Source organism: Acanthopagrus latus, chromosome 6 (assembly GCF_904848185.1).
Source record: "Acanthopagrus latus isolate v.2019 chromosome 6, fAcaLat1.1, whole genome shotgun sequence".
In the NCBI taxonomy this organism is placed as follows: domain Eukaryota; kingdom Metazoa; phylum Chordata; class Actinopteri; order Spariformes; family Sparidae; genus Acanthopagrus; species Acanthopagrus latus.
Genome location: NC_051044.1, coordinates 23,566,849 through 23,637,601, shown reverse-complemented (window position 1 = coordinate 23,637,601; position 70,753 = coordinate 23,566,849). Strand labels below are relative to the sequence as shown.

The 70,753-nt window shown below is 42.1% G+C and overlaps 6 protein-coding genes across 10 annotated transcripts in view; 4 read left to right on the top strand and 2 right to left on the bottom strand.

The window, feature by feature from the left end:
- LOC119020952 (synaptoporin) overlaps positions 1-2,696 on the bottom strand; it is a 20,412-nt gene extending 17,716 nt beyond the window's left edge. The window contains exons 1-2 of the mRNA XM_037100774.1: positions 2,530-2,696; positions 2,324-2,389 (exon numbers count right to left, since the gene is read on the bottom strand). Of these exons, the coding sequence (XP_036956669.1) occupies positions 2,324-2,389; positions 2,530-2,547 (84 nt within the window). The 5' untranslated portion in view covers positions 2,548-2,696. The remainder of the gene's footprint in view (positions 1-2,323; positions 2,390-2,529) is intronic.
- A 7,449-nt stretch (positions 2,697-10,145) lies between these two features.
- zbtb49 (zinc finger and BTB domain containing 49) lies at positions 10,146-15,241 on the bottom strand. 4 transcript variants are annotated; one of them, XM_037100766.1, is made up of 8 exons: positions 15,104-15,241; positions 14,528-14,728; positions 13,297-14,423; positions 13,140-13,186; positions 12,976-13,049; positions 12,709-12,791; positions 12,357-12,518; positions 10,146-11,281 (listed from the first exon to the last, which is right to left on the bottom strand). In XM_037100766.1, the coding sequence occupies exons 2-8, from the start codon at positions 14,677-14,679 to the stop codon at positions 10,530-10,532; spliced, it is 2,397 nt and encodes a 798-aa protein (XP_036956661.1). In that variant the 5' UTR covers positions 14,680-14,728; positions 15,104-15,241; the 3' UTR covers positions 10,146-10,529. The 4 variants fall into 4 exon arrangements, with proteins under 4 accessions (XP_036956661.1, XP_036956663.1, XP_036956664.1 ...); XM_037100768.1 differs by having other exon boundaries at positions 15,098-15,193; XM_037100769.1 differs by lacking the exon at positions 15,104-15,241 and adding an exon at positions 14,970-15,103.
- A 180-nt stretch (positions 15,242-15,421) lies between these two features.
- On the top strand, positions 15,422-18,644 carry lyar (Ly1 antibody reactive homolog (mouse)). Its single transcript, XM_037100773.1, has 8 exons — positions 15,422-15,827; positions 15,935-16,049; positions 16,146-16,253; positions 16,379-16,459; positions 16,651-16,981; positions 17,404-17,457; positions 18,110-18,195; positions 18,364-18,644. Exons 1-8 carry the CDS (start codon positions 15,706-15,708, stop codon positions 18,499-18,501), a joined length of 1,035 nt encoding a protein of 344 aa, XP_036956668.1. The 5' UTR covers positions 15,422-15,705; the 3' UTR covers positions 18,502-18,644.
- A 2,998-nt stretch (positions 18,645-21,642) lies between these two features.
- Positions 21,643-26,445, top strand: tmem128 (transmembrane protein 128). 2 transcript variants are annotated; one of them, XM_037102409.1, is made up of 5 exons: positions 21,643-21,832; positions 23,054-23,186; positions 23,361-23,522; positions 24,727-24,835; positions 25,382-26,445. In XM_037102409.1, exons 1-4 carry the CDS (start codon positions 21,733-21,735, stop codon positions 24,824-24,826), a joined length of 495 nt encoding a protein of 164 aa, XP_036958304.1. In that variant the 5' UTR covers positions 21,643-21,732; the 3' UTR covers positions 24,827-24,835; positions 25,382-26,445. The 2 variants fall into 2 exon arrangements, with proteins under 2 accessions (XP_036958304.1, XP_036958303.1); XM_037102408.1 differs by having other exon boundaries at positions 25,378-26,445.
- A 2,995-nt stretch (positions 26,446-29,440) lies between these two features.
- otop1 (otopetrin 1) lies at positions 29,441-39,268 on the top strand. Its single transcript, XM_037101630.1, has 6 exons — positions 29,441-30,162; positions 30,368-30,504; positions 31,227-31,285; positions 31,503-31,633; positions 35,053-35,960; positions 37,181-39,268. The coding sequence occupies exons 1-6, from the start codon at positions 29,778-29,780 to the stop codon at positions 37,349-37,351; spliced, it is 1,791 nt and encodes a 596-aa protein (XP_036957525.1). The 5' UTR covers positions 29,441-29,777; the 3' UTR covers positions 37,352-39,268.
- A 2,023-nt stretch (positions 39,269-41,291) lies between these two features.
- On the top strand, positions 41,292-44,196 carry drd5a (dopamine receptor D5a). Its single transcript, XM_037101532.1, has one exon. It carries the CDS (start codon positions 41,548-41,550, stop codon positions 42,928-42,930), a length of 1,383 nt encoding a protein of 460 aa, XP_036957427.1. The 5' UTR covers positions 41,292-41,547; the 3' UTR covers positions 42,931-44,196.
- Positions 44,197-70,753: the final 26,557 nt, after the last annotated feature.

Sequence of the window (70,753 nt, the reverse complement as noted above, 5' to 3'; positions counted from 1 at the left end):
GCTAAATCTGTAGCGTGCTCTTTTTAGACACCTACTCTTCGTGTTTACTCTAAGAGTAATGCTCACAATAACTGTTGTTCTTTACTGAGTGCAGTAGTAAAGTCCAGCTAACCTTGCTCTCTGAAACACACCGACAACCCCAGACTTCCCTCTCTTCCTTTCTATCTTTCTCGTCCTTTCTTGTAAAATGTAGCTAGCCGCCTCTGTGAGCTGGGAAGATCTATCGAATGATCAAATAATACACTACAACAAACTATTAATGTCCTCCCCGCCAAACCATCCAACTACTCACTTCCTCAGGGTTTCCCAAGATGCCTCACAGATTTATGTATACACATAGATCTATAAATGATTGCAACACACTGTTGCCCATCGTACCAGGATCAGTCTTCTTCTATAGTACCATTTCTCTTGTTTTGATTGTAAAGTACTGGAGCCATAGCAAACGACGAAGCTTCGGTGCCACGTTGGAGGATTTCGGTGTTGTGAGACAAGACTGAAAACGGACTCTGACTCTCACAGTGTACTAAAAACTATATCAGATGCTACATCTCTACCTGTCAGGGTCTCTTGAGGCAGAGGCCCATCGTGGGGCCAAACGAGGGCAAACAAAGTACAGTTACATCAATTTGACTCCAGATGGAGACAGAAAAAGTTAGATCATTCTGAGACCAACTCAGGCTTCATGGAGATCCCTTTCCTCTTTGATCCTCTTTCAAAAACAGTCTAACCATGACTAGTTGGTGCCTCCGATGGTGCTGCAGAATGAATCAGAATACCTGGGTCATAATTTAAGTTGTTTGCATCTTTATGAGACCACTGGCCAGAGATTTTAGACGAGTTTCCTTCTTTTCAGTTGTGTGCAAGAGAGAAAATGAAGGCAGAGCAGGGAAAAGGTCACTTTTATAATAGTGTCATGAAGGTGGTGTTGTTGCTTGTCCGCCTCAGGTTATTGTGCGTGTGTATGTTGTGTGTGTGTGTGTGTGTGTGTGTGTGTGTGTGTGTGTATGTAGAGGGAAAATCTAAAATTAATTATAGCCTGCATAGGATTGCGTATGTTTACATGCCAGTGAAGGCTCTCAGGTGACACTTGATCGATACGTCACCGGATGTTACAGGGCAGTGTGCACAATCAACAAAACACACACACACACACAAAGCAACAACAAGACACACAGAGGGAGCTATTACAAAGTGTTATCTTAATCATACAGATGGTGCTTTGGATCATCTGCTTGTTCTTTGGCTCCATCCCACAAATATCACAGTGAATCTGTTCACACGCGAGACAGTCCAGAGGGGGTACGCACTCGGGAACTCACCTCGCTGATAGACATCTGCCTTATCTCGGGCTAAAAATGTCAAGTGTGTCTGCTGTGAGTGAGTTTGAACAGGGTTCACAAAAACATTCATAAAAAAAAAATAAAAAATCTTGTTTTTATCATTTGATTTTTATGGAGTGGCGAGGGAGCGCTCTGCTGCTTGAGGATTCTCTGCACATTTGATGGCATTTATGAAAGTGGGAGAGACAAGCTCACGCTCACACACACACACACACACACGCACACACACACACACAAGCGCGCACACACACAGGAGCTGAATACCCTTATGGCTACAGTAATTTCTCTAAACTCACATCAAAGAAAATCACTTATCTCTTTTTGCCTCTGGGCTCCTCTGCACTGTACAATAAACACACACACACACACACACACACACACACACACAGAGGTAGTAAAGCTTTGATTCAGTTAGAGCTAGGACACCCCGTTCTCATTGTGGATTCCTGTTATATCATTTCACTTGGAGTAAAAAATAAATAAATAAATAAAAATGGGGCATCTTTCTTTTTTTTTTTGTGGACTGGCGCAAAAAAAGCGCGCAGGGGCACAAGGCATCCAAAATAGGCATAACTGAGAAGCTACACGGCGGCTTCCCCTGGCACGCAGGTCTTACGGAGCTGTGAATCCTTACATAAACTTGAGCCTGTCAGTCACGGTGGTGAAAGGGATCACAGCCGAGGTGATCTGCGGGCAAGGTGGAGCACCAAACACCAACACCCAGGCACCCAAGAAAACCCAACAAACAACAACAACAGATGTGATAAAGTTTCAGATGCACCAGAAAGATGGAGGAGCATATAAGGTCAAAATCAGATGTTTTACTCACACACACACACACACACACACACACACACACACACACACACACACACACACTCACCACATCCTACATTATATAAGTCACGCACGTGTATTTACGTTGCACGGTGAAGTTATTGCATGCGAGAAAAAAAAAAAACAGCCAAGTTCCAACTCACCCACTCCAGAACACGGATAAATCCCAGAGGTAATTTAAGCACTTGAAACGTCCCCACGGAGGCGAGCTGCGTGGAGGGCACAGAGGGGAGAGACAACAGCAATTCTCAATTCAGTCACCAATTAACCACACACTGGCTCGTTATGCAGATACAAACACACACATTGACTGAGTCCAAATTATCTCGCCGCTCGCTGCTCTCCTCACCTGATCAGCGGTTTCCATCTCCAGCCTACTTTAGTTTAGATTTTTTTTTTTTTTTTTTTTTTTTACTTGTTCTGATGGGATGTAAACAATCTCAAACCAAGCAAGCCAGGATCCGATTGATGTGTCTGTCGCGCTCAACAGTCAGGGGGGCTCTCGGCTCCGATTTCCGAGTCGCGCCGGAAGAACCCGAGTCGTCTTCGGGTTCGGGGATTCGCTATGCCATGGAGACAGGCGGGGATTGGCCCCCGACAGGAGGAGCGACGCCTTCATTATTTTGTCATTGGAGGGAGCGGATTCATTTTTTCCCCCTCTTCTGTCTGGGTTGTTTCTCAAAGCGCGCCACATAAAAAACTTTCATATCTTACAATTTGGAAAATGTTGAAATCACCCTTGTCCACCGTTTTGGGCTGGTACCAATTAATAGTTCAAGAGAAGTCATTTTAACAAGTTGTATTATTTTGAAAGGTCACGTTGTTCGTTTTGGAATAAAAAATGGTATTGTTTACAATATTCATATTGTGAAAATTCCACCTCAGAAATATTCATTTTTTAATCCATAACTGAATGAACAATCTGGAGGGATCTATAAAATGATCATATTATAGACTACATCAAGCTATAAATGTCCTTCTTGTCCCATTTCCAAAGATGCCTTATGGATCCATTGCACCAGGATCAATCCCCTTGTCATCTATATTAGGACAACAGACGGTAAAGTAGCTACACTAAGTCAGGAAGGTTTAGCGCCATGTGGGAGGATTTCGATGTTGAAAGAAAAAAAAAAAAGACTGAATCGGATGCTACATACCTGCCAGGCTGCTCACAGTAGAGAATAAGATCTGATGAACTAGAAAGCTTGAAGCTAGAAAGGTGTATACATATAAACAAAGTATGGAATTGTGTTGTCCCTTAAGGTCAGTTTGTTTATTCCAATTATTCAATCAGACTTTTAAACAAAAAAAATCAGTTAATGAGGATCTTTCTCTACTGAGTAAAATTTCTTCCCAAAAACTACATAGTGCACCTTTAAGCAAATGTGGCTGCTTTACCAACTTGAGTGGTGCTATAGCTGCAGACAGCTATATATATATATATATATATATATATATATATATATATATATATATATATATATATATATATATATATATATATATAGATATATATATATATATATATATATATATATATATATATATATATATATACAGATAATATGTTCTTCCTATGTGTAGGAGAAACTGAGCTTACCTAAGCTCAGCATCTAGTGGAAGTGTCTCTGTCCATAGTTAAAGGTCCCCTATGCTCACTTTGAAGCTCACTCTTTTGTCTAGAATGTCTGCCAGAAGAAGTTTACACATAAGGGAGAAGTTATCATTTTGAAACACAAGTAATTTGTTCTCTGAATCTAACCAAACACCTACAAAAAATGTAAATACCCCCTTATACATGTGGTGCCCTTTTAATTTTTTTCGCCCTGTCCGTCACACATCCTGAGCCCGCCACTGTTTCTGCTTGTGTGTGGACTCAACAAATGAGATAAAATGTTGTTTTAAATGAGCTTTAGAAGTGCCCATTAGCTGTGTATTTAAAGTGAATAAGCGGATGTCCTCACAGTCAAACTTTTCCTTTCAACAGAATTCATTCTCTGGGCTCTGAACTTGTGGAGCAATGGCTCCACAGCAGCAGTCCCACCAAATAAACTACACTTACCCCACTGGAAACATGACTCACTGTGTGGAGACTTGCATTACGCAATCTGCGAGAGCCAGGAACAAGGCAGGCTCCATTCATGCATGCGCACACGCATGCACACACACACACACACACACACACACACACACACACACAGGTGACTCTGTGTGATGATCCTGGACTGTCTGAATGCTCCAGGTCTCCTGGAAGAGCTGGGGCAGTTTGTCATCTAATGAGTCTGTTCAAGCAGAGAGGCAGAGAGAGAGAGAGAGAGAGCCTGAATCTCACTGCGCTCGAGATGATAGAGAGCGAGGGGGGCTTCCCTGAGTCTGCTGCTACACTGATGACAATTCCTGTGGAGCCAAGTGCAAACTGCTCTGACAGCGTGGCTAATTTTACAACATCTCTCCAATCGCTCCTTCGCTTTTACTCTTTCATTTTCTCCCTCCACTGTCTCGCTCCCCCTGCTCTCTCTCTCTCTCTCACACACACACACACACACACACACACACACACACACACGCTCCCTGCCTGAAGGGCTCTGTCCATGCGATTAGGGAATCGTTGGATCTGATTGGCTAATATTTGCACCACAGGAAATCAAAAGGATCTGAGCAAGAAGAACTGAGTCTCTCCTTTCGTCCTTTTAGTCAGGATCTGTTTCAGATAATGAGCCGAGGCACAGACACAGCATCTTCTGGCTTTCACGGAGGCCTGTCGTTTGACCTGACTGCACAGTTTGACATCAGGGTTGTAAAATAATGAGAGGCTATTACTCCAGAGTGAGTCTGTCTTCTTTCTACATGGAGAAATATTCATTTTGTCACCATGTTTTACCAAACTGATACGACACGCTCATGTAAGTGTATAGATTTTTAAAGGATGACATGTTAAACATCAGCCTCTGGTTCACAGGAGGTGATACACGATGTCTGAGCAGCGATAGCCATCCTAGATCGACAAAGAAAATACTGAACAAAAAATTCACAGATCAAATATGCATTGAACAAACAAAGTCATGGTACCGAACACATAGTAATCCAGATATGTTAACCAGCACCTCTGAGGGCTCATTCATGCTCAGCGTGAGATAAATGCACGGATGATGTCCGTATCTGTAAACTTTCAGCAAACAAGGATGAAATGAAGGTACAGACAGAAATCTCCGTCCGTACTCTGCATTCATTTAATCTGCATTTCTACAGGTTTTCAGACGCAGATCAACGGAGCAGTACCTCCAGTTGTCATGGGGGGGGGCACTGTAGCAGACTAGTCAATAGTTCAAGCGAGACACGACCACAGGACAGGAGGATGAATGGCAGAACTTTTTCAAGGAGAGGCTAAGCAAGATAATGGTGAAATTTTTTAGAGACCGATTTGATGATTAACATCCATACCGAAGCGAAGGATGCATGGAAGTATATGGGCTACATCGTTTGAAACTTGTCTATTTTCATGCATGAAGGACGCATAAATGAGCCTTAAAGTTCACTCATGAACACGTTGGAGATCAGCAAACTGTCTCCTGGCTTCAGCTCGTTGTTTAACACAGAGACAACATCAAACTCTGACAACAAAGCAGATGAAAATAGTTCCAACAAATGTCAAAAGTTCAACAATCTCTTCCCAACATCGTTTTCAGCACTTTCCAAATCAATTTGACGCTCACGTGTCAGTTTTGGCTCTTCATCCCCCCTGTGACAGTTTGAAGCTCAAGTAAGTATTGACGCGCCCGTGGTGAAGAGCTGATGCCACAGCTTTGGTTGTGCTGGGCAACACGAATCTACAAACAGACAGGAAGCACCTGAAGGGATCCCAGTTATACCCAATTATCTCTCAGCTTCCCCTGTAACATTTTGAAATACAGCTGGCACCATGGATGTGGGCGGCCAGCTTTACGTATTTGCCTCCGTGTTTCCTACCTGACCCAGACTTTGCTGTATGTGCATGTGCTGGAACGACCTCATTTTCTTGCCTGAGGAGGGGGAAACGGAGAATAACCTGTCACACACGCACTGACAGGTGTCTAAACGCATCTCGAGAAACTGAAAGCGTACTGCAGAGCGTCCAGAGAGGAGTGCACCTGCGTACAGTAGCTAAAGGCCAGTGTGTGTGTGCGCATGTGTGTGTGTGTGTGTGGCAAGAGAGGCAGAGAACAACAGGAGGTAGAGCAGCAGATAATAAGCAGGGACAAAGATGCAGGGTATGACCGTGTGTGCATATTTGCATGGAAACACTTTAGCTGCAAAGCCTCATCACACAGATCACTGTGTTCATTACAGGTGAGCCTGACGATGCCTTCAGATTAACCTGTGAGAGGTACAATATGCTATAATAGCACCTGTCTGGTTATGTGTTGCATGAATGGCACCCTCAAAAGGGGAATCTGAGCAGATGGAGCTAAGCAGGTACCATCAGAGTCAGGGGGAGAAGCAGTAAGAAACGGAGTGGAGCGAGACAGCAGAGCAATGGTGGGAACAATCGCCATTCTTCTCCTTTGCTTAAGCCTCTTTCACAGTGCGACAAGCAGAGGAATTATAGCGCAGAGACTAGGTCAGCCACTTATCCATCTCATCCAACAGTGCAACACGCCGCAACTCCACGGCAATTGCTGCTCGGCTGGAATCGCCGCCAGAGCACGTCCACGTCCTCTGCGGCTGACGCAGATGCATAGAAAAAAAACATACATTTAAAGCGTGGAGAGGTTGTGGGGCGCTTTATGTTAGAATAATGATTTGAAAAAAAACAAAAAACGAATGAGCATAATCTTTCGGATAAACAGAAAACTATCAAGTGCGTCAAAGATGCACGTTCAGGTAGCAGCAGATGTGTGAACCCTTGGACAGTTGCTGAGGCGAACCCGCGCATTTTTTTCTCTGCAGAGACACGTCACAGTCGACCGAATCTGGGTGGATTCATACATTTCACACCCGCTTGTTAATTAAACCTATCCTTGCATGCCTGTGCCGGCACAAAGCAATGAAACGTGATTAGATACCGAAACAAAAGACGAGCTTTGGAAAATGTTTCTGGGTAAAATGGCATTAGCCCTGGTCTCATTCTGCACCAGTTAGACAGCGTACATAATCAGGATTAACTTTAGCATGATGGGGAAAGGGGGTGGGGAGACAGAATTCCTTCTCAAAGTCACTCATCCTGGTGACAGATACCGGCTCTGGTGTGTTGATTACCATGTAATGAATGCACACGAAGACCCTTTGAATTGAATTGTTTCAGCTCTATCAAACCCTGCTGAAGTCCCTTTAGCTCAGATGTGTGCTCGTGAATTTCGAGTTGGAAATAAATATACATATGGAATGCTGAAGTGATGCTGGTGCGATAAGCTTTCATTACAGTCTTCTGCAGACGTGCTCGCCTCCACGGATATGGTGCGAGAAAGATAACGACATGTCCTACTTTTTTTTTTTTTTTTAACTGGGTGTGTTAACCGAGATATACAGACATGGATATGGAGCATTAATTTCCCCTTGTTTCTCACCATTATGGTGATGAACTTTTGAAGAACACAAAGGTTCATTGTGGAGGATTTGGGAGAATGAGCAATTATGCTGTCATTAACGTGTCATCACCCTAAAACAAGAATCATTCTGTTTTTATACTGCTGGGTTGTGGTACAGATGGCACAAATGCTGGGATGTGTTAGGGATAAGTCTCCCTATCTATATTTGGAGTTTTATGTGCACACATTATATGTACTGTGTAGTCTACTTGGAATTACACGTGACAATGAAAAGTTATGAATGTTATTGTTGACTGCTTCTACAAAACACTAATGATATGTGATAAATAAGAACAATAATGTAATTTATTATTGGAGAGTTGTTTCACGAGAAGTTACATTTAAACCTGTGCTGTGGAGTGTATAGAAAGAAATGGTTCTTTTGTCTGATAATTGTGTCATCTCGGTCTTGGAAACTTGAAAATTGTAACAGACCGCCTGTATTACACACTGTTGGTGGAGAAGTTGAACAGATGTGGGTGGATGGGTTTACCCAGCAAGAGGGTCTAATGAGCTCTGAACTTCCAGTGGAACTGGGAGTTTAAAAAGTCTGAATATCTTGACCATTTTTGTCATGTTTACAATCTGTCCTCAAGTCGTGGAAATGCATAATACACAGATCTTCAGGAACAGGCTAGTTAATCAATGCATTTCTGCTCCGATACCAACTTGTGGAGAACAGAAGGCTTTCCTTCACACTCACACTTTGGTTTCTGCCGTGAAGCGACAACATGCTCGGACTCCACAGGGTTTTGAGTAATTTCTCAGTGTGGTGTGAACACACACAGACAGACAGACACGTAAAGCATCTGGGGTCACGTACACTTTGTGCCCAGAGTGTGTCTCTTGTCCATCAGTGGAGCATGAACACCATGATAACAGGTTTGTCCTATGTGTTGCTAGGCAACAATGATGGCCAATTATCAGCTGCCTATCTTGCAGTGAATGACTCAGTGCACTGTTTACAAGTCTCCCATGCTGCAGTGATGCTGCACAATGTTTACTGGTGCACAGTGTTCACCGGATGTGTGCCGAGCGTGAATCTCACTCCTGATTACTACGTCATCAACATACTCCGTCTCCATTAAAACACACATCAGTGCCATAAGAAATGTTCATACTTTCAGGCACTTGGTCACAGTGTGCACCTGCTACATAAAACACCATCATGTTGCCAGACATTTTTTGTCAGTGGTCAGAGTCCTGCAAGTGATTCATTATACTTCACACAAACTGTTGTGACCGAGCTGGTGACATGACCTGAGGTTATCTGTCGAACATTTCTCAACACACGTTCCAACATTGACAGAAGGGCCTGGTTTCTAGCTCCCTCTGCAGCCTATTTAACAGTGTGACACTTGATTGCTCAGTAAAGTCCTTTAGTGCATGGTTTTAACTGTGAAGATGCTCTTAATACATAATACACACAAATCCATTTCACTTTGGAATATTCAACTGATGTCTTTTAAGTGAATATTGTTTCTAATAACACATGAAAACAGCACACTTATTTTCTACAACGGTGGGGACCATCGTCATCTTACACATGACTGGACTGATCAGAGACACACAGCGACTGTTCTAATAAAAGGCATTCTGTCAACAGGTCTGACAGCTAATTAGAGCTAAATAAAAAACAAGCGTCACATACAGCAATACAAATATCTTTGGCACTTATGCTCATAGGTGAAAATCCCAGGTTGATCAGGGGGACACATTGAAGCCCACTTAAGCCGGTTAAAGAAACTGAAAATGATGAAAACTTAGCGTTAATAAAAAATTACAAAATGTTTATATCGTATGGTCAGTGATAAACATAAGTCAAAAAGTTGAAACTGTGAAATAAAATGACAAAATGTTAAATAAAGACAAAATTTTGATCTAAGAAAAAAAAATGAAATAAAACATAAATATGAGATTAAAAGATAATAATAACAATATTAACAACCAATACGTTGAAATTAATACATCAAAATTATTAGATAAATGTTGATTTTATTTCATAATATTGACTTTCCATCTCAGAATTTTGTAATTTTATGTAACAATTTCACTTTTTTTTTTTTTTAAACCTAAAATGACTTTTATCTTATAATTTCAACCATTTATCTCTTTTTTTCCCTAATTAAATCAGCACTAAAAGTGGTATTAAATTAGCTTGCTTAGAGCAGTGTGAGCATATGTGTTTTCCTAGATTGTGGTTAGTTTACATAGTATAAATATTGTGTCTGTATTGTATGTTTATGTTTTGCTAATGTGTGTATTTTCATATACTTTTATATATTATATATTTTTCCTTTTATTGTACTGTGTACACAAGGTCTCAATTAAAAAAGAAGCAACTTCTGTCATTGGGCCAACCTGTATAAATAAAGGTTATATGAATAAAAAATAACAAAGATAAGATTTACACTTTTTATTTGAATGTAAACTAGATCAAAATGTGACACTGGTAGTTGAAAATAGCTCAGTATGTTCACATGTTAAAGTGCAGTGCAGTATACAAACACTCCAGAGACGCATCACCATCAGAAGCTTTGAGAGTAGCGTAGCTTTCATCCCTCTACTGTAAGACACAAGAGGGTCCCTGATTAAATTCACTTCAGAAAAACTAGGAAGCATTTTCATCTTGTGTTTGCTTTTTCAAAGCAGCAACCATCTTTGTGTGGACAAGTCAGGTTTAACCAATACAGAGCCAGATGGTAACAATAAAAGTCAGCTAAGTTAACGTCAGCGAACAGCACAGAACTGACTTTGCTGTGCTTATTGGCAGAGGAAGCAACTACTACTGCTGCTCCATGTCGTTATCATTCTGCAGAGCTTTCATCGCCAGGCCCCACAGAGTGACACTGGAGACAAACTGGCCCTCACTGGACCTGTGGGACCCACTTGTGGGCCTGCCTGAAGTAGTAAGCGAGCTGCAGTGACTGTCTGTAGGAGGCAGGAGGTAAGGCCTCCCCACCAGACCTCTGCCCACCTCCACTGACATATTCCCGTTCTCCATATAGGGGCCGTACACCACCTCCTGAGACAGGTGGGCTTTGGCCAGCTTCATGTGCTCGGTGGCAGTCAGGGCTGCGCTTCTCTCCTGGTGGCTGGAGGAGAGGAGGTGATGGGGTACCAGTGAGCGCAGCTCTGGAAGTGGGGTGGGGGTAGAAGCTGGGCTCAGGTGCATGCTGGGGGGTGGAGTCTCTACATGTGGTGTCGGTTGTGGTGGTGAAGTAGGGGGCGGTGAGGGTTTCTCTAACCCTCCATGGGGCATCACGCTGGGGAAATGCTGCTCACGGGCTGCAGCGAGAGGTTTAACGTGGCTGGTGGGTTTGGGGAACGAGGCCGCTCCATCTGAGCTCTGGGGTGGATGAGAGTTGTCGGTGACCGGGCTGTCAGCTGGGGCCCCCTTGCAGTGCATGTTACTGTGCCTCCTCAACAGAGCAGAGCGGGTGAAGCTCTTCCCGCAGGCGTTGCAGATGTAGGGTTTCTCACCAGTGTGAGACCGTATGTGACGCTGCAGGTCTCCTGAGCCGACAAAGCTCTTCCCTGCATTCATTAAGAAGACATGATGAGGGATGAACGCTACACAATAATTATTGGCCATAATAAGGGTTAAAAAAATACTGAAATAGACAAAGCTGAGGGAAATTTCATGGGGTTCAGTTTTTTTCCCATCTGTCGCCAAATCACCTCTCTAAACAGATTGATTCATTCAGAGTCAAAACCGTTATTCACCCCACAGCAGGAAATGCCCACAAATCTGAACGTTTGTATGGAATAAGGAAACTGACAGACACAGCTAACAGTCAGGATTAACACAAAAATCTTATGCTTAGGGAGTCTAGTATGAAAAACATTAACCAAACACAAATAGCAGTTAAACTTTGTCCATGGTGTGATGACCAAAAAAGGTTCCTCACGGTACAGGTCCAACATGTGCATTTAAAGATAGAGGAATAAGATATGGGTACTTTTACACAGATTTTATCTCTGTCATTAAAATAGGATATTATTGTAATTTTTGATTCATCTGCCTTTTATTTTGTCGTTTAATCATTTTGCCTATAAAGTGTCCAACAGTTAGAACAGTTAGAACAGTTAGAACGTGCCTATTTATGATTGATTTATCACAAGGTACTAGCATCAAATTCCACGTGTGGTCTGACCCAAAGTCCAAAACCTCAAGTTGTACCGTTGTTACGCACGTAAGATAAAGAAGAGTGGCAAATCCTCCCAACTGAGCGACTGGAACAATCGAATGTGGAGCTTTTATGCTTATCATATGATATTAGCAACTCGGTTATCAAAATAGCAGGGATGAACAATGTATGGGTTTGGAAATAATATTAATACATTAATATATTAGTAACAGTCTGGTAGGACTGAGCATGCCGGTGTTTTGTAACGACAAATCATACTAGAGCTTTAAAATATAAAATGATCCATCTTTGCTCACTACATCTACATCAAAAAAATTATTTTATAATAATCCGTACCGTGCATCACTCTCCAGATTTAATTTCTGACAACTGAAGAATCATTTCAACTAAAACAAGTGTGTTTTGCAGCCATGTCCACAGTTAAATCAATGTAAGTAACGCCGACTGAGACTGTTCCTTACCACAGGTGGCACAGCTGTGTGGTTTTTCCCCAACATGGCGAGCCTTGTGCTTCAGAAGCTTTCTGTGCGTGTTGAAGGATTTCCCACACTGGTCACACGTGAATGTCTTGTCAGTGCCGTGAGTCCTCTTGTGCTCCTTGAGGTTACTCAGGTTGTTAAATCCTGAACAACGAGACAAGTACAGTCGATAAAACAGCAGTCATTTCATTCAAAATGTGGTACAATTTTAAGCAGCTAATATAAATAATTTGTAAAGGTTTGACTTAAGAATGAGACCATTAGGTAAGAACCACATATAAATGGATTAAGGAAGTAATGGATAAAGTTGGTTTTGTTTCCGGCGGACATTTACCTCGACCACATATATCACACAGATGTGGCTTCTCTCCTGTGTGGACCACTTTGTGACGATGGACGTCCCCTGATGCAGTAAAGCTACAAAACACAGAGCATCATCAAATCTACCAAATCATGATAGATCACCTGGTTTTTGAAACTATCAAGCATTTTTTTTCTTAATCAAGGTGGACACTGAAACACACAACAAGCAAAAAAAAAATGTCCAGAGTACCTACACAGGAAAATAAATGTGGGAAATGGAAACATGTAGTATCCTTACCTTTTACCACATAACTCACAGATGTACGGTTTCTCTCCAGAATGTCGTCGCAAATGAGTTTGTAAATTCCCAGCCTGTAAAACACAATCAGTTAGATACCTCAATAATAATTTCCAGTATCGAAGGATAACTGTGGCCAATGTGAATAACACACAAGATGATACCTGCGAGAAGTTTCTCCCGCAGACATTACACTGGAAGGGCTTCTCACCTGCAACAAAAATATTGTTTTGAGACTGAAAAAGCTGTGAAAATTACATCGAGATCATTACTGAAATGTATATAGTGTGTGGTTGTACAGTATTTATAAACAGAAAGTACCGGTGTGTGAGCGCTTGTGCAGCTCCAGGTTGCTTGGGTGTTTGAAGATCTTCCCACACACCTCACAACAGTACTGCTTGTGTCCTGTCTGCTGCGGTGGCTCCGGCACACTTTTCGGGCTTTGCTCCTCTTGGTTCACAGGCGGAGGACTGGGAAGTTGTGATTCCACTGGCGTCTCAGTCACCTCCTCCCTGTCTGCATTCAGGCCCTCAACGGGAGCTTCTGAAGCTTCAGCCTGGACGACAGACTCCTCTTGATGACTCTCTTTGGGACAGCTGAGAACGGGTTCAGTGACAGACTCGGCAAACATCTCCTCCAACGCCTTCTGAGACCGGAGGTAGTTGTACTTCTTCAAGTACACGGCCTTCTTTGGCCGCATTGTCTTGTTGAGCATGGAGTCTGCTGTGTTAGAGTTGGGGGTGTTTAAGTTATCTGAGGGTGTTAAAGAAGACACAGGGTTCTTTTCAACTGCTGCAGATGTGCAGGCAGGACTTGGCTGAGCAGTGTTCCCTGAGCATACAGGAGTGTGGCTGCCTCCCTGGGTGACTCCGAGCTGACACGGCTGCTCCTCCACCAGCACCAGTGGACATGGGCCCTGGTTTGACGCTGCACTATTAGACTGAAGTGCACTTTGTTTGAAGTACTGCTTACTGTAGAAGTTACGCAGCTTGTAGCCATGGACAAGCTGTTTTTCAACAGGTGCCTGAGTGCCGCTGGCTGCGTCACAGTTTGAGCCGCTATTCGACAAAGAAAAAGGCAGCCTTTTGCCGTGGTCCACGTCGCTGCTGAAGCCGGGCCTCTGGGTCTCAGACGGACAGTGGAGGTCAACATCATGAGGAAGACCGCTGCCCAAGAGGCAGTCGTGCTCGGAGCTCAGCATGCCCGGAAGGGAAAATGACGGGATCTCCACTGGTGGAGGGCAAGGCTTGAGGAAAGTGTTACACATGCTCTGGATGTTTGGAACCTGCAAACACTGAGCAATGTCCAGGAGTGCTTGAACATTATCTTGGTTGACGTCAAGATGGGAGGTGTACATGTAGTCCAACACTTGGCCGATGCCGCTGACATCCTGGATGACCAGGTTGAACACCTCATTCTTCTGACTGGGGGAATTTTGGAAGAGAGACCTGGAAAGATCAAAGTTGTACTTTTAACACGCTGTTAGCAGAGCATAATTACCTATTTGTTGATGTTTTGCTTAATTACATATATGAAGGCATAATAAAGGCACCTGAAGTAGGAGCTGAAAGCAGCCAGGACATTTTTGTGAGCTTTGAAGCAGACACCTTTGACCACCAGCATGCAGTCACAGAGCAGCCCCTGAATCCTCTGCTCCTGGAGCTGCTGCAGCAGGTAGGAACTGTGGCTCGACAGGGTGTCCATGGTCACTCAGCTGCTGGAACAAGCAGCTCACACCTCTCCATCAAAACAACTAGTAAAGGGGACACATCGTGTTAAAAACAAAACAAAGTCAAGAGATAATAATGACAGCTCGAGCTTGTTAGTCTTTGAAAAACAGGTTAAATTGTGCCTGCAACACTATTCTGGTGATAACATTGATCTATATAATTCAACCACCGCGCAGGATCCACTGTGACTGAGCTACGAGACCACCCATGCAAAAATTGGACACAAACTGCTAACAAGATAACCAGAAAGCTATGCTAACCGACCACAGCGGTAAACTGCAACGGTGAGTAACTGCAGCGCCGAATCCCTCAAGAGTTACATTTTAAACTGGGGGCATACGTCCTAAACATTTAAAGTTAAGTCACGTTTGTCATATAAGATGAGTTCAAACCTTCACCTGAGCTGTCCTCCTTTTCTTTGGATGATGGGTCACTTTTAGAGAGTAAAAACGTCACCTCACTTCCGGGTACGACCCGTATTCTGCGCGGCCTCGACGTGAAGCAGATGAAATTAATGGATAGCTTTTATATTTAGATGCGGTTATGGTGTAACATATTGTACCATGTCAACTTTCTGCTGCTTTACGTATTTGGCTCATGAATACGAACAAAAAACGTTATACTAGTAACTTTGTATCATATCCAGCCTCGTCGGAACTTTAGTTCGTGTGCGTTTTTACACGGAAGACTTTTAGTGTAGCTATCGAACGTCGGTGTGGTCACGTGTGTTTTGAAAAAGTTAACACGCATGGAAAATCCGAACGAGTGAAACGCCGCGGCTAGCAGCCTTTAAACGCTTTGGTAGCCCTTCACCTCCTCCATATCACAGTTACTAGCTCTGTGTCAGGTTAGCTAGCTTTGTTTTGGCGAACATTAGCTCGCAGCAGCGCTTTCGCATCAGAATTAAACCAATTTCAGTTGAGTTGCCATAGGGACTTGTCGGCACGCAAGGCGACCCGCCTGAATCAAAGTTATCGTTACAGCAGACGTGTCGTTAAAAATGGTGTTCTTCACCTGCAACGGTTGTGGTGAATCGCTGAAAAAAGCCCAGGTGGATAAACATGTGAACATGTGCCGGGGCTGCCAGGTGCTGTCCTGCATCGATTGTGGAAAAGACTTCTGGTAACGACCGAGTTAGGCTAACGCAAGCTAGATAACCTCTTAGCATTAGCCACCAGACTCACAGTGCTCCATGCGTGCCATGTCATTTCTGTGTTCTTGTTAAACAGGGGCGATGACTACAAGAACCACGTTAAATGTATCAGCGAGGATCAGAAGTATGGAGGCAAAGGCTACGAGGCTAAGGCGAACAAAGGAGATGTTAAACAGCAGCAGTGGCTCCAGGTACAATGCAGCAGAGCCAGTGCCCATTGATGTCACACTTCTGCATGTGTAAAGAAAGACAGTTGTTTTTCTAACCTGGTGTTTCTTCTCCTGCAGAGAGTCCATGAAGCCATGAACAAACCTGGAGTCGGTGCGAAGCTCAAGGATGTGCTCAGACAAGTCAGCTTATACGACAACGTCCCAAGAAAGAAGGCAAAGTTTCAGGTTGGTGTCTGACGACATCATGTTATTTTGATCACACTGTGTGACAAAGAGTCATTTCTTCATGTGCTGTGTTTGTGTAGGCTAAACTATTTAAAAAAAAATAAATCTTCTGCTCTTTTCCTCAGAACTGGATGAGAAACAGTCTTAAAATATCAAACACCAGTCTTCATGATGAAGTGTGGGACATCATAAATGCGGCTGACAATGTAAGTTGCTCTGCTGAAAGGTTACACATATATTTTGTTTGACTGCTTCTCTGTGAATATAAGTCAATTTGTGTCAGCATATATCTTCCTTCTCCCGTCTTGCTGTAATAAATTCTGTCAGGAGTTTCCCACGTTTTTTTGATTTTTTCAATATCCCTGACATTCCTTGCCAACCTATCGCCATTTTACAGGCTCCTGAACCCCCTCAGGAGACTAAAGAAGCCAAACAGACAGTAGCTGAAGTAAAGGTGGACACTAACGGGAATGAGAACCAGAATGTCCATCCAGATGTTGAGGAGAAGAAGAAGAAGCTGAACAAACGAGAGCGTAAAGAGGCCCGTCAGCAGAAGAACGGGAAGGCTGCGAAAGGTGCTGAAAAGACAGTTGCTCAAGAGCCAGAGGAAGAGCAGTTGGGCAAAAAGAAAAAGAAAGACAGGAAGAGGAAGCATGAGGAAGATGGCGATGAGGAGCAGAATGGGCACAGTGCTGAAAATGAGACATCTGGCAAGAAAAAAAAGACAGGTAACTGTTGTGTACAGGTGTACCCAGGGTCTGCTTCTTGATGCCTTTCTTCTCACAGTATTATTGATTTAGCCATTGTCGAGTTTTTCTTTTTATGTTTTGATATTAGTTCTTGTGCAGCTTTGCGTCTTTTAAATGAATACCTTTTCCATAATGACATGAAATGTGGAATGGCTTAATGTTTGTTTATCTAGCTTTGTAGAGTTGTTTTTTTGACCAAACTTTAATGATTTATTTATTTAAAATGTTGGTAATTTTTGTGTAAGTGCTCAAATATGCTAGGATAGTGTACTTTATAGAATATGTGCTCTTATGATGTTGTCTTTTGAATATCATCTTTGTTAATAGTCTTTTTATTAAATGTTAATAACATATGCTAGTATTTAACTTCATATGTAACTGGTTCATTGCCTTTCCTTCAGATGACCAAGCAGCAGAGGAGTCAGAGGAGACTGAGGATCAAGCCGTTCCTAAAGGTAAGATGGGTCACTATCTGACTTTGACATCTTTTAGGAATTTCATAATGGTGCAAAAGGAGAAAGCCAGCAGGGGTCACTGTTGCTTCTTCTGTTGACAGTGAATAAATGGACCTCTGTGCCATGTTTTAACTGCATGGTTCAGTTTGACACAACTCTCTTCGCTTTTTGGTTTGTTAGTGTAAAAGCTGTGGATAAATAACGTCTGCTTTTTTTTGGTATCAAATTGGTCCAAGATGCAAAGTTATAGGGTGATACTTAATTTTTGAGCCAAAACATTGCAGACAACTGATTGGCCAAAGAATCATCACTGTAATAGTTATTTGCGTGACGAAGAACAACTAGAATCCTCTCATCTGACTTCTGTTTCTTGAACTGTCATGTGTATTCAGCAATACACAGAGAATTTCTCTGATTTTCGCATGAATATGCACCTGGATTCAAAGATAAAGTGGTTAGATTTTGGTGGCCCCGCTTAGAATGTTTACATGACACACATTTAACTATTTTATGCTTGACCATCCAGTTGATTCAGCCATAAGAAATGTTTGGCCTGGTTTTACAAAGTCGTTTCAATCAGAATGTCCCCCCCCCATAATAGTGAATATTCCCTCTGGCTAGCAGCTAATTTAACTTTCTAATTAACTTTCAGGCAAATTCAACTGGAAGGGAACTATCAAGGCAGTGCTGAGAGCATCGCCTGACCAGGAACTGCCAGTAAAGAAACTCAGGAAGAAGGTGAGGCATGGAGCGATTAATTAATCCGTGGACTCTGTAGTTCTTTGTTTGTATACCACTCCATTTGACCTATAGACCCAGTATGTTGCTCTTGAAAATTTAATTGGAGAATTTGAGTAGTCTTGGGTTAATGTGATACTAAAAACTTATTACTTATCTTATTTACAGGTGGTGGCAGCATACTACTCTTTCACAGGGGATGGAAATTTTAAAACGGAGGAAGATGTGTTAGCACTTTTCAACAAGAAGATCAGCAACAATCCCAAATTCAAAGTTTTGAAGGACCGAGTTAGATTTGTAAAGTAGATATGTTTATCTCATCCGTCTCGCATGAAATGTGTTTTGTTGATAGACTTTTAAAATGTGATGATCACTGTTGTCTGTTTCCTCCCATGGATGTTTTTGTACAGGTGACATAATCTCAAAGATTAAATGATTTTATTACTGAATTACGTGTCCTATTCCCGTTCAGTTGTTTTAGTAATAGCAGCAGCTTAGTCAGCACGAAAAAGACTCCTACAAATTACCTTACAACGTGTCAGTGTTGTTTAATGTATAAAATGACAATTGTGATAGACGGCTGCTGTGTTCCACATTCCAAGCCCACGGTAAGGCTGGGAAATGGCACCTTATCTGTGGGATTGGATGTTGGAGTGGGGGAAGGGAAACGGGAGAGGTGCACCTGAGGTGAATTTGACTCTCACACGGGACGAAGCTAATGCACATTCCTCGGCACCCCGAACGGGGTTCATTTGGCCAGGGACACAGAAGCTCCATAGAAGCAAAGACGCTTGGTGTCAGCCTCAGGTGAAGTTTTAATGCTGTCTGATTCTCCGCTGCTAGAATGAGCAGTCTCTTTACCCTGTGCGCACACACACACACACACACACACACACACACACACACACACACACACACACACACACACACACACACAGGAGGAGCTACAGGAGGAAATCTGCCCAGCTTTATGAAGCTCTGCTAATCCCAGCAGGTTTAACACAGATGCTCATTCATTACACTGCTTACCTGTAATTGTATATTGCATACTTTGGGTATTAGTCAAGCTGTTACTCAAGTTTGCTAGTATTAAAATCGTGTTTTCTAGTCCTCAGTGGGACTCAGTATAATTTAACGCTTTTGTTTTAATCCAGACCCCACAGGATACTCGGAAACACTGAGACTAAACCTGTATTCACTGTTGCAAAACAACAGTTCAACATGCCTTATCTGCCATTAGATATTACAGGATTAACTGTGGGGCCATATGTGGGGCAGTTTCACCCCTGCATGTTTTAATGGCAGCAGGAGCTACCTGAAGGATGTGTTCAAATAAATGGGTACCTTGGAATTTAAACAAAGAATGTATAATTTCTTAAATAGTGTGTCTTTCAATTAAAAGAAAATCTAAGTGTAATTCATAGGTAATTTATGTATTTGACTTAACAAATAGTACAAATATGCTCATTGCAACACACAGTTTTACTTCTTCAACCTTGGTTGCTGTCATCAACTTCTAGTGCTCCTGGTGACATGTAATGGAGATCAGCCAGCCAGTTTCCTTCTCTGCTTGTGCCAACATTACATTATGTAACATTGTATTCAATTATTGTTTGAATCTCAGTATAAAGATAACACCCAGAATGGCACAGTAGAGTGTATACCTCAGCCAAGGCCCAAAAGTCCCTTTCATTTCAAACAAGCTAAATCCATTGCATGTATTAACCCTGTATTAACCAGCCAAAACTGCTCAACTGTAATTTAAGATCAAAATATCCAGGCTCTGCATCAGTTTGTACACATTTATAGATATCAGCCACCCAAATAATCCCAGTTTTTCTCCATCAAGATCCGTGTATTTCCCCCTGAGAAATTAACAAAAGTGTCAAAAAAGTGGCCTATATCTAAAGAAAGTGAGAGAATATTACTGTATCTGTCCATTTTATCCTGATCCATTAAAAAAGTTACTGGTGTCAGTTTTGGCCCGAGACCCATCCTCCATCCAAGTCCAGAGATAACATACAACCAACCAAGTTGTAGTGGCAGGCAGCTCATAATTGCTTTTACTGCCACCAAGAAGGTAGTCAGGAGAAGGAGCACAAAAATGAAATGTCTATATAGGGGAGAGGTCAAGGATGGACAGTTATCATCTTGTTTAAATGTTGCCATTACACAGAAAGCAGTGAACGTAAAGCAGTGAGAACACCTGTTGTTTGCTGCTTGTGCTATGCTAGAGATGTGTTAAACATGACCAGGTATTACTTCCATTATTAATTCCTGATGTAAGAACCTGACTTGAGAAGGATGGCATCCCAGAGTATGAGGTATCACTCTCATCTGGTGCTTCTGCACAGGAACAACAAATACTTATGGATGCAAAGTAGCTGATGACCCCATAACCTTTACCTGTTTATGAGCAAAAGTCACTTGTTTCCCCTAAAAGCAACTACGTGCTGGAGACGTCCAGTTGCCCTATCATTTGTATTACATTGCATTAGTTTAAGATGCTTCTAACGTCTCGCGTTTGTCAGTCTGTGGTCTGTTTCCTGCTTGTGATTGTTTGCCACAGAACAACAATCAAGTATTCACTTTTTCTTCACAGCACATGCCCTGCCTTTGCCTCGTTGAGGAGTTTTCGATCGAGAGTGAAATAGGACAGAGGTATCAGCAGTGTCAGATTCTTGCCAGCGCCATGTAAAGGTATACATTCAAGATAAACTTTGGAATACAACCAGCTACTATGCATTCTGCAAAGTTTATGAAGGATGACAGCAAATTTGTCCTGTCTGACTTTCTTGTTGGAATGTCCCCAATTACCCTTTTGTGGGTCTGTTTTCTCTACCAGCCTGGTGGTCCAGTTTGACTGATGCTGGATTTACACAATTCACACACAGACTTGGGTTATACAGAGTATGCAAATGATCTCAAGTATTTGCACAAGACAGTGTTTTCTGTAGTAAGGTATAGATAATGAATCAAATAAATAACAATATTTCCCCTTTGACAGAGGTGTGATGTCAAGTTCAATGTTCTTGGACTATAAATGTAGTGTGTACAGTGTATTTTTGACAAGTTATATATTGTTGGTCCTAATGAGTTTGCAATTGAATAAGAAGTTAGTATTAATTTATGTAAATTAAAAACAAAAAAGTAATTGTTTCCTATAATCAAAGGGGACATGGTCACTTTATTGTTTAACAATGATATATATAATATAACAATTATATACCGTAAAAACTATAATACTACAAATAACAAAAAACATTTTGCACAAAAGCAATGACGTTATTTCACTTTTTGCTTTTTAAATGCAAATAATTCAAATGTACGTTTGTTTATCTGATATCGCCCGTTGAATGTTTTCTTCCAGCCTCAATCTTGACATTTGTTTTGCTCAATTATTTCTAGTATAGAAAAAACTACAACTGTCGCTTTCTGTCGCGTCACAGAAAAGGCGACTCTGGGTCTGACGGGAAGTGCCTTCTAATTACCAGTTAGCCTGCAGAGCTGCTGTAAGTCGGTGACAGTATCGACATAATGCTTAATGACAATGAGCTCGCAACGTTGCGGAATAGATTTAAGAGAGATGCGGAGTTTCTCATGCAAACAACGACGTTGGGCGACGAAGACGAGAAGAGTAAGCTTCATCAGAGACATTGTGATGGCTAACGATGTTAGCCAGTTGTAACTAGTTTTCTGACAGAGCTAACCGGGTAACACCTGGAGGTAACACAGTGTTCTGAAACGTTAGCATAGCTCTGGTTGAGCACTGACATCCATACTGAGAGTGGCATTGTGTCCAAAATGTACAACAGCTTGCTGACCAACTTGGGCAAACAGTGTTGGAAAAGTAACTAGCTAACCTTTATGGTTAAAGCAGCTGAACTGTCAGTCTCTAAGTTAGTCCACAGACCTTTGCCTGTCATGTAACCATAGCAGAGAGATATGTGGTATTTTGAGGTTGTAGGCAGCCCGTACAGTGGACAATTGTCCAACTTCGAGGCCCTGACTGGCAGAAATCCAGCAATTCTTGATTGTTTTGACTGTGAGCAAACGCTGTGTCAGCACAGCAACATAATACAGGGAAACTCTACTCCTCCACTGTCCCCGATCCAAGGGTCATCTCTGCACCAGTGTAAACTGAGAACTGTAATATAAGCAACAGACAACACATTTGTCGAGTGGTCATCCTGTCCTTATTGATGGCTGCCTCTACCGGTTTACATGCGGTCAGTTCCGTCTGGCAGGGGGACTTTATTATATCTTGTGTCCAAGATGGACCACCAGGCATAGCTTCGATTATAGAGGTAGGCCAAGCACTTGTCCAGGGCATGGAGTTCATTGTGAACTCTGCACAGAGTAGACCAGCATGCACTTCAGCAGCCAACAACAGGCTGTGATACATTTAATCAGCCAGCAAATTATAGAGACTAATAGCTCTCTGAGAGGTAAGATTATCTCAGAGAAGGCTATCAGACTCATCTCAAAAGCTCCTTAAACCTGAAAGGTGGGGGTTTGGCACATTCGGTTAAGGCAAGACAGTTCTCATATTTGGTAGTAAATTCTTCAGCATACCACACTGCAACTCTTTCAGCCACTTCTTCAAGTCATGCATTGGGTTTACATAAAATAGCTCATCTTGTTTATGTGAAAATGTGTTAAGTATGTTGTCCAACGTCTGTGGGCATGTGAATTAACTGACTTAGAATGAAGCATAATTCAGTAGGTATCCATTTGTTGTAATCTACTGTTAGATCGCCACTTTTCTGACTGCCGCCTAATGTGCTCTTAAAGTATGGGTTAGGATTGAGTGAACTGAAACTTTGTATTGAAACGCTCCTTTTCTGTAACTTTTCAGGTCAGGAGGAAAAAGATGCTAAACCTCTCCCGCGCATTAACAGGCACTCCGTCTTCTGGATCGTGGCATCCATAAGTGTGACCTACTACGTGGATTTCTTCCACAACATTATGGAGAATGATGATATCAAAAGGTGACTGAGTTACAAGGAACATACAAAACTTTCCTTTATAGATCTTGGTCACGTATTCTCTACTCCCTACATTATAAACACTCAAAAGTAAATGCATCTTTTTTTATTTGAATAGCTACAAGAAGTCTTGATGCATATTGCCTGCAGGTCTTGAATGAATGTTATTTTTTCCAGTTGGTGGTTCAACGTGGGTCTGACACTCCTCGGGATCTGTCTGTCCCTTGCCATGTTTTGCATTGTGTACCTGGAGTGGTTCAAAGGTATCAAGCACTACGACCAGGAGTACCCCGCCATTCCTCCCATCACCACTGCGGCTTTTATTGCTGCATCTTGCAGGTATAACAAGAAATTAAATAAACTGAAAACTGTGTAAGCTTGTCCGTGTATGTCCCGAGGTGCCCTTTCATACAAATGACTTTACAGTTTTATTTTGTACCATTCACCGTCCCTCACTCGTTAACTTATCTGTTCAGTTCTGTCATTGTCATTGTTTCTAGCTGTTGTGCTCTCAGTGTACAACATCAAAAATAGACACTGTAAACTGGACTGTATTTCCTTATATGTCTACACTTATTTGGCCAATAAAGCTGGTTCTGATGTAGTACTCAAAACTCAAAAAAAGGTTTTCCACGTCAGATACGTTCACGCCTACTGGAAATGGTTTAGGCAAAGGTTGGTGCCTGGATAGAGCAGGCAGGAGGTTTTAAAACAAGTTCTCATCTACTTCAGTTGTTTAGGAGAATGCTGCTATGCTGTTCGGCTGTGAAGCTCCTAAAATATTTTGTAGTGTTTGACACATCACCCAAATTTCCATCAGCATGGTGGTGAATAGATAACGTGTACATTGTCATTCTTGGCTGAACTTTTCCTATAAACAAACAGTGATGGAATACTAAGAAGAAACCAGCAATAGCAAATGAGAGCGAGCCAACTGGGAAGTGTCACACACAGGATGTTGCGTACTTGTGTAGATCACAAACATGGCTGCCAACAGCACAAATCGGTAGGGAAAATCAGACCCAAAGTCTGCCAAATTACTCTCTATTGTGGGGCTAGCATAACCCACTTTGTGTAAATGAGAAACCTGTTTTCATATTCACATTATTTGTGTAGCATCATTCAAAAGTAGTTTAAAGTGCTTATGTTTATTAAAACATTTAGTTGGATATGCTTGAAAAGTGTGGATACACATATGAATCGGTGTTGACTGGAGTCACTCATAAGAAACAAAACAGCAAGCAGTCGAATGCAAAACTAGTTCATCTGGATGCTTCCTCAGTAAAAGTGCCAAGCCTGAACTTGTTCGGATGTAAACTGGTGAACGCTCTCTTGTCTTCTGAGTGTGGATTGTGTTGACAACACAGAATAAATCAAAAGCCACTATATACTAAAATGCTGGCATTGTTTACCTCCCACATTTTCCCTCTGCAGCAGCTGTGACAACATGACAGTGTAGGCAACAAACTGCATGCATTGAATATTGTAGGACTGATCATCCAAAATGTGAACATTTTTAAGTGTTGTTGTATTTCCCTTGCAGCCTCAACATGGCACTGTGGCCAGTGTGGTCCTTCTTCACTCCACTCATCCTCTTCACACAGTTCATGGGCGTGGTCATGTTCATCTCTTTGCTTGGATGAATGTGACGGGTGAGGATGATGCGCTGTCATTTTAATTTTCACCAAATGTCTTTTTACTGACGCGAATATTTCTGTATTTGGCCTTAAATTGTGAACAGGTGAAGTATTTTGTCGTGTAACGTTACATGTTTGATACCAGTGCTTCATACTTGAAGAAGTTGAACTTTTCAACATTACAATGTTGAGTTTGTATGCACATTGTGTTATAAGCAATGCTCAAGTTGACAACTTCACTAACAGTCAATACTGGAAACACGCCTTCAAAAAGAACAGAAGCATTAAAAGCAAACACACTTTTACCACCATGGTACACTTCCATCATTTAAAAACTCATGTACGGAACACAGCAGCCAATGTTTTTCAACACATTTAATGTAGGTTTAGAAATAAAATGCTCAAAATGTAGAAAATACTGTAAAAATAAAATTAGCATAATATAATAAAAGAATAAGACAGCAGCAGTTCTAGCCTCAGTCAGTACACTGCACAATGGCTGGTATGTTAGCACGATGGCCAGTCACGATCCCTTACCTCCACCTCCCTGTGTTTAGGCAGAATCCTGCCTCGGCTCCATAGATCAACTCATGATGACGCTCTTCATCTGCCTCAAGTTCAAGTTATCGCTGCATATAAGGAGGAGTCAAAGGGAGAATCATATATTACAGTATATCAAATCTATAGATGTCACTAAGCAATGTAAAACAAAAAAATGTCCCATTACACACAGCTATGTTTTGTCATAGTGCTGAAAGTGTGTGACATTTGTGGTTTGGATTTAAGAAGGTCAATGTGAATCTGCTGAGCCCTGTGTGGACATGCTGGCTGACTTCTCCTGAGACCATGGTTCACCACATGGTCCACAATAGTGACTTGAATTTCATTTAAAACTCATCTGCCTGGTTTCTCCTGCTCCTGCTCCTGCCATCCTGTTGTTGACCCACACCTGCAGCATGATGATGTTGTTGTTGTGAGAATATCACACAGGTGGTGTCAGCGGGGCAGGTCAGCATTGTAGGGTCTCTGTTGTGTTAATGTGCTGAGAGTTTAACCATCTCACTCTATGATTCCCCATTGTTGTTTGACAAAACAAACAGTGACAACTGTGTCAAGAAATGTGATGCTTTGTGTGGAGGCGTTTAGCAAACGACACTTCGGAGTTTTTCAGTCCGAGTGTCAAGAATGTTTTAAGCCCATAGTGGACATTTTGGCTCGTTGTAGTAGGAAAAGCGGTTACTTGATAACAGGTGTTAACTAGTTACAGTAACAATTGTGTCATTTAAATGATTGAGTAGCCATGACAGTGAGTCAGTGAGTCAGCATGAATAACACCAGGACCCTCAAACTGAAACAGCTGAATGTAATTCATTCTCTTTTTTTAAATATTCACCTGTGCTTTTCCTACTGTGACATGTTAAAATGCCCCGTGTGGAGAAAAAATGCTTCTGTGCTTGTATGTTGAAAACTGTGCGTAAACAAACTTTAATGTTCCACCATTTATAACTTTATAAAGTTTTTAAATTATTTTTATTTCTTCAGCAGTTTGTGGTGAGGAATGTAAAGATTTCTGCTCATATTCTGTATTTTTTTTTCTTAATAAACTTTTATAACTGATTTCACTACTTACTGAAATAATGGTCACTTCTTGATAAAGCGACATTTGTTCAGCACACACTGTACAAGGGATCGATAAAGTATTTAGCTTTTTACTCAAGTACAAGTATGATACAGACAAATAAACTTTTAAAATTAAAGGTGCAATGTGTAAGAACTGGCCCCCTGTTGAATTCATAATAGAAAGAAATGGGGGATGGCATATGACCAGATTAAAGCTAATTGCAGCTAACTGTAGCTAGCTGGTGAGCATGCTTGGTACAGGCCTCTTTGAGTAATATGTAGATGTCATGTCAACCTTTATTTGTTAATTTTATATATACATATTTAATGATATTGTCATATACAATCCTTCAGTATATGGTTGCCTTATGTTATGTTCTGCCTTCAACTGTTTCTTTCTAACCAAGATTTCTTTGCCTTATTCTATGTGCTTTTTAAAAATTTATTTAGAGATGGACATAATAATTTCCAGCCAATTTTATATAATAACGTTTGTCTTGTTATGTGAATCTTTATTGTGATTATGTGTTCTTGAAATATTAGACCTTTTCTTAGTGGTCTGAATGATTTACTACTTCTTAATGTGAAGTCATGACGTGAGCTATTCTGTCATTTTTTGATGAGATGTACCATCTTTATTTTTTTTGCCTAATTCTATGTCCTTTCTTTGCAGTTCAAGGATAGGCTCCTGAAGACACATTAAGCTCTAACCAACTTTTGTATTACATATACTGTGAATTTCTATGGTGAACATGCACACTTTGATTAATGGATATTTTCCTACGATGATGTTTTACAAATGTCCCATATTACCATATAGACATCCCAGACAGACGTGTTAATGCTCTTCATTGTCGTAGATTTACTGGTCCAGGTGTGTGTGATGGGATTTTGACGGATGTCTGATTGATCCAGATGAGTCTACAGCCCTACTTAAGATAGTCTCCCCCATTGTTTTGTGAGATAACCTAAAGAAATAAAGTCCTGAAAAAATCTAAAACCTAAAATCTAACTGAGGTATTAAGTGCACACTCTTAGGAAGAAAATGTGCTTCAGTGTCAGAAAGATCATACTGGGTGGCTCCTATCAGAGTGTTATCATCAGCAATGATGCACCAATACACAGCATTTTAATCCTGTAGCAGGTCAAACTAAATTGAAACTTTTTTTTGTGTGCACTGAAATCCATGATATTGCATCATATTTTAAAAGATAGTAGGTGTAGCCCTGCAGCTTTCTGGAAGAGGAGTTGATTTTATCCCTTATGTATACTGCAGGGTACAATAATGCATCCTATTGTAAATTATTAAAGTCAATTATAATTGAAGTGAAAAGTAGCAATGCTCCCTTGTGAAATGTGGTGTGGTACAAGTATAAAGGAGCATCACATCTCAAGGACAAGTCATCAAGTTGATCTTCAGCCTCTAAAAGCTATTGTTTTTAAAGATGAAGCTTTAAGTGAATCACACTGTTATTGATTTTTCTTCTTCCTGAAATGCAAACAACAGAGTTCGAGCGCTTCCAGATTTAATCAAAATGTTCAGACTTAATCAATCGCCCATTAAGGCGCCTGATAATGAGGAGTTGCGACTCTTTTTCTTTATCGCGCTGACTCTCAGTGATCAAGAAATCGATACCCGGCGGGTGGCGCTGAGATGTGCTGTTCGGGAGCATGAATGGATTGTCTCTCCTCGTGACGCTTTTGTAGCGCGTCGTTTGCTGGAGGCTGACGGGCCAGGTGGGTGTCTGATGTCTCCTGCACGTGACATGCGCAGATCTCAGATGTGCTAACGAAGGAAAATAAACGGAATAGCTGTTTGACCTGTACGCACACGCGTATCAATGGCAGGGCTGAAGCTGCCACGGTGTGTACACTTGCGAGTTCGTGCGCAATTACGCGCCGTTTCCTTGCGCATGGTCCCCACCGCTCTCTGTGCTGTGTGCTTACAGTGCATGTAACATGGATATCTTCTGTGAACAAAGACAAAGACCGAACACACAGAACAGGTTACTTTAGTGCCGCTAGTTTTTAGTTAATTGATCTGATATGCGTAAAATAAAGATATTCTGGAAATTGATATTAGTAAACCATGGCTGCTGCAATTATTAACCATTAAATATCCATATGAGGACTCTCAGCTACTTGTCCCAACGGCTTGTTGTTGTTTTAATGTTTTTGCGTCCAAGTTGCAGGACTAGGTTGACTCATGCGTCCCGGGGGACTGACAGGACGCCTAAAGCAGAATAGGAACTATTGTGAAGCTGCTGCCGCCTCGTGTATCCATTTCACTAACTCTCTTTCACTTTTTAATTAGGCTGTTTTTTTCTTCCTTTAAAGAAGGACCCATATTTGCTTTTTAAAAATTGATCAATGATTTGATTTGATTAAGTCCTGAACACCACTCCCATCACCCATCACACCAAGTACCTCTGAGTGTATGTGAGCGGTCCCTCTATTGTTATGCTGATTGCGCGCATCCGCCCAGGTTATTTCTATTGAACCAGAGGTGACATATAAAAGCTCCCGGCGCTGACGGTCTCACTGCTCTCCGTCTTTACATGCACACAAAAGCCATTGAGAATTTGACCGATGAAATCGGATGCTTCTTTTTTTTCCACCCTAAAAGCAAAGTTTGTAACCTGCACATCTCAACAACAAGTCGGACGCAGAGCTTTGAGGAGGTGACACTTGGATCTTAAGTGCAGTCAGGACAGGTCACTCGCCTCCAGCCTGTAAAAATCGCAGGTTTGTGAAATGTCATCTTTCTTTTCATCTCATCCAGGCCTGCATGCTTAACACCCGATAGCTACCCTGAGAGGATTTCAGCAGACTTGGACAGACTGGCTGGCAGCGACTCTGAAGAGGTGGATTTGGGCGAAGCTCGTTTTCTTGTCTTTCTTTTTTCCTCCTTTTTTTTTTTGCTGTTATTGTGGATCATTCCGTGCTCAGTGTTTTTGCTTCTCTAAGCAGTGAATGGTTGGCACGGCGAGCCCAGTGGTTTCTCTGAATCATATGGGAGTTTCAAGAGGACGGGGGTCCGGGATCACCAAAGACTGAAACGCAATCTCCCATTTTCAGTTACAAGGCCAGATATTTCAGTTTCAGGGTTACAAGATGACAATGGCATCTATCAAGTCCATCCTCGGCGAGGCTGGACATGGAAACTATGCGTGACCACTGAGCCGGACCTTGAAGATTGAATGAGCATGTTTGGCACAGTACCTACTCTGCTGAATCCCCACCTTGTAGCAACAGGTTACGCACCTGGCCTCCCTCAGATGCACTTATAGCGCGTGGCTTTGACTTGACTCTTCTCTCGGCACCGTGGTTTATATACATGTCTCCCACCATGGTGGAGCACAGCGGCCTGGATATAATGTGTCTGAACAAGTACTGCCACAGTTCCTCCTCGTCGTCCAGCTCCGAGCAGGACAAGAAGATTTTCTCCAAACTAAAGAGCAGCTTGTCGGGGGACTATCCGAGGAAGAACGCGGAGTTCCTCAGCGGTCAGTACGGGACCAACCTGCTGCTGATCGGGGCGGCGTTGATGCTGGCTATTGCGCACCATGGGCCCTCTGTCAAGGAAGAGCACCTGCTGTCCTTCGTCACCTGCCTCATGATCCTCCAGCTGATCTGGATGATGTGGTACATCCTGGTGCGGGACAGACAGAAGAACACGCGGACCGAGAAAGATGTCCACGCTACAACATGTTGGATAAGAGGTGAGTTTGTAAGGTTACGCACAAGATGACACGGGTCAATGCGTAAAATGGCAAAGTCATGTTCATCCTCCCCATCTATAATCATAATGTTGACAAGAACGCAGGGTTTGACGAATGGAGGAACACCTGAATGATTTATTTTGATGTATAATTGTTCTTTCAGTGGCAATAACAACTTGATCTTTATTCTCTCATTCCTTGGTAGGTGGTTTGACTCTCCTTGCACTCCTTTCACTGATCATGGACGCTTTCCGAATCGGGTATTATGTTGGCTATCAGTCTTGTGTGTCGGCCGTGCTCGGGGTATATCCTGTCATCCATGCAACCCACACCATAGCGCAGGTAAGTTTACAACCCCACTTTAATTTCAATAAGGTGATAATCTTTCAGCAGTGTTACACACTGTGGCTTTTTTTTCCCCTCCCGTGCACCACTTAACCAGGTAGGTCTGCGAATAATGTGCTCTTTGTTGCTGAGGCGAGTACACAGTTGCTGCAACACTATAATCCTGTCATTGTCCATGTTACTTGAGTGTAGCTGCATATGACGCGATTAATCCTGCCGGTGAATGGATTTTAAGGATTCTGACGCTGCTGTTTATGGAATATGGTTTTACATTTACAGGGTGCACCATGTAGTTTTGGGGTATGAGATAAAATAAACAAAATCATTTTTCATGACTTTAATGATCTCTACAGGACAACACAATTTCATCCTGTTTTGCTTTGTTTATATTTTTCTACTTCTAAGTGGCTACCTATCTAGCGCTAAACACTCTTCTGGGGAGCTTGGAGCCCTTAGAGGAAAATAGGATCCCCAGAACACTGTTCGAAGCTACAAAAAAAAAAAAAAAAAAAAAAAAAAAAAAGGTGGCAGGGTCCACCACATATAAACAAATTAAAACGGTATGAAATTGTCCTTTAAAACAAAGTTATGTGTAGACTTAAAAAAGTCTATGAGGATCTTTATCTTCTGATTAAGTTTCTTCCCTGAAACTACACATTGCACCTTTAAGATAATGTTTTCTGAAGCTCTTTATATGAACGTCTTGTGTCTTGTTTCAGGTGCATTTTCTCTGGTTTCACATCAAAGATGTCATCAAAAGCTTTGAAACATTTGAGAGGTATGTGAAATATGTGATATTATCATTTCATTTCAAAATGCTTTCGCTGTTGCCATATCAATTCTGCTACACTCGTAAATCATCGGTCACAAAAAACCTCACCAGCCACTAAAGAATGTGCACGATACGAACATGCATGCACATCAGGTAAAATCAGCTGCCACATGCAATTAAACGACCGCTCATCGACCTCGTCTTCAACTCTTTGTATCCTCAGATTTGGTGTGATCCACGCAGTCTTTACCAACCTCCTCCTGTGGTGCAACGGTGTGATGTCAGAGGCCGAGCACTTCTTGAACAACCACAAGAGGAGACTCTCTGCCCTGGGCTACGGAAACCTCACTATAGGTAAGGGCCAAGGGGTCGATTGTTGGCTTGTACCTGGAAGGAAAAGTACAATGGTCCACTTGAGAGCTCGTCTCAATGGATGAAAGCAAAAGGAAGGAGAGGAGGGTTAGCGGTGGGGAAGGGAGGTTAGCTCGGCAGCCCAGTGGGTCTTGTTTGTGTCGAACGTCTCTCTATTAGGTTTCAGGAGAAACACAGCGTTGCTGGCACTGAGGCCCCCTCCCCAGCCCCTTTCCCCACACTTCAGCCACCACCACCCTCCTTGGCAACCCCCCGCTTGACCTCAGACGGCTTTGTCCCCTAGGCTGCTTTCTCCCAAGGGTGCTGCAATTACAGTAACTGATACATCTAAACCTAGGGTTGGGGGGTTCAGCTGCTCCTCCTCATATCCGGCTGACTGTGAGGCTGGCTGCACCCTGACTGCTGTTCCCTTTTTAATTAAAGGGTGCAGTACCATAGTGGTGGCCTCCGGGGGGTGAGGGGGTGGGAGTGGGTGAGTGAGGAGCACACGGCAGGGTTTTGTTGAGATGATCTCCAGGGGCAGCAGCGATACCACAGCGTGTTGCGGTGGGCTTGACAAGGAGTATAAAAAGTGCATTGTCATCAAATTCTAAGATATTCAGGTATCCAGCTAATGAGCCAAAACTCAAAATAATGATTCTTGAGCCACAAGAGGTACTATGGAAAGTTGCTGCAAAAGTTTGAAAACAAACATTATTGAAACTTTTTATAGGCTTCTGCCACGAAAGTCTAACCTAGGAGCAGAACAAATAAGGAGTGGCTAAAAATTGCCACCCTTGTTTGTAGGCAAGCCATGAAAAGCAGAAGTGGACACGAGGACCAGCTCTGAATTTAGTATCAGCTAATTATCAAGCCGACTGTTGTGGAGATCCAACTTATAAGGCAGACATCAGTGTAGAGGAGTAGTGGTTTCCAATTTATGGTCAAGACCCCAACATCTGGTTGAAAAAAACATATTATTAAGAAGATTATCAATCTGATATTGCTGGTACACAAAAGTATGTTCATCTCTCAGATTGTCATCTTATCTTTGCTCTTTTTCTTTGCGAATAACTGGTGGTCGGACCTCTTCATACCACTAACTCTAGGAGATACTGTATCAATCAATCAATCAATCAATCAATCAATCAATCAATCAATCAATCAATCAATCAATCAATCAATCAATCTTTATTTGTATAGCACCATTTCACAACAAAAGTCATCTCATGAGGCTTTCCAAATGGAGCAGGTCTGAACCAGGTCTACTCCTTAATATCCTTTATATGACGGTCCTTCCAGTAATTGAGGTACACATTAGTACTTTTGGGATTAACAGTAATATGATTATGTAAATGTTAATAAGACATTTAAAGGCACTTGCTTGTTTAATGAGGATTTCATTACTTCATGGTAATGAAAGCCTCGTGAGTTTCATTTGTTTACGAAAGCATTACAAACACACTTAATTAAACTTAAACTTATGTATGATGTTATTACTAATAAAGCTCCAAAAAAGGTCAGTTAAGTTTTAACAATTACATATTAGGTAAGTGAGTTAAACTCAATAAATGTGTTTGTAATGCTGTTATAAACATCATATAAGTGCTTAACATTACCATACAATCCAACAATAAATTTGTTAATTAGAGTTGATTTTATTAATGCTTATATAGTCTTTTTAATGTTAATAAGCAGCAAGGCTTGAGGGCCTTATAACGTATTAACTGACATTTACTACAAGCAGCTTAATGTAAAGCTTAATATCAGTTTTTGGTTTAACTGGTCAAAACTGGTAGATACACAGCTCGTGCTGACAAATAGACTTTACCACATCCCATAAAGGTTGAAAAACGCTGCCTTTGTGAACAGACGTGTGGGCTTCTGATACTCGCTAATGTTCATCGTCCTAATGCAGGCACGTCCTAGAAGAGATTGTGTTTAACTTTGAAAATAAGATCGCATTGGAGCAAGACGATGTCAACACTCAGCTCCAATCTAATCTAATCTGCATATGGAAACAGCTCTCTTGAAACATCTAAGATTGGATTGGGTTAGGGTTCAGTGGCTCTAATTATGCCTGCAGGCTCTCAAAACATTTGTATTACTAACTAACTGCTCTTTCTCTACACAATGTAGTATTGATATTCTCATTGATTTTCATTAGATCAAACGTGTGGTTTCCTATACATGGTTGTTTTTTTTTTTTTACCTATCTAATATCGATTTATTCTTATGCTAATTCTGTTATTGACATTTTTAGTTTCTCCTCCTTGCTGCCAATTAAGTATTATGTCCCGATACAACCCTAATTAAAACAAACCAATGAGATGCTGTGTAAAACATAAATAAGGCAGAATTGAAAATAGTAAAAAGACAAAACACTTAATGTTTTACCTCATCAACCTTTTGTAAATATTTGCTTATTCTGAATTTAATACAGACACCATGTTTCTAACAGGGGGACAGGTTGGGACAGGGGCAACAAAAGACAGGCAAAGCTGTGAAATGCTCCAAAAACACATGTTTATAAGATTCAACAGGTAAACTGGTTCACTGGTATCAGGTGATGGTATCATTATTGGGTATGAAAGGGATGTCCTCAAAAGGCTGAGTCATTCACAAGCAAGGATAGGGCGAGGTTTACCACTTTCTCATACACATGATTCTATAAAGGATATTATTACATGGGCATGGTAAGCACAGTTTGTTTACAAATGATCGCATTTCTATTTATGTTTAACACAGTATCCTGACATTTGTGGAGCTGGGGTGTGGTTTGGTGGATGTGGTTTTGTTAATATTGTCTTAAAAAAAGACAAACTGTGACAGTGTAGGACATAGAATATATAACATTCATTTTTACTAGGAAAACACAGCGAGATAAAAGTACAACGGAGCCAAGACAGGATCAAAATAGCAGCGTCAAGAACACTGCAAGACAAGCAAAAACAACAACAACAACAAATCAAACCACAAGAGCAGCTAGTACAAGAAAATACATTTTGTAATACAGTAAATTGACAAGGTAACAATACTCAGGCATGTGTCAAGCAACTACAATTAGTAGTAACCACTTCCATTATCCTGCATTTACCTCTATTTAAAGATATGCATTATGTGAGAATTTTAGCTTAAAACTGGCTAGTTGCAGGTCTAACTGAGCTGAGCTTGACCTGCAGATCACCAAGAATAAGGGCTGTAGTAGAACTGGCCGGATTTTCCAGCCTCCAACATGACAGAAGGCACTGCTGTTTGAATTTAAATTGAAGTGATTATGAGATCATGTATGTTTTGCAGGGAGAAAAACTTCTGTCTTGAGTAAGTAGGAAAATCGCCTAAAATAGTTGCATAAATTAAGATGTATCAGTGTTGGAAAATGGATACATTTCTCATGAATCCCTTTTACTGTGTTTTCGCAGTGCACTCAGAGCCTCACTGTAACTGCACCACCAGCACCTGCTCCATGTTCTCCAGCAGCCTCTACTATCTCTATCCATTCAACATCGAGTACCACATCTTCGTCTCGGCCATGCTCTTTGTCATGTGGAAGAACATCGGACGGACCATTGACCTTTCCATGACCCGGAAACGGCTGGCTACCAAAACCCAGGGCCTGACCTTAGGCCCCATTCTGGGTCTAATTGCACTGGCCAGCACTATCGGGATCCTGGTGGTCTACATCACCCATGTCGAGCAGTCCCTCCCAATGCGCCAGTCAGCCATTTCCATGTTCTACATTTATGGCATTGTCATGCTGGTGATCATGTGCTCTACCGGTGCTTCAGGTCTGCTCATATACCGAGTGGACCACATGCCGCTGGACACCACCAAGAACCCATCCAGACAGCTGGACACAGAGCTGCTGTTTGGATCCTCTATCGGCTCGTGGCTCATGTCCTGGTGCAGCGTAGTGGCTGTGTTAGGCACCAACAGCAGCCCTCCTTACCGCTGGACCAACCTTGTCTACTCTCTGCTCATTGTGCTGGAGAAGTACATCCAGAATCTCTTCATCATAGAGTCCCTTTATCGCCAGCAAGAGGATCGAGAGCGAGAGGACCCCGAGCTACTAGCATCTCCAGAAATCTTCTCGGTGACGTCCTCTTTGGCCCCTCCATACAACGGCATCATCAACCGAGCCTATGAGACTCCAGACAGGTCCTGTGTCACCATGGAGAACGAGCAGGAGGGGAGCGGACAGGTGTATAGGTGTCCAAGGAAACCATCGGAGGTGCCACTGCCTGTGGGAAACAAAGTAGGGGAGCCCACAAATATAAAGAGGCAAATTCTGAAGAACATTGCTGTCTTCCTGCTCATGTGCAACATTTCGGTAAGAATTTCTACCTGTCTAATCTCGACCCAATTGCCAGCATAAATGTCAAGTATGTTTCTGCAAAACCACAGATAAGTTCTCCAGTTGTCTGTCGTCACCACACTGTGCTTATGCTCTGCTAAAGTTTAGGCACACAATACACCTGGTAATGCTTAGGAACACATCACAGTTTGGCTTCAAATATCTCCTGTGGTCACCGCAAACATGGCTGGTAAATGTCCAGAGGTCTCCTATAAAACACCCACCTCTGTCGTAACATACATGGTCGGAGATGGCCCAACTTTACATGAAAAACATTCTGTTTTGGTCGTCTGAGGGGACCAGGTCCCCAGTGATCTGCCACAACAAACACTTGAGCTGCAGTCGCCTGTTTGGCCACCTTGTCACCTGTACCACCACCTTGCCCTCCACCTCCAGATGTGAAAGTTTGGATGAATCTGTGGTTTGCAGAAATCTTAATTGCTAACATTATATCCTGTTACACGTCATGTCTCTGTGAACAGATGCCTGCATATCTATGCAGAATCTTTGGGCAAGGGACAAGATTTTGGTTTAGGAAGCGTTCCCATTTGTAGCCTGAGTAGTACCGACCACCTTTGAGTGGGATTTGGTTGCATTCATGTAAACAGTCGGAGTGGACAGCAAAAGAGGCGGTAGGGATTGACCAAAATATTATTTTTGAACCCACTGGCTTTTTGTTACATTTTAACAGTTTAAATGCGTCCATACGCAGATTTCTGTTTATTGAGATTAGTCGTCTCTTCATGCCAACTCCATTCATATCTCAAGTTGCTATTTCAACTGTAAACACATGGAAGAGGAAGTGTTGGCCCTCATATCTGGTTATCAACTGGCAGCAGAGGCTAAATCATCATCAGATTATAGCCAATGGGTTTCAAGGTGGATACCTGCCAAATTGATCACTGAATGTAGACTTAATTAGATTTAGGCAAGTTTTGCAGTATACTGTAGAAAGTCTTAATAATGGCAATCATAATGGCAGCTATCCAAAACATATATTTGTTAACTGAATGCATACCGAAAATTTGAAACCAAACAAGATTTACTCCTCCAAAACTTCCCTGTAAGTGTTTATCTATTAATTCTTTCTTTATCTCGGAAGCTGCTGATTGATGTCCCATAGTGACTGCCCTCAAGTGGTTAAAAAAAAAATATCTATGACTGCAGGTTTAACTCCTTTAATTTCTTTCTTTCAGCTGTGGATCCTTCCTGCCTTTGGCTGCCGGCCACAGTACGACAACGGGTTGGAACAGGAGACATTTGGCTTCAGCATGTGGACCACAGTTCTCAATTTCGCCATCCCTTTGAACCTTTTCTACCGCATGCACTCAGTCGCCTCCCTCTTCGAGGTGTTCCGCCGGGTCTGACAGAATCGCAGATGAATGACAATGCCAGATAACATGCACAGGAACACTTGTCACCATCGGCTACATGGGAGTGTCTCAGAGCGCAGGTCAACCGTTCAGGAGGCAGTCTGGGTCACACTCTGACAGACATGAAAGCAAGCCGTGGAGACAAACAAAACAGTGTGGGGATTACAGAGGAAGACAAACTTATTAGTCCATGTTCCTTGAAGACTTTGTATAACGTGAGGCTTATTCAAGACTGCGATGAAAAGAACCTTTCTACCTTTCATCCTGTATTCACACGTCCAGTGCGTTTGTTCCTCACTGATACATCATGCAAAATGCTGTGTCTGCCACGCACATGTAATAACTGAGAGTATACCACAGCCACTGGAACACCTATTAGTCTCAAATATCTAATTATGTAATAGTACTGTATCTTAATGGAGCCACACTGGTGTTCCACTTGACTCATATTTTATCTGCATGTGAAATGATCATACTGTATATGGAGATGGTTCTCATTTACTTCTCTTAGTATTTCAAGTAGTTTAATGGAACACTTGAGCTACACTGATAGTGACAATCTTAGCACTATATCTTGAATAATCTCTATGAGTTGGACTATAGTTCTCAGACGTAGGACCTGCCTCTCACAGTCATTTAAGGGTCATCATTGTCCATTTGTAAGGTGAATGGTAAGTTACGTTCAAAGTGTTGTTACTAGGTAGCGCTACTGTTTTTGTTATCCCGGAACCTTGTGTATCAGCATTAGAAGTGCAAGGTGAGATAACAAATGTCCTGACAAACAGGTTTCCCATCTACACCCTGATAACGCTGAATTCTTCATACACAGCGAGGTCCAAAAGTCAGAGACCACATTAAAATCATCTATATTCACGTAAACCAGTGAGGAAAGTGAAGGAAAGCATCAGAAGTCAAACTGTAAGCTGAAGCTCTCGCAGTGTCCAGACTAAAGGTTTCCTGGGAGCAGTGAGTGAAACTCTAAAATACCAATATCCAAAGCACGATCAGGCAGAACCATGGTGACCACTCCATCAGAAGATCAATACATTGAGCTTAGGTCCCTAAGAGATAGAAGAAGAAGCAGAAGTAGCTTCATCACAAATACAGTCATCAGGTTTTTCACAAACTTGTGCAGTCCATACCAGCTTGAGTGCATCTGTTATTAAAGAAAAAAGGGGAACATACCAAATACTAAGATATTCTGACATTCATTGCCCTTTTTCATTGATTGGACTTTTCATGAAATTGGCACATGATAGGCAGTGACATTATCATTTGTAATTAAAGAAAACATTGTTACATTTGGAATAAATGCAAAAAAAGAAGTAGACTAGTGGTCTCAGTCTTTTTGACCCTGCTGCAGTTTATCATTAAAGTGGGAATCTTGGGAATCTTGTATTGGAATACTTTAAGGATTATTACGCCAGATTCTTACAAAATCAAATGTTGCAGTGATAACCGTAGACCAGATATTATATGTTTACACCAGAAGGATCAATAGAAAAAACACCCCAGTCTGTGACATTAACATGAATAGCAGATTATCTACTTGTACTGTACAAATCAATGTATATCTTCAGCTAAGCAAGTTCTCAACCTGGTGCTATCCACTGTATGTGTTCTCACTATGTGCCAACGTGTGGTAAAACCCTTGTTTTTGTAGGTGCAAACGGCAATAATATATTATCTCTGTAAATACTGTCATGCTGATCAGAATCATCATTCAGAAACTGTGATATGATTTTGTGTAATTCCACTGAAATGGTGCTCAAATGAAATTATGTGTACAATAGTGATGAATGTATATCTTTCGCCTTATTGAAATAAAGAATAGTTTTCTTTTTGTTTCATACACAAGACGTGTCAAATCTCTAGGGTCAAAAAGGCTGAGACCACAAGTCCAAATTATGTTATCATAATTTTGCTTTTTCAAATAATTGTAATAGCCCACTATTCATTACAAATAATAACAATGAGACAAATAGTGGAGTGGAGTGCCTGCTGTCATTAAAACGCAGGGGAACATAACAAATACCAAGCTCCTGTGAACTCTGGACAGCATGGACATTTTTGACAACCCCCCTCCCCCAAATCTTCTTGTGATATCGCAGAATTTCATGGACAAGATTAAACTTTTCACTCAAACCATCCAGTTTTAATGGTCCCAGCCTTATTTGCTCTCCTGAACACGAGGATCTCTGTGGATTGTTCCTACATTTTTGCTCATTTTCTCAATGGGCTGCAGGTGTAGAAGCTCTTTGCACCACAGGATGGCACCACATGTTTATATTTTTGAGGAGTTTGATTGGACTGTCCGACTATGGGCACCCATAGCTTGGATGGCTGCCCCATCACTTCTTAACAAAGCCTGCTTCTTGCAAAAATGTCCATAAAAGTGAAGACGCAGCTCATTTTTAAGGAGAAGAAATCAAAATATGCTCTCACAAAAACACAACTTTGCCCTTTATGATTGTGGCTGAATTCAAACTAATGATGATCTGGCAACTATTAGTAATATACAAATTGACACAAAATAATGTAACTGAATTCATTTTGTGATTCATCCCCCGTCACTGCAGCTACAATATTCAACATAAACGCATTTAGAGATTAACCTCTGTGGCCATGGTCCCATAGCATAGTAGAACACCGGCATCTGTGGTAACATCTGTCTGAACGTAAAGATTTATATGTGTGAGTCGGACACAGGTTGCTTGCTGACATGACATCCAGGGATTACAGGTCACTCCAGAGAATTTGGCATCGGGCGTAGAGGAGATTATTTTGACGTCACGTCAGAACGATCTGACGGGCGCGCAGACATATCTAAAAATATCCGTGACGTTTCAAAGCCGGAAACGCCGCTGCTGCTGCTGCTGCTGCTGCTGCTCCGCACACGGAGACACAGCAGCGCGCAGAGCCAGTGGCTCTGAACATGCCCGCTGAGAGTGTGAATGAATATGACTCACCTGTTCAGGCAGAGGCGGGTGAGGTGTGACCTCCAGCCGGCGGAGGGCAAAAAAGAAAAAAAAAAAAAACCCTCACAAAACACCAGAATTCCGTGAAAGTCCGAGAAAGGATTTGTTCATGTGTGAACAGACCCGTCGGCTTTTTCCATTGAGCCGCACCGTTGAAATTATTTCACCAGGGTGAAAGTGACTCAATTCACTGATAATTAAACTTAGAACAGAATATGTGTGAGAGAATTTATGTTCTTTGCACTAGAGGGTATTTCAGCCATGGGAGTGTGGTGCTTATACAAGTATGAATAAAATGCGGGTTCATTCATGATTTAGATTAGATTAGATTAGATTAGATAGACAGACAGACAGACAGATAGATAGATAGATAGATAGATAGATAGATAGATAGATAGATAGATAGATAGATAGATAGATAGATAGATAGATAGATAGATAGATAGATAGATAGATAGATAGATAGATAGATAGATAGACTGGTGCTTTGGCGTTACGCTCTGGGTTGTTTGCTCTTTCAGCACCATGGACAGCTCAGCCAGAGCCATTTCTACAGCCTGTGAGAGGCTCGTGTCTCTTCACAACTATTGATTATGAATAATAAGTGGACTGACTCTGGGTGTCTACAGCCTGTCTACAACACACAACACACAGCTGCTTTTGTCGTCACAAACTTGGATCTCCCTACAAATTGTCACTCCTGTCACACACAGACTGACCACAGTTCGCAGACAGCTCTGACTGATTTCGACTTTTTAATCACACACTTCGAAGCCACACGATGAGAGCCCCTCACCTAACGCATTGCACAGTCGTGCGTAACTCCACGCACAGAGGAGGCGTGATGCTGTCTGTGCGCAGACCTGGTTAGGTTAGTGTGTGTTCAGGCTGCAGGGACTCCCTCCTCACCCACGCCGCGCTCAGGATACCTCGGACTGGGGAGATTCACAGAGGCAGCCAGATCAGACGACAGAGCCCGGCCAGACTGCAACATGTGCTCGCCACTGCTCGCTGCGTTTCAGCCCCTCAGCGCACCTGGCACGTCGCTCGGCTCCGTTTTAACGCGCTCGCTTCTCTCTCTCCGTCTGTTTTGCTCTCCACATCATGCTGGCAGCCGAGCGGGTCAATGGGGACCACACGGTGAATGGCTGTTAACTGCGCCCGTCAACGCGCACGGAGCTATGGACTGCAGTTTTACTTGAAGAGAGGCACATGGAGAACCCAGCCAAGTATCTGTCATCGGTGCAGAGGACTGACTCTGTGCCGGCACCCTTGGGAGAGATTATGTGGAACAGCACCGAAACAGAGGCAACAGACGACGGGAGGAAGGATATGGTGGTGCGCACGGTGACGGGCTGTCTGCTGTCCCTGCTCATCCTATGGACCCTGCTGGGGAACATCCTGGTGTGCGCCGCGGTGCTGCGCTTTCGGCACCTGCGGACCAAAGTCACCAACATTTTCATCGTCTCCCTGGCTCTATCGGATTTATTCGTGGCCGTCCTGGTGATGCCCTGGAAAGCTGTGGCAGAGGTGGCGGGGTACTGGCCGTTTGGCACTTTCTGTAACGTGTGGGTCGCTTTCGACATTATGTGCTCCACCGCCTCCATCCTCAACCTCTGCATCATCAGCGTGGATAGATACTGGGCCATCTCGAGCCCCTTCCGCTACGAGAGGAAAATGACCCAGCGTGTTGCCTTTGTTATGATAAGCATCACTTGGACGTTGTCTGTGCTCATTTCATTCATACCGGTCCAGCTCAACTGGCACAAAGCCAGCGCTGACGACGCAGCCGGGGCGCACAACTCCTCCGCGAGTCGGCAGGTGGAGGAAAACTGCGACTCCAGCCTGAGCAGGGAGTATGCGATATCCTCCTCTTTGATAAGTTTCTATATTCCCGTGGCAATTATGATTGTGACTTACACCAGAATATACCGGATTGCACAAATACAAATCAGAAGGATAGCCTCCTTGGAGAGGGCGGCAGAGCACGCGCAAAGTTGCAGGAGCAACAGAATAGAGTGCCAACACCACACCACCTTGAAGACGTCGATCAAGCGGGAAACCAAAGTGTTCAAAACTCTGTCGGTGATTATGGGCGTGTTCGTGTGCTGCTGGCTACCTTTCTTCGTCCTGAACTGCATGGTCCCGTTCTGCGACAGGCCCGCCACTGACCGGGACGCGGGGCTGCCGTGCGTCAGCGAGACCACCTTCGACGTCTTCGTGTGGTTCGGCTGGACCAACTCCTCCCTGAACCCCGTCATTTACGCCTTCAACGCCGAGTTCAGGAAGGCCTTCGCCAGCCTCCTGGGGTGTCGTAACTTCTGCTCCAATACGCCGGTGGAGACGGTGAACATCAGCAACGAGCTGGTCTCATATAATCAAGACACCCTCATCCACAAGGAGATCGTGAACGCCTACGTCAACATGATCCCCAACGTGGTTGAATGTATCGAGCACGAGGAGACTTTTGACAGGATTTCACAGTTTTCTCACAACAACGAGAACCCCACCGACTCGGTTTGCGACCTGGAGGACTGCGAGGCGGACATCAGCCTCGACAGGATGTCCCCGTTCACACCTAATGGATTACACTGACTCCAACGTTCATGTCTCCCCGTGCGTAAAATGGATGTATTGATATCAACGCCATCGTTCATTCTGCTCCCATCTTCCCCCCGCAAAAAAAAAGCTCCGATCAGGGGAGCTACTGAGCAGCGGCCCTCGCCGCTGCTGCGGGATCTATTTCATGACTTGCTCGTGGACACCCCAGCAGGGCAGTGTCTCTGTAGCCGCCCTGCTTTGCCTCGTATATGAGATGTGATGTTGTCGTCCTGTTCTGGAAAAAGAAAAAAAAAAAAAAAAGAAAAAAAGAAAAAAAAAGTGATGTGTAGGTGTTTATTTACATGACAAGTGAAGTCTGTGTTCATTTGTTCAAAGGTTCAGTGTAGTTGAAGCTGTTGTTTACGCGCAGGCGGAGCGTCCGTGTCTCTTATCCATCCAGGGTTTGGGGGGAGGGGGCAGGCTCAGTATGGAACAACCTTTTTGCTGCTTCAAATCCTCACGTGTATCCAGTGCCCGTCTTACCCACTGAGTATGAAAACTGAGGGCAGCCTTACAGACAGTGCAAACCAAGACAGTTCTACTCAAATGCAGTCTTTTCCAGCGCCTTATAGCTTATTCAAAGAAGGAGTTTGGAGACATGAGAGGAATGTGTCTGTGTGGAGATTAAGTTACATGATGCCAAAATGCAGTATTAAAGTGTTTACCCACCCCAGTGACTCGTCCAGCACACCTGATCTGCACCTCATGGACTGTATGCAGTTTGATCCAGACTCCAGATGGCCTTTGATGGAGCCGAACATGCAGCTACAAACACATAGCAGTGGGCCTGTTTACACTGGATTCACTCATCCAAATCAAAGAACCCTGCAGCCATTGTAAGAGTGAAAAACTGTGACTTTTCTGTGATCTCTCGTTTCTCATCGAGGCCAAAAGAACGACTGAACGGTTCGGCTCTCTCAGGCGCACTGAGCTCACACTGAGCTCGCAGAAGAAAGCAGAAAAAACAAAGAATCCACACTGTCCTGAATGACCAAAGATTTCAAGGAGTGAATCGATAACTCTGACACAATGAGGCGACGGAGTTTTGTCAGCCAGAGGAATGGTCGCTATAAACACACACACACACACACACACACACAGGCCACTGGGTCAACACAACCGGATGTCACACACCACCTCTCCCCCACACCTCTCACCTCTTTAACTTTGTACTGTACAGATGACCTGATGATCTGAATGTATACTGCTGTCCTTTTAACAGTGACGTGTGTCATCATTTGTCTAATAAAATGCCGTCATGCTGAGAGGAACAGAGTGCTCTGGTGGTGTCTTCGTCAAGGTGACATTTACCTTTTCCCAACTTTTGCAGTGCTGGAGGAACCTTCACCTTCAGATTGCCTCTTTTATTTCGCCAGCATTCTGGACAGCGACTTGAGTCGTTCCCCCCCTCACCCCAAAATCTGACCTGTCTTTTTTAAAGGTTTGTTTTGGGCAGTTTGACAGCAGCAGAGAGTAACAGGGAAGGTTGGCAGAGAAACAGAGAGAGGGAGGGAGAGGGAGTGAGTGAGGGATGACAAGCAACAGAGGATCCCCGGTGGACTCAGACTGGGGAGACTGTGGTTACGTGGTGCACATCTTATTGGCTGCGGCTCCTCCAAGACATTTCCTCAGACTGACCTGTCTTCCACGGGTTCAGACAGCTCATGCACTTCCTCTGGCAGGGACAATGAGTTTTGACTCTTGCAAGATAAAAGCAGCACTGTTTCGTATGTATGTAAAGAAAGCGGGAAAAAGGAGCAATGCACGCCCAGGACGAGCAGCTCTGCTCTTCATGGAATCTTTTTTTTTTTTTTTTGGGTCAGTATTTGTACTTGTTTTCTGCTCATACCATAAGAACACAATACTTCAGAAACAACTCTTTGTTGAGCTGCCAACAGCATCTGTCAGTTCAGTCTTTCAGCCAGCAGAAATAAAACAAACCAAAAACCCACTGTATGCAAATCTCTCCACCATTCCCACTTTATATAGGTCTTGGCACTAAATTAACAGATGACAGATGCCCACTTTTTATGTGAAGAAACATAGGGCTGATTGAAATGGACTTTTATCCTGGATCCTTTTATGCTGGCTACTTCACCCACAGACCTAGAGGTTGTTTTTTCTTAAAGACAGAACTGAGCAAAAGTGCTGCACAAAACTGATGAGCTGCCTGAAAGCAAAAACATGCATATTTAAAAGTAAAAAAGAAAATCTGTGCCAATTATCTCAGGGGCCCTTGGTGTCTACATTATGTTCACAACAGGGAAGCTATTTGTGCAGCACAACAAAGAAGATAATTAATCCTACACAACACAACTCAATTTGTGAGAGTTTTCCAAAGTTTTTAAATGTTAAAGTGAAACTCTAGTATCACCAGGGTCTCTACACATGAACACGAGCACTGAGAACATTGATTGTGTACACAGAGTTTACTAAAAAGACAGTTTTTCTAACAACTCACGTTAGCTCTAACCGAGACGTACTCGGGGACCAACACCCTGGGTAGAGTGCATGTGGTTCAGTTGAGCTATGTGTAGAGAAAGTTTCATGTTGTGTCGAGCCTTCTTAGTGTTTTAAAATGAGCAATTTCGATGCAAGCGTAAAAGTGCCCCATGCACTCCCACTGAAAATGAGTTTGAGCCGAAAACCACAATATGGTAAATATTAAAAGTCCCTCTTTTATCGTAATTCTGCTTTTAAACGAAGATTTGACTCATAGATATTCACAAAAAAGCCTGGGTTGCATTTTGGCGAGGGTTTCACTTTAACCCATGCCTTAGGTCAGGTCCCTTGGTCTCCCCTGGGATTTACACTATTGAAACAGGTGAGTTTACCAGACCTCAAGGCTCAAAGCGTCATCTCCAGCCAAACCATTTCGTTTGGCTGGAGACCGTTTCCAGCTGAGTTGCATTGTGGGTACTGTAGGCACCAGGTTTTGACGAGAGAGGAGAATCCATAAATCCATAATAAAAGAGACAATCTCTTTGGTTCTTCAACTTTAATATGTCTTTTCCATATCATATTTATAGGTTGAAGCATCAGTGCAGTGTGATTCTCCTGCAGCTGCTTGAGGTGAAGCTCATTTTAATCGCTCTATTGTGAGTCCTGGCCAACCTCAGCTGGCGACTGGCTGGCATGGGAGTGTCATCGAATGATCGATGTAGTTCAGCGGGGACTCGGCCTATGTGCTCACTCTGTCTCTCGCTTCCTACAGCTGACACCCACCCTCCACCCTGTTCTCTTGGTTTGAGCTGTCAACCCCTCCACAGCACACCGCCTACATTACTGATATTGCCGCTCTCCCCACACCACCGTCCATTGTGTTTACCTCAGTTTTAATAAATTACATTTCTTGAAAGTAAATCTCTTGCGTGGACTCCCTTCCTTGTCACATTGCTTGATACAGTTTTTTATTTTTATTGTGTATGAAACAATCTGCCCTTAGACCCTCGATTTTAGTGAGGAAAAAGAAGAAACCTTGGGAAGAACTGCAGAGCAGGGATCCCTTAGGACGGAGAGACATGCAATAGATTTCACGTGTACAGAAAAGGCAGATAGAGTCACAGAGCACACACATTACAATGACAAAATATCTGATACAAGAAGACTACTAAAATACATTTGAAGGGAGTAGCTCCAGGAGGATGACTGAACAGTTTTTTCATTTTAGCCACTTCTTTTTTTTCTTTTAGACAAGAAAATGCATCATATTTTAAAGGTGCAATATGTAAAAAATGGCCACTGCTTCTAACCTACTGTTAGGTAGTTAGCTCAGCTAGCCGTGCAGTTAGTGGCCTGGACCGGGAGCTCGGGGACCAGGGGAGTGTGGGTGTTCACGCAGGATTTTTGGACAGCGATGGGCCAGGACTAGCTAGTTAGCTTGCTAACTTCTGGAGATATCTCTGCAACACAATAGACAGACACCACAAATGGCAAAATGGCTAGTCATTCACATGCTGATGATCATTTCAGTCAACTATTGAATGTTTTCCACAAAAAGTCTTACATATATCCGAGAAAAATGTTGATTCTAAAACGCATAGCCAACACAGAATTTAAAAAGTGACAACTTACCGTTGTTTTCCATTCAGTTTGGTGGAGTTAAAGGTATTGCATTGAAATATGTCAGAGTAGAAGCAAACACTTGCGTGAAATGGAAAAACTCTTGTTGTTACTGTTTATACCAGAACACTGACAAATGGCAGTCTCTACCAGAGAACAACCCCTCAAAATATGACTATTACCTTTACTTACTATGCCTGACACCCCTCTCGAGGGACAGGCCATCTACAATGGACCTCTGGACTTCTTGGTTATTTGTTGTCTTTTCTATAAGATGTCAGTTGTATCCTCGCCCCTTCCCAAGGAGTTCCTGTTCCCTTGAGGGTCATGTGTCAAGGCTTGTCTGGTGGTGTTTGACACCGGGGTTTGTATTGGGTGTCCGATCCATCTTCATCATGTCCTTCCAATTTCATCTGCTGGTGGTGGTTGTGTACTCATCTGCAGATCGATACTGCTGTGGAAAAAAATGAGAATCTTCAACTCCTATGTGTAATCAGTGCTGTACGGTGCAGAGACCAGGAGAATGACAAAGACCGCCACAACCAATACAGTGGACACCTTCACCCACAGCTGCCTCGTAAGGACACTGAAGGTGCAACCCCACCCATTTTACACATTAAAGTGTGTTTACAGGTCTTGGGGTTGACCACTGCATTTATGAATAAAGTAGAATAAAGCCTTTTGTGGCCTTTTTATTGATCTGGTAAACTTCCTCAGTTCAGTGTTACTCAGTGGTTAAGTTGCATTGTGGGTAAAAAAAAAAAGGTTTTGAATTGAAGGAGAATACTAAATTTGGTGAAGCTATCCTTTAATACCTACTTGCCGGACTAAATCAGCAAAAAATAACAGTATAAAAACAAGATATATGAAACTTGTCCTTGCGAACTTCATGGTCACACTCAGGTCCTACAATTTATTATGATAAATCGCTTTTTTGACCAAACTGCAGCAATATGACAGTTTTTCATTATATGCGTAAACTTTATATTATACATTAAGTTTCATTACAACAACTGATGCAGCAGCGGAGTGACAAATTGTAATACAGATGTAAAAAATGTTATTGGGTTGTGACTCCCAGTGACACTGCTGCTTTCCTGTAAAGTGTCTCTCTCTGCACATTTTTTCCAGAAATTAAGACAATCTGTTATTTTCACCTCATCAGGGGCAAATTTCACGCAGCCTCCAGGGATATTAGACCTGGATGACATCGAGATGAGAGCCTGTTAACTGAAACCCCCCAACCGGTGCTTCAGTGTTGTTCACCTCCCACCTCCATCCAGTGGCTGATCAGAGTTTCCCCCTGGAGATGACAGATGTGAGAGGACGGGAGTGTGTCTCAGCGACAACCCGTGAGGCTGTGATTAAAATGGTGCGATTCTGTTCAAACTTGAAGGCTTGGTGCACTTTGACACTGAATCTTAAAAACGTTGGCCTCGTGCGGAGGGAATTATTGAGGGTCCGCTTTTCAAATTTCCATAATTCAGCAGAACATCTGCATGGAGACGCTGCTAATCCAATTTAACTACAAACCAGCGTGATGATGCTGAGGATTGCCGAGATTATTTTAATTTGCTATCTGTTTGCAAAAAGAGAAAAAAAAAACCAACAACAAAACAATAACAATGTTTTGCACAATAATGACTAAATGAGTAAAACAATAAGAAAGCAGCAGCACTGCCGGGGTGTTTTGCTGCTCCGTGTTGTGTCCTTGCAGTGTGGAACAGATATGAAAGGTGGTTTGACCTCGATATTCAGCCGTGACAGGAGGGCTGGAGAGGAAGTGGAGGCAGGCTTAGGGGGGTTACACCATCCGTCAGGACACATTCATCAAAATCACTCCCTTTGCTCCTGCACACACATACATGAGCACGCACGCAAAAAAAGCACACATTCAAAACGTAGATACAACCACTGTTAGAGGAGATTTGCTCTGAATCTCTGTTTTCCGTCTCTTTCCTCACACACACTCCATTCTGCTTGTCTCGCTCTCGCCGCTCAGCATGCCTCCTTACTTCTCTGTCTTCAAGTGATTCTGGTCATCTGAGGAAAAGCACAGAGGCCGCGTGGCTTCCTGTTCAGTTCCTCTCAGAAGAGCCGCGTGAGTACTGCGACTGACACCAATATGAGGTTATCACACCGACTGAATGAACCCCTTAATTACTTTAAATCAAGCCTGACCTGTTTCATCAGCTGGTCCATGATTGACCTGGGAGTCACCTCGCCGATTTAAACGTCACGCCATCCCCTCCCATTCCCCTCGTCACACACCCACACTTCCGCATTCCACTACACAGAGGATCTTTCAACTATGCCTGACATTTAATGATCGCATGTTTTATTCGCATGATAAAAGAGACAGCCTCGCTGAGGCTCAGTCCTTGTACTTGGATCGTTAAGAGATTTTGCTCAGATCACTGAGCCGTTGTTTCATATCTGTATAAAAAACTGAGCTGAGCCTTGAAGATCAGACGTTCCGCTCTTTGAAACTGTGCCTTTCACCTCTCGCTGCCATCCCATCAGTTTCCTATCTCTGATGCAATCTCGGGTTTTAAGTTACTTTCAGTGAGCTTGAACGGAAAGAGAGACTGGTGTCTCTTTTCCCGTAAGGCCACTGGGCTGTGGTGTGCACAAACTCCCACATGGGAGGAATTAAACCTTCTACTCGGTCCGGCTCATTTAGGGCACTACATTGTGCAAGGACAGTGCTCGGAGGGCTTGTTGTTTTTTCGTTACATCCTGTTTCTCCCATCTGCTCGTTTCTTTTCAGCGTGAGCTACTTGATAATGCAAAGATGCCATGAAGAGGAGGAGACGTTGATAGAAATTATCTGTGAAAATCAAAATGCTTTGTGCGAGGACATAAACATCAAGTTTTATGGAGAAAATGGAATGTTGCTGCACTTTCTGAAGAAATCAACTTGTGACCCAACCTCAAATGCACACGTGTCTTCTCTGTCTGTGAGACGAGACATTTGCATTTGTTTATCTGTGAAGCCCTTATCAGGAAGTTGCCGCCTTATTAATCTGCTCTGCTTCAGTGGTCCTTGGGTCCTTATTATAATCTGCATCTAGTTTCTATGCCCCAACTGCCTGGAAATCTTTACAGAGCATCCTAAAAGTTAACACTTGAATTTGAATCCACGATTTTGAAGTGTTTGTATCTGTTTTAGCTGAATTGTTCTTGTATCTTCTATGCATTATTTTTAATTCATGGCCTCATCTTTGTTTTTCTTAAAGTGCAGTATGTAATAATCTTAGTTGAAAACATAAAAAAAATAAAGTATATATAAATATAACAATTTTATGATATTTTATATAACATTTTTCATGTCTAAGTATTGTGTTGCAGAGATATCCACTGAATATGGCATGCTAACCGACTAGCCCTTGTCCCATCCTTGTACAAAGCTCATGTGCAAAGCAGTGACCTTAAATTCTTACATATCGCACCTTTGAGATTCTGTAACTTTTTACTCGACAGCATTGTAGATAAGGGCCTGCCCTCAATGACCTTTGCCTTTTGATAAAATAATACTAATAAAAAAAGTGTAAAGCAATTAGGAATACAAATATATGAGGCAGGTTATCAAGGGGCATGCATTTTGATCATTCCCTCTCAAAGACATATACTGATTATTGCAGTGATCACCTGACTTAACTTAATGACTTTGGTCAGGTGACGCTAACTTAATTTCCCTTTAAATCCTTCACAGCGGGACATTTTTTATCATTTTGGTTCTGCATAAACGTAAATATTCTGATTATGCCAGTGGCTTTGTATGATGCGTTAAGAATTTAGCAGTCAGCTTTTCAGCTCATCTGCTTCATCAGGACTGTGTGGGATGTGGTTAAGTCAGATTTTATCAGCATTTTTCTGGCAACATAAAGAAAAACAACCCAAAATGTAATTGAATTTTGATTTACATAGGGGAGCATCGCTGAAACAATCTTTCAGGGCCTTAAAAAGACATATTGTCAACAATAAGCTTGCATAGGAATCTTAAATCCTTGGGACTGTTCAGGTCAGAAGTAGATTCTGATCTGCAGGAAGCTATTTGCCACCAACAGTCACCAGCAGCACTTTACCACGGAAAACTGACAGATCTTCTAATCATTACAAAGCAGCATTTTTTATAATTATTATTAAGTCGTGAGACCATTTTCTTGTAATCATTAGAGGCCAAATCCTAATTATGAGATGCTCAGCAGGAAATCATATGATACAGAGAAATAATTAATTACTGGAGATACGGAAGTCGTAATTACAACAATTGTTTTTTTCTTATCTTTGATGAATGTGTGTGCTTCTGAATCAACTGCAAAGAAGCACTTCATTCCTTCAATATTCTCTTCTGTTCTATTCTATCAGATGAAAAGCAATCAGATAGGTAATGGAGACCCAGGGTTGAAAATTGTGTGTCTAGGTCTTAATAGCTTGACAGTGAATTGGTTCATCAGACGTCCCACTGGGTGAATAAACCACACAGACTTGATAGGAGAGTGAAGGCAATGGGGCATAGTTACATTGTTTCATGTGAAAGGCGGAAATATTCACTGTACAAGGTATAAAGTGCTCGTAGTGCTTGAAGAAAGGGCAATTAAGCACCGACACTAAATTTGTGTGAGTAAAACGAGCTGTAGGTCACTGACTGTAACACATCCTGTGGTTGTAAATCAATCACGTGGGGAGATTTAGTTCATTGAGTCAGCAACCGTCAGCATTTTCCTCACTTTCATCTATCATCTACGCTGTTAATGGATCGCTGCTTTGCAGGAAAACTGAGTTCATATGACCGGGTCATGATGTGCAGATACTCGCACGTAAGAGCTGAACAGCAAGAGGTCTGTCAACTCAAGACTGTTAATAATGAGTGATTGTTTTCATTCAGTTTGAACTGGTAATTTATCTCATGAAGGTGTCTGACATCATGATGTGATGTTTTGTGAAATAAGCTGTTCAGTAATGTTTCATAGGAACACGCAAATGGTGTATGACTTTATTATAGAAGCATAGCCTCTAAAATTGATTTTTAATCCACTAAATATATCATGTAATTGATCGTGTTGGTGTCGACAAGTGGGGAGGTGGTAACTGGGGAAACGGTTATTGATGATATGTCATGTGCTTGGTGGAACTAGCATAAGAATTTAAGTATGATAATAACAGGCACTTTCAAGGCTTTAGACGTGTTAGCAAATGGAACCAGTAGTGTTAGTAGTATTCACTTGATAAAGTTGCGAACCTAGATCTTTATTAATGAATGAACTGTACCATTCGCTCTAAAAACTAGGATTAAAGTCCTTTAAAAAGTCCCACCATAGAAAACAGCAGTTCTGGTTGAGTGGGCACACCAGAAGCCATGCCTGTAATTTGTACAAGGTATCCAGGGGTTTAGGAATAAGGTGGATATTTCCATCTCAAGTTTTAACCTGTTTGCAGGTTGCTCTGTGCACCAGTGACTTGATCAAATAGAAACATTTGAGGTGTCAGGAGGATAAGAGAATTCCACACGGCGCTTGCACAATGATTTCTGAAGTATATCTGCTTTACAAACTGCAAACCTTTTTAGCTTATGGTGACAGCTCCACAGTATAGGTCTATAGTTATCTCAGTGCATTTTCATTCAAGATTTATTTTTTTTTTTTACAGACACCTTTTATTGAGAATAGAAAGACATGAAATGGAAGAGAGAGGGGAGTGTGACATGCAATAAGGGTCTTCTGGCTGGGGTTCGAGCCAGATTCCGCTGTGTGTGTGGCGTGTGCTCGCAACCACTCGACTACTTTCCTGGTTATTTTAACCCAAAGAAGTGCGCCATCTTGTCAAAGGAAACACTTCGTCTATGACAGCAATTACTGCCATTAAGTACAATGATTCATTATCATAATCACATGGAGCAAATCTGTATGCGTCATTGTATCGCCCTGGTCTGAGTTCCACCTGTGATGATGGACAGAGTTGATTCAGGAGCAGACAGAGACTTTGTCTGAACTGCTTTGAAGAGACCAAACTGAGAGCTCCTCAGCTGAGTGTGTGAAGGAAATTACCTTTGTGAACAATACGCCAGTTTTCAGAATAGTTATTACACTCGGCCACTTTTAATAAGTTACTCCTCAGGCTCTAATATTCATTTTAATTAACAAAGTGATTGGAATTTTCAATTCACTTCCGCCACATTCTCTCAGTCAATCAGGTATTCGTCAGAGACCCGTCATCTGGCAGCAGATGGACTTTGTGTAAATATTAAAGCATTCTTTTATTGGCATTTGGGGAATATGCAAGCGAAGAAGGAACCTGCAGAGAGGAGACTTGATCATCTACTGTGGGACACTCTGTTTTCAGAAGATGAAATGGCACATTAGTTAGCCTTATACTAATTATTTCACTGTAATTTGAGTGCAGACCTCATTTATTGATGAACAAAAGCCTACAGTCTCATGGAGGCAGTACTTAGGCACAGTGGTGCCTTGGACTGAATGCTAATGTCATCAGCTAACATGCACACAAAGACAAAGTGCAGCTAAAATTAATGGGAATGTTGTTAATTTGCAGATACTGAGTCACAAATAAATTTACTGAAGCTAACTGAAAGGGATTATTATCACAAAATTCATTCCATAGGGACATGAAAGCGTGCACCAAATAGCAATCAATCCAACAGACCAGAGTCACGTATTCCACTGACGTCACGGTGGGACGCTTAAATGCTTTGATAATGTAACCTGCGCTCCAGGTTCCAAGTTGTGGAGACGGCGCTCCTCACAGTGAGTGAGTCCCTCTGTGCCGCCAGAGCCTCATCCTCAATCTCCTTGACTTATCTCCTGCGTTTGACACAGTCAGCCATCAAATCCTTCTCTCCACTCTGGCTGAACTTGGCATGGTTGACTTTGCTCTAGCCTGGTTAACATCAAACTGCACCTTTCAGGTCATATGGAATGGCTCCTTGTCCAAACCCTGCTTTCTGGAAACTGGTATCCCTCAAGGCTCAGTACTAGGACCACTTCTGTTTTCACTATACACTAGACAACTAGGCTCAGCAATCACAGCACATGGATTCTCTTACCACTGTAATGCAGACGACACGCAACTGTTCCTCTCTTTCCCCACTCCTCCAACACCCAGGTTGTAACGCGCATCTTGGAATGTCTGGCAGACATCTCCACTTGGACAACCCGCAACATCACTGCTGTGGCCCGATCCTGTAGATTTGCCCTCTACAATATCTGCAGGATCCAGTCTTTCCTCACAAAGGATGCAATGCAACTCCTAGTCCAAAGAACTAGGACAGTAGAGTCACTCACTATCTTCCGACTCAAGACTCACTTTTTCAGACTTCACCTCAACCCTGTACAGCATGACTCCCTCCCACAAACGTATATGCACTTGTATGCTCTTACCCTTAGCACTTAAATCATAGCACTTGTGTATTTCAGATATCATTGATGAATAGCAGCCACTATGCTCAGACGAGGGTTGGGAAGTGTTTCTATTTTTTCATTCTTACTCTGGCAGTGGTGATACAGTATGTTGGGGTTTTCGTTCTTTTGACAAATGTGCTTGTTGTAGGCTGCTTTGGACAAGAGCACCTGCTAAATGCCCTAAATGTAAATACAAATGTATAACGTAGTGAATCTGACTAATCATTATCATTTTGCCGCTTCCTGATTGATTTGCAGCTGAAAAGATAATGGATAATGAAAGTCTGTAGTGACATTGGGCCATATTTCAAGGTGAAATAACATAGCTGATCAACCATTAGAAAATGTTAGCATTCAGCCAGTGGCTACATCCTGTGCGTTTTATTTCCAGTTTTTCAATGTCATTTTATATGTTAGAATTAATTACTGCTTTTACTGTATTGTGTAACACTATCAAACAGTATTGTTAGAGTTTGTATGCTAATGTTAGCTGTTGTCTAACAGAAGTAAATCAGGGCTAAAAAATGTTTTTTTACTCGAAATATGGCTTGGGGTCCCTTAGGCAATATTTTTTTTGACCTATTTTCACTATCCATCATCTTTTCAGCTGATCAATAAGGAGGCCATTAAATGATTCCCAATGTTTACGGGACTTGCAGCCTGAAAGACAAGCAGTATGAGCGTGATGTAAGAGGAAAATGGCCGCTGTGTGAACATGGCCAATTGTAGTTTTAAACTTCATTTAAAACCACAAATATCACCCTCATTATTGTGCTATCCAAAAAATCTGCTAATAATTTTTCTGTAGATAAATGGCATCATTTATGTTCTCAAAGTGTTTCCGCAGCCTTTTCTTGTCATTTTTGCAAGAGTCGCTGCTCAGCTGCATACAGCCGGCTCGACACTCTGGACAAGAGCCAGACCCTCTGGAGAATAAACACCCAGAGTCACTTTGGATTCTGCTATGATCCGTAACCATTTACCAACAGGAGGTAAAGCTCAGAGATTACTTTGAAACTTTTGGGATTAAAAAGTGCATTTATCTTCACTCTGCTAAATGGCGTTATGTTGACTGCCGACTGCAGCTTGAGGGGAAATATGCTTTACTTCGTGAACGCAACGCCACAGAAAGTTGAGGGGAAAAGAAGGGAGGGAAGCGAGAGCTTGTGGTGAGTAGGTAACTGAATTCACTGAGAGTAGTACTGCATTTAACCACACAGACACAGCGTTGCTCTCTAACGTTAGCTTATGTCTAGCATATAGACACTGGCTGTGTGTGGCGAATAAACACTGCATGAGTAATGCAAATAAACACATCTGTCAAATCTATCTAATGTGACTCAGGCACAAATATTAACAGATAAGGAAATGTTTAAAGTTTTATTTATCTTAAATTTTGTCTTGTTCGCCGACCTCCTTAATGTGAAGGTCGCAGCGGCGACCTGATGAAACATATAGTTACCTTGAGTAAACCAGTGGATTTATCTGGGATCAAACAATTTTTGTTAATACATATTACATTTCTAACCAAGGAAGGAATTCAGAGCTGCATTTCAAAATGGTGCACAGAAGCCTCAAGATGGACTTCCCTGCTCAATCAGCTACACACACAAAAGGTGCATGAATTGAAGGTACAGTTCGCAGCAGCACTACATTTTTTCCAAGCTCATCAATGCAATAATTATTCTTGAATCAGTCACAATCTTGCTATGCACAAGAAATCCTTCAAGGATGCATGAAAGTATCCTGTAATACCAGATCATGCAAATACCAAAAACTGCAAAAAGAAGAGCTACTCCTCATTTTGCAATTGAAAGACCTCACTAGGGGGAAATATATTTCCCACAGTTTTGCTGATTTTATTATCAGAGCCAGTCTCTTCTCTGGGAGCTCATCTCCATCATAACTAACGGTGCTCCAGCAATAGGCTGCAATATCTCGTCGCATTGTGCAAAAAAAGTGGCTCTTTCCAGGACTATCATTGCATAATCCAGCTGCAAGCACTGAGTGGGAAGACTTTAAACATGAAACAAGTTATGGGTCAGGAATCAGGAGAATGTGCACATCTAAAGGACTACAAGTACTTTTGAATGTAGGGTCCCTGACAGATCTCTCTGACCTACTCAATGAACTTAATTTACAGCTGCAGGGTACTCTCCATGATCAGTTCAGTGAGCACATTTAAAGCAAGCTCCAACTGCTGTCGAGTAGGCTGCAGCGCTAAGTTCTTAACAGACGATATGCAGGTTGACAGTGTATGTCATGACTTACCATCTTCAAAAGAAGAAAGTCTATTATCTAGTTACAAATGTACATGAGGCAAATGCTGAACTGAAATATTACACTGGCGAGGAGTTTCGCAAGCATATTGGATATCAGGGCGATTCCCATGGGAATGAATGGACTTCAGGGTTAACTTGCTTCTGTGCACATACATCTGTGGAAACAAGGCGTAAAGGCCGTGACACACCAGGCTAGCAGCTGCAGTATCCATGATTCCAATGACTTTAATGCGGCTTCTCCTTATTTTTTCTCCTCTACCTCTACGTTAGTGCCATTTACAGCTGACCTACTCTTTTGCATGCTCAGTCCTTAGTTTAATTTCATATACCATCCTTTAATCAATGCTGCTGTTTTGTGTGCACCCTCCACCCTTCCTGTCTTGGCCTTGTCATGCCCGTGGTACAGATCGCAGCTGTTTCAGATGTTGCCTGGGTTTCCACCTACTGTGCCACGCCATATTTCAGCAACATCCCAGAAGTGGACATTTTTTTCTGTTTGTAATTATTCTCTTAAATATGTTTGCATTACTGTATAAGTAATACAGCTCCCACTGGGGATGGGTGCATGTTGGCAGCCTGGCTACTACACAAGTAGATCTTGGTTTGAAAGCGGTTTGACACCAATGCTCTATTGGTTCTATCTATCATGGGTTCTCGAAGTTATATCCAGATGATGACCTGAATTAGAGATGATCACAGTCTGAGTTTGAGATAGAAGATGGCTCTGAATCAACAGGACCATTTGTTAATGTCCTGTATTGTCGCTCTCGACAGGAACAGGTTCACAGTGACACCGGTGACATGCACTGTATGCATTGCAGGGCATTAGCAGCTTATTCAGTGCAACATGCTGCCATTGGACTATTAAGCTTTCAACCCCGCTTTTGCGAGGCAGTGCAGATAACAATGAGCGTGGCGAATTTACATAGGATGTGTGTGAAAGCTTCAGAAACACTGTCTCCTGGTTCAGTGTGGGACTCTGAGATGAGGTGAACAGATGCGGCTTTTGATGTTTCCTTCATTCTCTGCATCTGTGAGAAAGCCAGCCGTTTGTGTGCTGGACCACAGCTGTACAGCTGCTCCACAACAATCTCTCTAAATCAAAACAACATGAAATAAGTCAGCGTCTGTGCTCTATCCTCCAGAGATGTATAGAGAAGGTTACAGGAACAGACACATAAAAAGAGACGCTGATTGTTTAGGATGCCTTTTTAATCAAAAGGCTGATTAGTCGGCAGGTTATGCTGCCTGCATGCGTGCAATTATAATCTGAGATGCTTTCCTTCTTGCTGCTAATTGCCTTTCAGTGCCATAGGACCTATGTGGGTGTCATCATTACATAAGGCACCTACACAACCGAACGTGCAGTTCATAGATGTGGGAGGTTGACAGTCACTGTATCCTGTTTCCTCTGGCTCCCCTAGTCATTGGCTAATTATTATCAAGCTTTAATCGACGGACAAACAACACATTTCCTGATCGATTTGAATGGAAAGCACTAGAATATTGTTCTCCAGCAAACACAAAGTTACTTCAATGAAATGTAAGTTTAAGTAAAAGTACTGTACAAAAAAGTACAAAAATGTGCTCAGTTAAAAGTAAAAAGGATGTCAATTAGAATGTAATCTTCGTAAACAATACTGCGTGACTGTCATGGTGCGAGTTTGAGGTTTGCTTAATCCCTGTATCATGCTGAAGTTCTGTCCTCATCACTCATTTACTTTTCAGTTCCTCCCTTTGTCTGTTTCCTGCCCTTTTCACTCCTCACCTGCATTCTATTAGTCAATCAGCACCTGTGTATTTATGTCCTTGTCAACCGCTTTCTCATTTGTCGATTTGTCTGTTCTGTTTGTCATGTGTCTCCTGTTCTATTCTGTTTTGTTTTCTGCCTTTAACTGCCATATTTTTGGATTTTGCAGTTATTTGACTTCAGCCTTTTGTTGTCCGGCTGCCTGTGCGTCTGTATTTGGGTCCCCTTTGTTTAAATGTGACAGTGATGCTGTCGAGGAACCGTGTTCACTCACAAGCATGTGGTAAGTTGTCCTTTTGGTCTCTTTTGAAAAGGTGCAGTCACTGTAAAAACATACATCAGGTAAATGGACAAAGTAATTAATTTAAACCAATCAGTTAGTAGAAGAATGATGGTGGAGTCCTGCTTGGTACATAAAACTTTTGAAACCACTTGAGACTTCTGTAAACCAAATCGGCTAACGTGCCATTTCATGGGGGTTGTGAGGCTTTATTACCTTTTAGCGTCTTACCGACGCGTCTTTCACAATGTTAGATTTTGTGTCCCCAGTGCGTCACATGATGATGTAATTACAAGGCTTAGCCACAACAAAAACTGGCTTCAAGGCCTGGTGCTCTTTGCAGGGGGCTTGATCTCAATGATGAGACCAGCCATCATCTTCTTTGCAGTGGAACTTATGGTCAAGCCAACTCGAAAAAAAATAATCCTCCTCCTCTTCTTCGTTGGTTTTACCAGCGTACTAAAAACCACAACACCATCCACCGTATTGGTGTATATAACATTATGCTATTCACTGATGGGTGCACTGTCTTGAGTGTGTGAGAATGGGATCCACAGCTCCAAAAATAGAAAATCAAGTGGCAGCCAGTGTTGGTAGTCTGGGAAACACTGGTTACAGGAATAAGTGTATTCTTTTGTTCTCCCCTGTCTGTATGTCATTCCGTGAGTCTCATGCGGCGGAAAGTCCTCCACAGTCTGCGCGTGGCTTAACTTCTCTGCTCTTTCATTCTCAAAGAATAATCTAACCAATCCATTCAACCTCTCTGTCCCACTTTAATAAGCAGTCCACTTATCCTCTTTGTTCCACTGCCCTCCTCAAAGTTTTTTCAGCGAAATGAGACTCTGCAGTCACAATGTGACTGTGAGATTATTTTCAAAAACAGCTTAAAGGCCTTACACACCTCACTGAAGGTTTAAGTTCCAATCCTCAGTGAACACAGACGCCACCGCTGGAGCATCCACTGCAGGCATGTTAACATTTAGCATGTAAGCCGGACCCTGCATGCATCTGTCGGTCACGCAACATCATGTGTGAGTTGGATTTGGGTCACTTAGCATGCTGGCCGGGCACTGCTTTAAACCCTTGATTAGATACAACCGTTTTTTTTTTTGTTTTTTTTAAACTAAGCCATTGTACACTAATGCGAACCTTAACTCATAAACCACACTGACATGGTCATTGATTTTATTGCATTATTTTTGTACTGTCCACTGTCAGGCCCCTGCCCAGGTTCAGAGATGCCGTCCACAGCCCCTGACACTAGGCCAGTGAGCCTTCTAAAAATACTCCAAAAAACGTGTTTGTTTCAGTGACGAGAGTATATGACATGTCTTACTACTTACTAGAAGCCACGCACACGGTCACAGGGGAATACATCTCCTTAATGGTGTAGAACATGCGCTACAGTGTGGAAGATTGTCTCACGTGGGCATCCCGCTTTCCTCGTGACTGGGTGATCTCTGCTAATAAAAAAGCACTTAGCATCTATTGCTGGAAAAATGTATCCTATCATTCATTTATCTCTCCTTATCTTCAGACTGAATAATTAAAACTGGTCTCTGAAGGGAGAACGTAACAAGTAAATGTTAGGTTCTTCCACCCTATATACATCAGAGCAAAGCGATAGACTGCTTTAAAACTCCCTGCTAAAGCTCCAAGATATGGCAAAGATGGCAGGTAAAAAAAAAATTACTGTATTTTTTATGAAATGGCATTGAGTATAAATAATTAATTTGGTTCTGCAAGTCAAGTAGCAAATTGAAAGTCTGGCAGGAGATTATTCTTGGAGAATTGCCTCTCAAAATAAAGAGACAGCCTCGCTCTCTCAAATGGTGTCATCATCTGAAGTAGGAGCAGGGAGGCTGGGGAGTGGACGGAGACTAGAGGCGATGAAACTGAATCTGTGACGCTTCTCTGAGCGCTGACCTGTGACGACGCGGGAATCAGCCATGTTTTATCACTGACAGGTAGGTGGGAAGCGCCCAGAGCTTTTCTGCCTTCTGAAACCAAAGAATCAGGTTACAAGCAGATATTTGTGTGCGAGACTGTGTGGAGGATAGTATATAGTATATACTCCCCACAGTCACACACGTTAAATATCTGCTGGGTGAGACAGTGTTCAGTGCAGCACAAGGTCTCACCTGCTGCTGGCTTCAGGTGGGATCACAACTATATTCATATATTTGTTGCTTATCGTGCTCTAATAATAAAATGTTGTACAGCCAGGATCAGGTGGATTATCAGAAAACCAGAGAATATGACCTGACTCTGCTGCTCTCATCAGGAACAAACTGTCTCTCTTCAACCTTAAAGCACTGTTTATTTGCCAGGTTTAGAGGTGGTTTCGGTGTAGTTATAAATATATATGTAGTTTTGTTCCACTGCATTTATTTGGCTGCTACTTTTTAGATCAAGAATTTACAGACAAATTGCATAAATGTATGAAATGTATGCATTAAACACATTAAACCAGTGGCTGCCAACCTATTTGGCATGTGACCCTTTGACAAAAGGCTCCAGGTTGTCACGTTTCATATGTATTTTGCATATAAATAACGGTTTGGGGCTTATAGAGGTCAACCTATCTAATACTTAATTCTGAGAACACCCAAAAACAAACACGCACCCACTTATCAAGGTGAACGTGTGAGGAACTGATTGGCGTATTGTCTTCATCAGTGTTACAGACTTTTATTCAAAGACAAATAGAAATTCAGTCTGCTGTAATTTGATGAGCCAACTAATGGTGCATAATAGATGAGAGTGAGAGCAGCTTTGACATTTATGAGGTTGTGTTTCACAGAGAAACAAATGGCTGTTTGATGACAATTTTGAACCGAGATGGAAGCCTTTGTCGGGCCTGTAATGACCAGACACCATGAATCTGACAAATTAATTTCGTTGTTGTACTCTAATCTGTCTTGGTGTCTTTGTCTAATGTCATTGGTAGAATAAAATGAGAAAAATCACTTTCTGTATGACTTTGCTATACAGACTTGATAACTTGTCAAACATGGCAGCAGTTACAGTACAATAATCTGCTCAAGGTGATGATTCTGAACAATCTGGTTGCTGCACAGCTCCTCCATAGTCCGACGCCAAATAAATCCAATCAGAAACCTCAAGCAGAAATCACTGTGTCATGTTTGAATCTGCAGGACTCCTTCGCTCGAGAGCAGTAACTCATACCTGTGGTGTCAAGTTTCAGGAGCGACTCTGAGCCAGTGATGACTCTCTGCATTTTATGTCTTCATTAAGTGGAGCTGCTTACGGAGATAAAACACAAACTGCTGACAGACACTGATAAAACAAAGAGTACATGATAAATGCACTTCCTCTGTATGTGAAAGATACAGTATAGAGAATGCTGCAGAAAAAGCACAAGTGGCAGACAATTTACTGTTTGCTACACTGACAGTGGCTATCCAATCAAAGCTCATCAGTGGTAACTCTAGAGACAGCAAACATGGAGTGTGGCCTTTTTTGCCTCATTTTTCAGCTTTTCTGAAAGAAAAGTCAAAAGAAGAGCAAACCGTACATGACTTTTTAAATAATACGTCTATCAGCTTGAATGTTAGAGGTGTATCCAGCTTCATCTATGGTGACCCAGACTGCGTGTTTTGAACAAGACCTTAAGACATCTTCAGCGTTTGTTGCAACCAAAACAGGTATTTTCAAGCCAAAACATGATTCTTCTCTCCAACCCTTACCAATTTTGTTTGTGCTTAAACCTAACCGCACACTAAGCACAGAGTGATCACAGCACAAATATTCCATTTGAATAGTTTGCCAATATTCTGGCAGTTGGGTTGCCAACTGCGAATGGACAGCTTGACACACTGACTGTAAAAATAGAGGGTAGAGCCATAGGTTTGGGAAGAGTCAGGCGATTGTTGCATCCATGGGCCTCAAATGTCTGTCTTTATGTGGGAGTTAGCTGGATTTCTCTCCTAAATCTAACAATACCTATCCAACAAAGACCAGCACTCCTGCTGTACTCGCCTCCCTTCTAATACACAGAATTGATTTTAAGATATGTTTGATATTCAAGCACTGTGTGAACTGGCACCAGTTTGTATCTTTGTGCTCCTCCACCACTTTTCCACCACCAAGTGAAACTGCCAATTAGTCCTCTGCAGTTCACATAGTTACATGTTTTGAGTCCATTACATTTATTTTTATTCTCATTGTCTTATGTGGTTTTAGCTGCTTTGTTCAGCATTTTTGTAATGTTGTCCTTCTTTTTTCATATACCGATGTTATGTGACAAATACTTATAGATTTAACAGTGCTTTCCTCTGAAAAAGATATTCAAAGGAACTACACAAAATGCATGAAAAAGAAATAAAATAGAGGCGAAGTATAATAAGAAGGATGGTCAAGGTGCTCTCTTCAAAGAATGGAGGCACTGGTAATCAGATGGGTCCCTGAGTGTATTTACATAGGATAATAGGTCGCCATCTTTTGTACTAATTGGCAAATGAGCCTCTTTGGAAACAGTTAACCTTTTCTGACAAAAAGACATTAAATCAACTGTTCAGGATGTGGTAGAAAGTTGCACTGGGCTTTTCCACTGCAACAGAATCCATCTATAGAGTAGGATTTCATTGTGCTCTATAAATAAACGGACTTGATGTGTAGCTAAGCAGTTTTCTCTGCTCCTCACTCACTCCTTGTCAATTTAACAAAGTGTCTAAACTCAATATCTCATCAGCTGCCAGTTCCTGGCAGGCAGATTTAATTATTTGGTCAATCAAAATCCTATTTTCCAATCCTCATCTGGGTTTGGGGGATCATTATTGGACAACTGCCCCCTCTTGTTGAAGGGGAATCTTTTCCTACCTTATCTCAAGAGCACATAATGCATTCAGATGACATTCAAGCTCAGATCGGGCTGTTGTAGGGGTTTAAATATCAGGCTCAATGATATTATGACAGAATGTAACGTGTCGTGTTGGTGTGGTTGAACCTGTGACTGCAGGTCAGGGAACAGCAGTCTCAAAGCACGTTACGCTTGTATGACGTTAAAGTCAATGACGGGGAATAGCCTAATAGGTTTAACCATTTATATTCTATTAAGTCCTGTTTTCTGCATCACAGATTTCCTGATTATGCAATTTCAGGCTCGCTGCAGGCTGTGACACCATTTCGTTGTCACCACGTACATGTTTCAAACGAGCACTTCAACATTTTGAGATATGCTGTTTTTTGCCCAGAGTTAGATAAGACGAGCAACACCAATCTATTATCTGTTAACTAACATAAAGGCAGAAAAAGGGTTGAAATTGACAACTTGCTTCGGGATTTGACAGTCAACAGCCCTGTTCACGGTGGGTATGAACTTGCGTGTTGAGTGATCTGCTCACACGTGAAAAGCTTCAAAGTACAGGTGTGAATGCCCCGGAGACACAATAAGGACACATTTTAGATCTACACGTTTCCTGGGTCAACATCAGACAGCCCTTCCCTTTGGCACTACATCCCCTCAATCGTCTTTTAACTCTCTAGCTGGTTCCCTGGTTTGTATGCCAAGCTACGCGAATCTACTCCTGGCTTTAGCTGCATATTTAACACACAGACATGAGTCTCAATCCTCTCTTCTAACACTCATCAGCGCAGTGAATGAATAACTTGAGTGCTTGAGTTAATATCACTGTTTTTCCTGCCCATCAGGTCAAGGCTTTACAATGCCATGCTCATAATCTCAACCCACCATCCAGTGAATCAGCATACTGTCATCTAATATGCTGGTGTTTCTTCCAGGCACATGCGTTCACCTTCAAAATCTGTTTTATAAAGAAACTGGGGTTTCGAGGTGACCTATGCATGCTTACTTCATGGATTAAGATCTGATCTCAAATATAGAAGAGACCATTTTGCTCAAGTGGCTTTTGTAACTTGTGATTTGCTGAAATGTCTTAGTGCTACCAGCGGGAATTCTTCGATATCATGTTCACAGACCATCTAACTGTCTGACAGTTTGAGCTATTCTTGCTCTCCAATGATCTATTTTTCAATTTGAATCCCATTTGGCCTCTTTCATGTCTGCGCCCTCAAAGAATTTAGAGTTTTATCATTGATTCTTTCATTTCTTTATGTCTCTAAGGGTCTTTGACATCAGATGCTTTGATAATCTTTGATTCTTTCAATCAAGGGATTGTTTTTGAAAATGCCAAACAATCCCTTAAGCTTTACCATCGTTTTTGATATTTACGGATTTTATTCCAAAATCTCATTTAGCACTCAAACAAAAGCCCACAAATCAAGCTTTATTCTTTTGTATCTAATGGTGGTCTAATGGTCATTGCGCCTCGGTAAAACCATCAAGAGAATGTATAGCTTCTCTGTAAACCGTAATTAGGGAAACTCATGCCCTCTAGAGCAATTCCCAAGAGACACACTACAGCTGCACGGTGACCTAACGTGACACCATCCTCTTGTTTCTTGTGTGTGTGTGTGTGTGTGTGTGTGTGTGTGTGTGTGTGAGAGGTTCAATTGAAGCATGAGGATGTGCGCACAAACCCATGTGAGCATGTGCCGAATGTGCAAACACTTAACAGATCCTGTTTCCTGCGGCCTGTAATTAGATGAACACTGACCCAGTGTACAACAGTGACTAATGTTCTCCAGAGCCTCAGTAGCAACACAAGCATCAGTCCCCGGGAACGAGGTGTAAACCACATGTATGCATGTGTGAGACTGGCATCGCAGCCTCAGGAAAATCACTTCTGAACTGACAGTTAGTGTTTTTTGGGGGAGTTATGTGCTGTTAACTATTTCCTGGTGAACAGTGCCCGGATACATAACATCTCCAAATGATACTACATACAGAAAGCTACAGAAAGCAAATCACCTTCTAGCTCCAGCTACCTACTTGTGTAGGCAATATGAAATAACTGGCTACCTCAAATTCCTACTCCCAACAAATAAGGGCTACATTTCACCATATAACTGTTAACTGCTGCTAACTGTATTCTTTTTGTACATACATGACTGTTGCTGGTGTTAGCTCAGTTAGCCATGCAGCTTGCGAATCTACCAAGGGAATGTTGGTGTTGCAACACTTGAACAGGGGCCTCGGACTGTGTGGAAAAGAGGATTTCAGGCCCGGGGCTAGCTGTTAGCATACAAACTTCGGTAGATATCTCTTCAACACAATACAAAGACATCTGTGGCAAATGTCAAAATTGTTATTGCCATACATTATATAGAAAAATGTATCAAAGTAATAAAAAGTAATATCTGTTTTTAACTAAAAGTTGTCTCTGTTGCACCTATAAGAAAATCTTTACTTCTCCAAAAAGAGAAGGACAGTAACAGAGGACATCTGTGGTTGTCCGCAGAGAGGATGAAAAAGGTAAACCACGAGAAGCCAGAGTCTTTGTAAAGTTGTTACCTTGAAAAATAGCATGAAGTAATGTTGGAAGTGGAGCTTAAACTGACCTGTTTTCACCTCCTCTCAGTTCGTAGTGAACAGTTGTTACATTCAGTAAGGTAGTTGTTTATGTCAGATTCACCTTGATGGAGACTAAAAGGATACTCATCATCCACTATTGTTTTACATTTTTCTATATATTGATGCCAATCATGGATCGACAGCGGCATGACTGCTTGCCTGTCTGGCCATCAGATTTGGGCTCCTAATAGCTAAAAATCAACATGCTATTCTTATTTCATGATATTAATAGCAAAGAGAAAATTCACACTGCTTTACATCGCCGTCAGACCACCCTCTTTGGCACTACATTTTTCTCAACCGTAGAACCTCCGTATCCCTACGCATTAGCGCAACTGGACCTCTCACCGCTTGCAGATCACCTGTTTGGGTCAGAGTTACAGAAGTCCTCCAGTGGTGTGAATTTTCTCTTTGCTACTTTCTACTTCTCCAAATTGAGGCTGTGCTGACCGGTGATTACGGTAGGGAACAGATCGACTATAGATATGTGCTTTATATGACCCCACTGCAAAAAACCCAAACTATCCCTTTATAACAAAACAAAAACTTTCCTAGAAGTAAACCAAAATAAAAATATGAACCTGACAATGATTATAATAAAAACCTTCCCTACAGTTTTCTTTGAAGCCTCACAGCTACTAACCCCATAACCTTCAGCGGCTCAAAGGTCTAAATCTAAACTTTCAGTCAGCAAGAAGGGCAACAAACACCCTATAGAAACCTTGGCCGTTTACAGCAGCCGCTCTGACTGACTGATGTGTGGTGTGTCATGTCACCACGACTCTGTCATTCACCTTCACATGGTTCATGTTTACAGCCTGTCGGGGGGTCCATCACTGCTGTCGGCTTTTTGTCACCAGGGCCGAGGCTTGGACATTCATTGTTTAGATCAGTTCCACAGTTCTTAAAATGCAGCTAGGTTTAAAAAACATTACTGCTTTACTACTTTCTTTCGTGCTGACACTGCTTCTCCTATACTCTGTCATGATGGTTGTTTGCTGGTTCTTCTGTGAGAAGATGATGAGTCAGCAGAGATGACAAGGAACATTGCTCTTATCAGCACCTTGCAGTTGCATTCGGCTCTCCTATATTTTGATGCATTTGTCACAAAACTTAATGAAAAACTAACACAAGATGAACAAATCTTGCAACTTTGAGAATTACCTTAAAGACAGCGCCTGGCATCAGGGTTGTATGTGGATATGACTTTGAGTCACAACGCAAGTCCAAAAAATTGAGCATATATTTTTTGTTTTAAATCAAATCTTGTGATGTAACTACATGCAACAGCCTGTCCGCTGGCATTGAAGTTTCTCCCTCATGTCAATCTTATGTGAACAATCCACCCACAGCGGCAGCATCATTTCCCGTCTCTCTGAAAGTAGGCCACAGGTCAAAGGAGTGCCGGCTGCACGCTGAAAACTCTGTCTGCGGCCGTCATTTCATCTCTGCATCCTGCTGTCTTACAGGGTTACTACTAACAGGCTGCAAGGGACACTCCACTCAAATTACACTCGCAGAAGCATATTATTTCCCTGATGTCCACTGTAAAGATCAGGTGGCGTCCAAGACAACTGAACGGCTGGAGTAAGTAACACTGACCACACTGCGGCACAGAGGTGATGAGCCAACAATGAGGTTATACGGCAGGGCCTGCTGGACGAGGCAACAGAAAGGAGATAAGCAGCACACCCTTAAGCTCAATGGACGGATCAATCCTCAGAGTTTAACAGAATATCCAGGAAGGGGCAGAATTGATTTCATGACTCAAAAGCAGACCTGGCCTTACATCATTCTAATGACTGTTGATCTGCAACTGTGGACCCGATCTGACTGGAATGATTTTAGACAAGAAGGTAGAAAAGCGAGAAAAGAAGACAAAAGCATGCTCAAAACACAATCAGTAACTTTGTGTGTGTCTGCATGTGTGTGTGCGTGTGTGTGTGCATGTGTGGTACTCCATCATTTTTAGTGTAGCTGACATTTTGTCTCTTCAAAACCTATTAATGTAACTCTTCATTTGAGGGCTGTGTATTGACAGAGATAAGAGCTTCTCATCAAATGAAGTGTCTGGAGGGTCGGTGGGACGCCACATCAGTCAGTGGACGTCACGGCATAGTCAGCCTCAATATATCAGAGGCATCAAACAAACACGTTGTCACATTAGGGCTGGAAACATAACATGATTCATACAGTCGCAAGAAAACAACAAGCATGCCTCTAATCTTTAGTCTTGCAATATCTGTCTTATTACATTACATTACATATACATTATTATATGATGATTATATGATGTTTTAGCTCCTGTCTCTTTAACAATTCCTCCATTATAGAAAAACTAAATATGTTTTTTGTCCAGACACTCCAGAATGACACATAGAGGAGTACATGTGTGCCCCCTAAACCCATTGCTATTTACTGTTGACAAATACACATATTTAATGATGTGACAATGGTGACTTAGTTTTGGGAAAGTGACTGTTTTGTTAAAGTTAGGAGACCTTCATCTTCATGGCTACGCAACACATCCTCATACCAAATGGCCCAAAACATCTTATTGTTTTTTAAAACAACATGACCATTGCACCGAAGCAGCAATAGGTGTATTTGACCTTTGTCGTATGTTTGCAGTTTGGTTAGGTTTAGGAAAACATCTGGATTAGGTCTCTATATAACTTCATATAACTTTAGTTAAACTAATTCCATTTGTAAGTTGAAATAATGTTGACTTTCTCGTTCTTTAAACTACTTTGCCTGACTTCCTCCTTTGCGGCAGTAACAATCACTCTGGCCTCTAGAGGACGCTGCCTGTCAACAAGTGTAAATATGAGTTGTCGAAAGCACCATCGACCCTATATGGTCATTTTACTTTTGTGGATGGACCATGGGTTACAACAATATTATGCTATGTTTAAGCTCCTATTTGTAAGACAAGTTGATTTTTGAGTGTCATCACTAACTCGACACATTTTAGCTCAGGTCGGCTGCCATCCCAAAGCTTTTTTTTTTTTTGATGAGTCTGGAAAACCGACACGTCAGAATGATTATGGTCGTGCTTTTAAAAAAAGGAAACGTTAACTGTTAGTTTGAAACAGGAAATTAAGAGCTGTCTCCAGTGTTAAAGTCTGACATTTTGAATGTAAACATGTCATTTTGGGGCACCTGCAAATGATTCTTTTGTTTTTCTTGGAGAATAGTCTATCTCCTCTTTGTATGGTTTCACGCTGGCACATCCTATACAGCATTCTCTTTAATGATTAAGAGCACATCAGCTTTTTGCCTCGGCGTCCACAGGTGCCCCAGAAAGTTTAGGCCCTTCCTTGGAGTCACACCCTGTCGTCTCAAACCGCTCTGTGAACGCTTCTGTTTCGTGACATCTGTGTTTTGCGATGTCGGCACACATTCACAGTACATAATTGCTGCTCCTTAGAAAGCCAAATATACCCACATAATTCATACAAATTATAACTCCCCACTTCACTTTATGCAGAAGCACACGGTGCTCAATTTCTGTTTGCCAAACATTAACAGGGAAGATATTTAACATTCACGCTCTACCACTTAAAGGCAGGTGCCACTGCAAAAAATGCAAAATAAAAAAATTCACACCTCAACCAAGCAGAGCAGGATAGAATATAGAAAGTTGGATCAGGAAGGTATACCTGGAGAGGAGACCTGCACAAAGATTTTGACTGACTGTTGCGGTGGGTTAAGGAAGCCTCTCCACAGCCGTTGTCTTTGACAATGTGAGAGTGAACTTCCATTACAGTATTCTTGGCAGCTCCGGGAGATTTTTCTGCTCCCTGATCTGTAAGAGATCCTTCCTGCTGCACTGCATGCAGGGATGAGGCAGAGCTTCAAATCATGCCTGCCTCTCTTTAATCTAGTTCAAAATCCCCTGAATCCAAATGTGAATGTGGAGTGCCCATGTGCGCACCTTGACATTCATGGTATGCCTCTTGTCCTGTAATAGGATATTAATATTCCTCCTATACTGGGGAATTTCAAACAATTGAATAGCTGGGAGTGCAAATTTATTTTTGCGCAATGAAATGTTTATTCAATCAGTGGATTTCGATGGTGAAGCTTGGTGCACTGGAGTTTCCATTAATTTTGGAAACAAATTAGAATTTTATCACTGCTTTAGAATTTAAGTGACATGTGGCAGCGCTCGTGAGTGGCCGAGGTGACGATTGGTCAAGGCGCCAAGAAAAGCCTTTGGTCGGCAATATGAATGAAAGGAACGTAAATACAATTTCTTTCACGCTGATTGTAGGTGTCCTTCACAGCCGTGCCACTGGATCGTGCAGTGGAAAAATCTGCATTGCTAATCTGGGTGTCTAGTGGTTTTCTCTTCACTACAGAGGTCAGTCTCATGTTTACTCCGCACGGTCCAAACAGCTCCTAGGCACAGGATGAAGAAAAATAAGAGATGGATTTTCAGGAATAACTAAGCTTGGGGCTTCAGTCCATGTCTTCATATATACCAGTGGACTGACAGGAGGGATATACTGTGTTTGTGTTGTATCTGTCATGAAAAAAACACTTTTAAGTGTTTGATGGAGC

Bases quoted from the DNA above. Each gene is read 5' to 3' on its own strand.
- zbtb49 (XM_037100766.1), bottom strand. From the start codon at position 14,679: ATGGACACCCTGTCGAGCCACAGTTCCTACCTGCTGCAGCAGCTCCAG. The intron at 12,519-12,708 runs GTAAATGTCCGC...CTCGTTGTTCAG, and splicing joins GTGTGATATATGTGGTCGAG to GATTTAACAACCTGAGTAAC. The intron at 11,282-12,356 runs GTAAGGAACAGT...TAATGAATGCAG, and splicing joins ACACAGCTGTGCCACCTGTG to GGAAGAGCTTTGTCGGCTCA.
- lyar (XM_037100773.1), top strand. From the start codon at position 15,706: ATGGTGTTCTTCACCTGCAACGGTTGTGGTGAATCGCTGAAAAAAGCC. The intron at 16,460-16,650 runs GTAAGTTGCTCT...GCCATTTTACAG, and splicing joins TCATAAATGCGGCTGACAAT to GCTCCTGAACCCCCTCAGGA. The intron at 16,982-17,403 runs GTAACTGTTGTG...CCTTTCCTTCAG, and splicing joins TGGCAAGAAAAAAAAGACAG to ATGACCAAGCAGCAGAGGAG.
- tmem128 (XM_037102409.1), top strand. From the start codon at position 21,733: ATGCTTAATGACAATGAGCTCGCAACGTTGCGGAATAGATTTAAGAGA. The intron at 23,187-23,360 runs GTGACTGAGTTA...TATTTTTTCCAG, and splicing joins GAGAATGATGATATCAAAAG to TTGGTGGTTCAACGTGGGTC. The intron at 23,523-24,726 runs GTATAACAAGAA...TTTCCCTTGCAG, and splicing joins TTTATTGCTGCATCTTGCAG to CCTCAACATGGCACTGTGGC.
- otop1 (XM_037101630.1), top strand. From the start codon at position 29,778: ATGTCTCCCACCATGGTGGAGCACAGCGGCCTGGATATAATGTGTCTG. The intron at 30,505-31,226 runs GTAAGTTTACAA...GTCTTGTTTCAG, and splicing joins CAACCCACACCATAGCGCAG to GTGCATTTTCTCTGGTTTCA. The intron at 35,961-37,180 runs GTAAGAATTTCT...TCTTTCTTTCAG, and splicing joins TGCTCATGTGCAACATTTCG to CTGTGGATCCTTCCTGCCTT.
- drd5a (XM_037101532.1), top strand. From the start codon at position 41,548: ATGGAGAACCCAGCCAAGTATCTGTCATCGGTGCAGAGGACTGACTCT.